Genomic DNA, 71488 nt, shown 5'->3' with positions numbered 1-71488 from the left:
CAGCAATTATAAAAGCAATTATAAATTTATCTGTTACTCTGTGGTTTTAACACTCTTCACACTATAATGTATTCTATCTAATCATCAAAACCATAAATCATAAGTTCTCCTTTTTTTTTTTTGGCTTTCCCCAAAACAATCCATATGAGAATATGGACTTACCGGACTCCATAGTGTCATCCCCAAACCCCCAACAATTTACCCTTAGATTATCTATGGTTGACCTATCCAGATTCCTAAGAGGTCAGAAATGGGCGAGTACAAATGCACTAGAGTGCCTTCCGTCCCCTGTCCTATTGCTCTCCTATATCTCCTATACTTTTCTTCTATTCCTATATCTCTTCTTCTATTCTTTCATTGATATGTTCTATTACTATACCTTCTTTTCTATTCTTTCTTAGATATATTTTACTATGAGTATGTCCTCTATAACCTTCATCATGTATTTTACTATGTGTGTGTGTGTGTGTGTGTGTGTGTGTGTGTGTGTGTGTGTGTATATATATATATATATATATATATATATATATATATATATATATCTCCACTAAAACCCTCATTGTGTGTATTGGACAAAATAAATAAATAAAAATAAATAAAAAAAATAAAAAATAGAATCTGTGGCATAGTTCCACATGAGATGGGAAAAAAATGAAATCTTTCTTTCCAGGATTTATTTTATTTATTTACATTGATTTATTTGTATCCTGCCATTCTTATTTTTACAAATAACTCAAGGAGGCGAACATATCCAATTCGCTTTCCTCCTATTGTCCACATAACAGAAATCCTGTAAAATGACAGGCTGAGAAAAAGTGACTGGCTCAAAATCAGCCAGCTAACTTTCATGGCTAAAACAGGAGTGGGACTGTTCTGACCCAGTTTCCCAAACACGACAAACCCTTTTAACTCAAAGGTTCCTTTATTAGGAGCACGGCAGCCCTGGCAAAAAAATTCTTTCTCATTGCAGACTAACAAGTCTGTCTGGATGGATATTTAATAGCAGCCTGCTACATCTAATCATTTCCGCCCCCTGCCTTTTTATCGCCATAGTCAGGGTGGGGCTTCACTAGCCGCGATGGCTCTTCCTTCCCAAGGTTCTGCCCACGGATTTCCACTCCTCTCCTCCATCTTCTGTGGATCGGTGCATCAGGCATTGGACCCAGCTGTTCCTCCTCTTCCTCATCAGCCGCCTCCAAACCTGGGGGCTGTTGGCTTTCCATCTGAAGGCTCACAAATGGCCCAAGCTCCACCTATCGAGACAGCTCTGCTCATGCAGCGGTGGGTTGGGCCCAGTCACTATCCTCAGCTTTCGAACCTCCCTCCCACCATATTGTGGGTCATCACCTGTCCAGCCATGCCAGCCCCAGTATTAAAGGCTCATTCATTGGTGCTACTACAATGAATCTGGTGATTTCCCAATGCTCACCTATTTCCAACTTGATTGGCCCCACGGCGTGGGTAGCCGGTGCCTCCATAAGCATCGAGTCATTCACTTGCTCAAACCTAATAAGCTTGGGCATCTTCGGAATCCATACCCCTAGCTTGCTAACCACAGTCTGGTTTATGAGACACCAGGTACACCTGGAGTCAATCAAGGCACCCTATCAATCCCCTTGTCTGCCTGGGGGACCAATGGAAGACAACGTTCAGCTGTCAGTTTCAGGTGATGCCATTCGGGTTACAGGGAGCCCCAGCTGTATTCATGCAGCTGATCAATGAGTTGTTACATGTACATCTATACTGGGGGGGGGAGGTGTCCTTGTCCACCTGGACAACATCCTGATCTACACCTCCACCACTATGGAAGAGCGTGTCCAATTAGTACAGCAGGTGCTCTGGAAACTGTTAGCAGCTGAGTTGTACGTAAAACTCTCAGAAGTGTGTGTTCCACTAAACACAGCTGGATTACACAGTGATCAGGTGGAAATGGGCCCATACAATGTTCAAGCTGTGCTAGAGTGGCAAGCTCCCAAAATGTGGAGACAGTTGCAGAGTTTCCTGGAATTTGCCAATTTTTATCGACAGTTCATCCCATCATTCGCCAAGGATGCTTTATTCTTAACTGACCTGCTGTGGACAAAACCCAGCCTGAATAACCCTTCCCTTGGACAATTGGCCGTCAAAGGGCATTCCAAGCCTTGGAAGTATTCTTTGATAGAGAGCCAGTCCTGAAACACCTTGACCCTGTGCATTCATTGTTCGGTCTGTCACCAGTGACGTCCTATGGGAGCCATCTTATTACCTTATTTATGGTTATGACCTATAAAGCCCTTCATGGCATCGGACCAGAATATCTCCAGGACCGTCTTCTGCTGCACGAATCCCAGCGACCAGTTAGGTCCCACAGAGTTGGCCTTCTCCGGGTCCCGTCGACTAAACAATGTCGTTTGGCGGGACCCAGGGGAAGAGCCTTCTCTGTAGCGGCCCCACCCTCTAGAACCAACTCCCCCCAGATATCAGAGTTGCCCCCACCCTCCTTGCCTTTCGTAAGCTCCTTAAAACCCACCTCTATCATCAGGCATGGGGGAATTGAGATATTCCCTTTCCCCTAGGCTTATAAAATTTATGCATGGTATGTCTGTATGTATGATTGGTTTCTTAAATTGGGTTTTTTTACATTACTTTTAATATTAGATTTGTTCATATTGTGTTTTTGCTGTTGTTAGCTGCCCCGAGTCTATGGAGAGGGACGGCATACGGATCTAATTAATAAATAAAATAAATAAATTACAAAGGAATGCAGGTGATCAGATGCAGCCCTATGCCTACATGTCCTGTAAGCTTATGCCAAAGGAAATGGGTTGGGCAATCTGGGAAAAAGAGGCCATTGCAGTGTAGTGGGCATTGCTCATGTGATGACATATATTAGAGGGAGCCCAGAAGCCATTTGAGTTGTGGATTTATTTATTTGATTTATATGCCACTGTGGCCCACCCGTCTCTGAGGACTCGGGGCGGCTTATAACATATAAACAACAATGTACATCGGAATCTAATTAATTAAAAATCTAAAAAGCTGAAAACCAATTAAAACATACACATATTCATTCGGTCAACAAACTCACCATAGATTCATTGGCCAGGGGGCAGTGTCTAATGACCCCAGGCCTGGAGGCATAGATGAGTCTTCAGATGAGGAGGGTGGGGGCAGAAAGAATCTATGGGGAGGAGCTGATTCCAGAAGGCCTGGGCCCCCACAGAGAAGGCTCTTCCTCTAGGTCCTGCCAAATGACATTGTCCAGTCTATAGGGAGCCGACTCTGTGGGATCTAACCGGTTGCTGGGATTTATGCGGCAGGATGGACCATAATAACCTCGAGGCCCTTCAAACCTCATGGTGATTGTTGCCAAAGCAAATCCAGTGGGTGCAGGTTTAATTTCACTTTGAAATTTATCCCAACAGGCAGGACCTTCTAGGCAAACGTCCTGTCATGAATGCCCTAGTATCATAGTTGCCGGGAAGATGTGGTGCAAGCCATCATTCCACTTGGCCAACCGATAACTCGGGTCATGGATGCAGACCCAGGGGATGGATTAATTAAAAGAGCTGACAACTGCATTGCTAAAAGACTCCTGGCTATTTGAGAACAAAACACTGTTCACTCACAGGGACAGGCTGGCTTTGAAAATGACAAATTGTATACACCATCTACCCTCAGACCCAGGTGTTACAGCAATGCCACAATGTCAAGCAGGCTGGCCATTTTGAGTTCCTTAAAGTTCTACACCTGGCCAAACGGCAATTCTGGTGGCCTCTCATGTGGTCAGAGACTGAGAACTATGTGAAAAGTTGTCCAATCTGTGCATCAATGAAGGTGTGGCTGGAAAACTGCTAAGCCTTTTGCAGACTGTGCCATCTGAACATGAGAGGAGATCACCATGGACTTCATAGTAGATCTGCCAATGAGCAATGGACACACTGTCATATAGTCATTGACCTGTTCTTGAAACAGGCCCATTTTATGCTGTGCGCCAAGATACAAGTTTGGCTAGCTAAACTGTTTATTTGTCACATCTACTATCTCCATGGAGTGCCCCAGTGTATCGTCTCACATAGGGAGGTGCATTTCATTGCCAAATTCTAGCGTCACTTTGTATTCCTGATAGGTTCCTCCCAATGCTTGAGCTCAGCATTCCACCCCAGCACCAATGGGACTTTTGAAAGAGCAAATGTCATGGTTGATCGCTATCTGAGATGCTATGTCTCCTATCAGCAGAAAGACTGGGTGGACCTCTTTCCTTTTGCTGAGGTAGCATACAATAACATGGTGCATGGTGGCACTGGTTGTATCCCCTTCCAGATAGAGTTTGTGCCCATTCCTGAATGGACCCATGATCCCCAGGCCCCGAGAATCCTGAAAGTGTGGGCAGATATGATACTGGAAGTCTGGGAGGCTGTAAAAATGGCATTAAAGAAAAAGGTTGAGATCTATAAGATTCAAGCCGACAAGAAAAGAGCATCCTATAAACCCTTTAGGAGATGGGACTACGTACAGATAAAACTCGAAAATTAGAATATCGTGCAAAAGTTCATTTACTATTTAAAAAGTGAAATGTAATATATGAGAGAGACTCAATACATGCAAGATAGTTCAAGCTGTGATTTGTCATAATTGTGATGATTATGGGGTACAGCTCGTGAAAATCCCAAATCCACCATCTTAGAAAATTAGAATATTGCATGCAATCAATAAAGCAAGGATTGTACATAGAACAATATCAGGCTTTGAAAAGTATAAGCATGCATATGTACTCAATACTTTGAGTCCCTTTTGCAGCAATTACTGTCTAAATGTGTTGTGTCATAGAAGTTATTAACCTGTGGCACTGCTGAGGTGTCATGGAAGACCAGGATGCTTCAATAGCGGCCTTCAGCTCTTCTGCATTGTTTGGTCTCATGTCTCTCATCTTTCTCTTGGCAATGCCCCATAGATTCTCTATAGGGTTTGGATGAATTTGCTGTCCAATCAAGCACAGTAATTCCACAGTGTTCTGTCTGGGTTCCCCCAGACCTCAACACCAACTGGAAAAAACAGCCAGACACTCTGGTAAAAGCCAAAAGTATTTTATAGCTGGAAAAAATAAGCACAGAGGAAAACCTGTTCTTCCCAACAGACAGGCTATAATACGTTACAGCAGGGTCCTGATGTCCAGACAATACAGCAAGCTTCTTGCTGGCACACACCCCCAAGGTTTCAAGAGTCAAAGGCACAAACCAGGATTCCAAGACGCCAAAGTTCACAGCCAGGTCCCACGACTCTCAAAGATAAAACTCCACAAGCCAGGAAGGGTGGGTCTGCCTTTTAGCCTTTCCCAAGAGCACCACACCCAAACCCAGCTGTTGCCTCTTTAATGCTGAAAGTACTTAGCCAATTGATTCCTTCTCTGAGTAGCTCTTCTTTGTCGCAGATCAATTATGGCTTGTGCATTTTCCTCTAAGGAATCCAGGCTGCTTGCTGGGGAGAGCTCCCCCTGGTGGGACTCTGGCTGTCCTCCCTCTTCTTCAGCCTGGGATTCCTCCTCCTCGTCTGTCTGCACCTCCTGTTCCTCAGCCTCTCCCTCTGAGCTGGAAACCGACAGAAGGTCAGCCGTTCCCTGAGGGGCCTCAGACGGAACCACAACACACAGTCAAGAGCATCATATATTGGTGCTTTTGGTAGTTTAGGCTGGTGCCAAGTCCTACTGAAAAATTGAAGTCAGCATCCTCATAAATCTTGGCTGCGGAAGGAAGTATGAAGTACGAAGTGCTCCAAAATCTCCCTATAGATGGCTGTGTTGACCCTGGACTTAATGAAGCACAGTGGACCAACTACAGCAGATGACATAGCTCCCAAATCAACATAGACTGTGGAAACTTTTGCATCTCACTTGGAAACCAAGAACCCAGAGTATGGAAGAAGAATGCAAGCACTGCAAGATGCTTGAAGTCTAGTGTGAAGTTTCCTTAGTCTGCATTGATTTGGGGAGCCATGTCATCTGCTGGTGTTGATCCGCTGTATTTCATTAAGTCCAGGGTCAACGCAGCTGTCTACTGGGAGATTTTGGAGCACTTCATGCTTCCTTCCACAGCTGAGCTTTTATGGGGATGCCGATTTCAATTTTCAAGCAGGACTTGGTACCCGCCCACACTAAACCTCCACTGACACACTGATTGGGCCCAGTGGCGTTCTGCAGTGACAGATCACCTGCTAGGCCATTCCAGGCTTCAAGGGGCCCATTTGCTACTGGCTGGGCATCAACCCTGGCCGGACATACACTACCCAACACCAGATGGTGGTTACCCATGGATGTGGCTTCCGGAGAACTGCAGGTGGGGTCCAAAGGCTTAAAAAGGCACTGGAAAGGAGATGTTCCCAATGCTGACTTTACAAAAACCCTAATCATATCATCTCGCCGTGTTCTGAGACTCTGACCTGTTTGTGGGAAGTAAAAACAGAGTTTTGCCACATTTGTGTCCTGGCTCCTTTTGTTCCTGTCAGGCTCGGCCTAGATTGGCTGAGACCAGCATGGCTTTACTGAAGGCAAATCATGTCAGACTAATCTCATTGATTTCTTTGACTATGTCACAAAGGTGTTGGATGAAGGTGGTGCCGTGGATATTGCCTACCTGGACTTCAGCAAAGCCTTTTATACAGTTCCACATAAAGAGCTGATAGATAAATTAGTGAAGATTGGACTTTATCCCTGGATAGTTCAATGGATTTGCAGCTGGCTGAAGCGTAGACATCAGAGAGTTATTGTTAACGGCGAGTATTCTGAGCAGAGTCAGGTTACAAGCGGTGTGCCACAAGGGTCTGTTCTGGGTCCTATTCTTTTTAATATGTTTGTGAGTGACATAGGGGAAGGTTTGGTAGGGAAGGTTTGCCTATTTGCCGATGACTCTAAAGTGTGCAATAGGGTTGATATTCCTGGTGGCGTCTGTAATATGGTAAATGATTTAGCTTTACTAGATAAATGGTCAAAGCAATGGAAACTGCAGTTTAATGTTTCCAAATGTAAAATAATGCACTTGGGGAAAAGGAATCCTCAATCTGAGTATTGTATTGGCAGTTCTGTGTTAGCAAATACTTCAGAAGAAAAGGATTTAGGGGTAGTGATTTCTGACAGTCTCAAAATGGGTGAACAGTGCAGTCAGGCGGTAGGGAAAGCAAGTAGGATGCTTGGCTGCATAGCTAGAGGTATAACAAGCAGGAAGAGGGAGATTGTGATCCCGCTGTATAGAGCGCTGGTGAGACCCCATTTGGAATACTGTGTTCAGTTCTAGAGACCTCACCTACAAAAAGATATTGACAAAATTGAACGGGTCCAAAGACGGGCTACAAGAATGGTGGAAGGTCTTAAGCATAAAACGTATCAGGAAAGACTGAATGAACTCAATCTGTATAGTCTGGAAGACAGAAGGAAAAGGGGGGACATGATCGAAACATTTAAATATATTAAAGGGTTAAATAAGGTCCAGGAGGGAAGTGTTTTTAATAGGAAAGTGAACACAAGAACAAGGGGACACAATCTGAAGTTAGTTGAGGGAAAGATCAAAAGCAACGTGAGAAAATATTATTTCACTGAAAGAGTAGTAGATCCTTGGAACAAACTTCCAGCAGACGTGGTAGATAAATCCACAGTAACTGAATTTAAACATGCCTGGGATAAACATATATCCATCCTAAGATAAAATACAGAAAATAGTATAAGGGCAGACTAGATGGACCATGAGGTCTTTTTCTGCCGTCAGACTTCTATGTTTCTATGTTTCTACCTCCCTCCCTCCCTCCCTCCCCCCCTCTCTCTCTGTCAGCTCCATTCTCTCTTCCCCCTCAAAGCTCTTAGATTGCCTTCATACTGACCTTCATTCCCACACCTCATCTGATTTGGCTGCTGGAGTGGCTGGCGGCTGACAGGCCACAAAGGGGCAAATTGCCACAACCAACTTGCTGTAGCTACCTGACCACGGCCAACTAACCACATCCAATTCGCTGTGGGACAACTCTCCAAGAGTTATATATGATTTATATAGTTATATATGAGCGGGTATATACCAACTTGCTGTGGGACAATTTATCAGTTCAATTTAATTATTTAAAATATTTTTTTCATTTTGTCTCTCCTTTTGCATCCTTTCTTTAATAATTCTATTCTACCATTTCTTTGATGTTAGTGTAATTTGTAAGTTGTGAGTTATCCATGGTGAGTTATCCATGGCAACCTGTCTCATAGCAAGTTGGCTGCTGCCAGTTGGCTGTGGCGAGTTAACCGTGGTCATGGCGAGTTGGCTGCAGTGAATTGTCATAGAACCAGTGGTGGGCAGCAGCTGGTGCGCTCAGGTGCTCCATCTCGGTACAAAATTCTGAGATGCCTGCACAGCTGCACACCTCCAACGTGCCTCCATGTGTCCCTGTGCAAGATTTGACTTCTGCGCATGTGCAGTAAGCAAAATCTCATGCGAGGACACTTGTGCGAGCAAGATTTCAACAATTTTTGCCGATTTTTTGCTTCTGCACATGCGTGGAAGCAAAAGTATCAGCGTAAATTGCCGACATCTCTCTCTTGCGCGCATCTTCACACAAGATTTTGCTTGCTGTGCATGCATACAAGCCAAATCTCATGCCGATGAGCACACCCACATGCCCGCGACGGCCTTAGAGGGTGCACTGGTAGGAGTTAAGACAAGCGGCCCTTCATTGCAGAGACCCCTGTGGAAGAAACATTGAAAGAAGCCACAGAGAGAATTGTGAATTGATCTAAGTACTCGAGAGATGCAATGGCTGGATCAGAAGATGACAATTTGACCAACCGGAGGCCATTTTTAACATTTTGAGGAAAGATGAAGGTTATGTGGTCAGCGGTTATGCATACAGATGATTCCAATACTCTTTGTCTTAAGACCCATTGTTTAGTGACTATTTGAAGTTCAGGCTGACCCCAAAAAGGGGACTTGCAACCTGGATTTGATGTCACGATGATCAGACCCCTTCCACAATCACATGATTGAATTTTGAGCATTCAGTAACATGGCCACATTTACGGCTATTTGCAGCATCCTGTGGATTATGAGAGATTTTTCCCCAAACTGCTCTTTACTTCCAGTTTTTGACAAAACTGCACATTTAGTTCACTTAACATCTGCAGCATTCGCTTTACAACCACTACAAAAAAGGCAGGTGAGCCAGCTTTCTTAGTGTCATATTGCAAGGAGAATTTGAGGTTTTCTTCTTGTTTACAAGAAGATTAAGTATTTTGGGAGGAGGTTTTCCCGAGTCAAACTATTTTTATCACGGGTGGTTGGAAATGTACCTGGAAGCCTTGAAGAAGGAGTTAAAGGGTAACCCGTTTGCTCACTTCTTGGTTAGAAGAGACCAGGATCAAATTCTCACACTTCTCTAAATTTCGCTAGCTTATCTACAACGATTGCTATGAAGATAAAAAGTTATGTTTGGGAGAGGTGAATCTGTACTCCCCACCCCTCCAATATGTATTTAACGTACGTACAGTTGCTTGTTTACTGTTTGACTATTTGTCTGAGTGGATAGTTCCTTGATTAGTGCATTGTTCACTGCTTGATTATTGGTCTAGTATTAATCTTGGTATTAACAACAGCCAGGAGTTTAATCCTAACCGGCTCAAGGTTGACTCTGCCTTCCATCCTTCCAAAGTTGGTAAAACGGAGACCCAGATTGTTGGGGGCAATATGCTGATTCTGTAAAGTGTAAACCATTTAGAGAGGGCGGTAAAACACTGTGACAGGGATAAAGTCAAAGTGCTAATGCTATTGCTTATCAAGGAATCACAAATACCATCCCCACCAACAATGACAAGGGCAAGTCACTTGTATATAAACAGACAGCAAACCCCATTCCCTTCTAGCACTGATGATATTATCTAGTTGGGTAATGAAATGCCTACAAGAAAGCCACCAAGCGTAGAGACTGCCAAGGACTCCACAGCTCAACCTTGGACTACAAATATTCTTATCTATTGCTACATGGCTGTTTTCTGACACTCTAGTACTCATGAAGACCAGCTGCATGGCACACACATGTGCACCAGAAACCAAAAATGTGTGCCCACGGAGTAGGCTTTGGGTGACACTTTTGGCACATATGCCATAGGTTTGCCATTCCATGGATTCAGCCCACTGGGGTTTATGGCACCATCTGTTTTGTGAATCCAAATTTAATATAGTAAATCATTATTATAATGATTATAATTTATAATAACTTATAATGATTATAATGTAATCATTATAATTTAATTTAATATAATAAATCATAAATAACCAAACCACTTGTTTATGGAGATACTGAATCATCCACGTCGTGGTTGTCCCAAAAGGCAACTGGTCATTTTCTGTGTTTTCTTTGAAAATGTTTCACTTTTCATCCAAGAAGCTTCTTCAGTTCTCTTCTTCAGAATTGAAGAAGCTTCTTGGATGATAAATGAAATGTTTTCAAAGAAAACACAGAGAAAGCCCAGTTGCCTTTTTGGAAAACTTGTATTGTATTTATAACCATTCTTAGCTGCTCAGAGTCCGTTTTGGAATGAGTGGCATATAAATGCAAGAAACAAACAAACAAACAAACAAATACATGCACACACACATACACCCTTGGGACAACCAAACTAGTTTTTAAATGAACCTGTCAACAATGCTATGATTCTACGTACATTTGGCTGTTCTTATAAAGCAAGTTGATTTAATTTAGTACTTGGATGGAAGACATCCCAGCTCTGTAATCTAATCTGGGAAGTTGGCAAAACACCTTAGAAAAAGACCACGGGAAGCACTTCCATCTCCTTGTTGAGAAAACTGCATGGGTTTCTCCATGAAGATTAATTGGAGGGAGGGAAGATCTAAAGACTATGCATATCTAAAGACTATGGTTATAAATGCAACCTCAAAGGGTAATTAATATCAATTAAATATTCTAAGTGCAGAGCCTCCCTCTTACTGATACTTGCATCCTCTAATTGTCCTCAAGCATATTTTTGCATCTCTCCATCCGAAGTCCACCTATCCTCCCTCACAACCTTGTTGTGATTGACATTCTGTTCTTTCCCTTAACAGTGTGGCTGGTGGGTGAGAAGGAAAACCAAAGATAGTTTTGCTGAACAGCCAAATCCTAAGAGACATCAAAACATCCTTCTGTTTTCTGTAGCTCCCGTACTGTTTTGGGTTGGCGTCCAGACATATTAATCATTTATTTATTTATTTATTTATTTATTTATTTGTTTGTTTGTTTGTTTGTTTGTTTGTTTGTTTACTTACTTACTTACTTACTTACTTACTTACTTACTTACTTACTTACTTACTTACTAACTATTTAGATTTGTATGCCGCCCCTCTCCGCAGACTCGGGGCGGCTCACAGCAGGATACAACAATTCATGACAAATCTAAATAATTTAAAATATTTAAAAACCCCATATTTCTAAACCAGAGGTCCCCAACCTTTTTAGCACCAGGGACCGGCTTTAAGTTAGACGAGTTTTCTACGGCCCGGTGGGGAGGGCTTTGGTCATATGGGGGTGGGGTTATGGAGGGGTGGAGCTTAGTGACGCAGCCCTCCACACTTCTCCACAGGGCAGGGAGAATGAGGAGGCTCCTTTGGCGGCTGGGGGCTGCCTGGCTTTGTGATTTTGACTGGGGGGGGAACTTAGGAAGGTCCTACTTCTCCCCCCCCAGCCAAAAACTCAAAGCCTATCTGCTCCAGAAACTTGGCGATCGCGCCCCACCGCCGCCGCCTCCTCCGTTTCCCCCAACGGCAAGCAATCTAAACGCGGGAAGGGCATTCCGGCGCTTCCCTTCAGCCTCAGAAGCCCCCTCGACGCTGGAGGGATGGTTATGAGGGGAGCGAGCGAGGAGAAGAAGACGTCCCACTCATCGCTCCTGAGGGAACGGGCGAGGGCGTCGGAGACCCAAAGCCCATCCTGTGTGGAGGGAGACGGAGCCAAGCGGGGCCACCCGGAGACCTTTTCCCGTCTTCTTCTCCTCGCTCGCTCCCCTCACAGCCAGCAGCCCCGCTCGCGGGGGGATGCCCGTTCGTAGCTACCAGCCCGCCAAGCGTCGAGGGGGCTTCCGAGGCTGAAGGGAAGAGCCGGAATGCCCTTCCCGGGTTTAGATTGCTTGCTGTTGGGGAAAACGGAGGAGGCGGCGGTTCTTTTCTCCTCGCTCCAGAAAGTAGGCGATCGCGCCCCACCGCCGCCGCCGCCTCCTCCGTTTTCCCCAACAGCAAGCAATCTAAACCCGGGAAGGGCATTCCGGCTCTTCCCTTCAGCCTCGGAAGCCCCCTCGACGCTGGAGGGATGGTTATGAGGGGAGCGAGCGAGGAGAAGAAGACGTCCCACTCATCGCTCCTGAGGGAACGGGCGAGGGCGTCGGAGACCCAAAGCCCATCCTGTGTGGAGGGAGACGGAGCCAAGCGGGGCCACCCGGAGACCTTTTCCCGTCTTCTTCTCCTCGCTCGCTCCCCTCACAGCCAGCAGCCCCGCTCGCGGGGGGATGCCCGTTCGTAGCTACCAGCCCGCCAAGCGTCGAGGGGGCTTCCGAGGCTGAAGGGAAGAGCCGGAATGCCCTTCCCGGGTTTAGATTGCTTGCTGTTGGGGAAAACGGAGGAGGCGGCGGTTCTTTTCTCCTCGCTCCAGAAAGTAGGCGATCGCGCCCCACCGCCGCCGCCGCCTCCTCCGTTTCCCCCAACAGCAAGCAATCTAAACCCGGGAAGGGCATTCCGGCTCTTCCCTTCAGCCTCGGAAGCCCCCTCGACGCTTGGCGGGCTGGTAGCTACGAACGGGCACCCCCCCGCGAGCGGGGCTGCTGGCTATGAGGGGAGCGAGCGAGGAGAAGAAGACGGGAAAAGGTCTCCGGGTGGCCCCGCTTGGCTCCGTCTTCCTCCACATGGGCTTTGGGTCTCCGACGCCGCGGACCGGCTGGAAAACCCCAACGGCCCGGTCCCGGTCCGCGGACCGGCGGTTGGGGACCTCTGTTCTAAACAAACATACACACAAACATACCATGCATAACTTGTACATGCCCGGGGGAGGTGATTCAGTTCCCCCATGCCTGACGACAAAAGTGGGTTTTAAGGAGTTTACGAAAGGCAGGGAGAGTAGGGGCAGTTCTAATCTCTGGGGGGAGTTGGTTCCAGAGAGTCGGGGCCGCCACAGAGAAGGCTCTTCCCCTGGGGTCCGCCAACCGACATTGTTTAGTTGACGGGACCCGGAGAAAGCCCACTCTGTGGGACCTAATCGGTCGCTGGGATTCGTGTGACAGAAGGCGGTCTCGGAGATATTCTGGTCCGGGGCCATAGTTCCCTCTAAGCTGAGCAGTGAGCAATCGCTCACTTAAAAATCATCATCAACTCAGAGTTTTCCAAACCTGCCCAGAAGCCGAGAGGGAAAGAGTGAGAGGGAAGGAGAGAGAGAGGAAGAGAGGAAGAGAGAGAAACAGATAGAAAAAAGAGAGGAAGGAAAAGAGAAAGAAAAAGAATGGGAGTAAAGAAGAGAGAAAGAAAATCAAAATCTAGTTTGAAACTAGCTCAACTATTTAAGTGGCATTTTGATATTGATAGAGTTGCCCTATTATGAGCTCACTGTTATAGACACACAGGACAGTATTTTATTTTGAAATTCTCTCAGGCAAAACAGGGTGGGTTTGTTTGTTTGTTTGTTTGTTTGTTTGTTTATTTATTTATTTATTTATTTATTTATCTATCTATCTATCTATTTATCTATCTATCTATCTATCTATCTATCTATCTATTTATTTATTTATTTATTTATTATTTCTGTGCCGCCCAGTCCCAAAGGGACTGCCGCTCAGACACTATACTTTTCTGCCCACCCACCCCCAAAATTAGAGGGAACACTGTCCGGGGCCATGAAGTGGCATTATCATAGCAGCTGCTTTCTGGTTTGCTCAGAGCTGCCTTAACACCCAAGTTTAGATGCAACTTCCATGGAAGCCACCACTGCCTGGGTATTACTTATGACAGCGTGTAGGAAGAGATTTGCCCAGGTCAGGTCCGACTGGCAGGGCAGGTTCCTCCTAAGTATTGCAATATTGATGCCTTTTTCCAATGTTACTCCAGTAATTGTTTTGGGTGAGAAGGAGGGGAACAACCCTTCAGGGAACCCTGATTGACTACAATAAGTAGAAGTCAAAAGCATTTCCAGTGCTGGGTGTGCTTTCATCCCACATCCTGCCTTTGGTGCTCATTGATACAGATGTCAAAGGATCTTCCCTCTCTCTCTCTCTCTCTCAACACGTTAACACTAGAAGACAGGGTCATTCAATGAAACTGGTTGATGCTCGTTCAGATGAGAAAAAAGTAAGTACTTATTCGTGCTGCATCTAACCAGAATGTGGTTGCTTTAGAGAGAAAGAATGAAGCAAAAAAAAACCATCTCCATGATTTTTAAGGGACTCCAATTGACTTATCCTGGTTATAGGATAAGGAGCTGCTAGGGAAATAAGGAACAATTTGAAGCATTATGAAGGCTGGATGTACAGCCAGCCAGATTTTTAGACTGGATTTGGCATTTTATATCCTTAACAAGGACCTGGGATAAGCAGATCTTGTTGTTTGATGATATTAAAGGTGCATCGCAGGATGCAAGTTTTTCTGAGTAAAGCTGCCTTTTACAATTGCCTGATTTAGTCAATGCCAACGGTGTTCCAGAGGTTTGGGATTGCACCCAAGGAGATAGTTACTGTTAGTATTACCTTTGCTTTCTACAATCATTCTACTTCTGTTTCAAAGTCTTTGCATTTTGTGAACTTCTGCATTTCTTTTTCTTCTAATAACCTATTTTCAACTACTGCCACGTCCACTGTCTAGACTTTTTTCTCTCTTTCTGATCAACAATTGTTAAATTGTGGGTGTGATGTGACAGGTACTTGTCTGTTTGTATTCTAAAATTGCAGAGCACTGTAGCTTTTTCATTTTCTATTATTTTGTCAACTTCTGGTTCCCACGAGTTCTTGCTTGCAGGAAAGTAACATTTTTACTGCATTGATGCTCTTTTTGTCATGCTACTACCTGTGTTTTCCCGAAAATAAGACCAGGTCTTATTTTATTTTTGGGTGGTGTCTTATTTCCCCCTTCATGTATGGAAGGCCCACTTCTTCTGCTTGCTTATGGAGGGGCAGGCAGCCGCGTGGCATGCCATTGCCGCTGCCAGAAGGGGAGGAATGGAGCTGCCCCACACGCCCATGCCCCAACATCTGCTTTATGGCCATAATACCAGCACATCACTTGGCCTCCTGCTTCACTGCAGCTGTGAACAAGCAGAAGAAATGGGCTGGTGGCCACGTGGGCTCCTGTTGCACATTATTATTATTATTATTATTATTAATTAATTAATTAATTAATTAATTAATTAATTTACTTATTTACTTATTTACTTATTTACTTATTTACTTATTTACTTACTTACTTGTTTGTTTGTTTGTTTATTTATTTATTTATTAGATTTGTATGCCGTCCCTCTCCGTAGACTCAGGGCGGGTCACAGCATACAATAAGACAATTCACAACAAATCTAATAAATTTAAAAAACATTAAAAAACATTAAAACATTAATGTTAAACATTAAAAAAATCCATTATTAAACCAGTCATACACACAGTCACACCATACATAAATTATATAGGCCCGGCGGAGGGAGGGGGAATGCCTCAATTCCCCCATGCCTGATGGCAGAGGTGAGTTTTAAGGAGTTTACAGAGGGTGGGGGCAGTTCTAATCTCTGGGGGGAGCTGGTTCCAGAGGGTCAGGGCTGCCATAGAGAAGGCTCTTCCCCTGGGACCCGCCAGACAACATTGTTTAAAATAATAATAATAATAATAATAATAATAATAATAATAATAAATTATTATTATTATTATTATTAATTAGATTTGTATGCTGCCCCTCTCCGAAGACTCGGAGCAGCTCACAACAACAATACACAGTACAAATCCAATGATTAAAAACAGAACAGTTAAAACCCTTGATTTAAAAACAATCATACAACCCAAACAAACCATACATAAAACAGGACGGCTGAGGGGAATCAATTTCCCCATGCCTGGTGGCAGAGGTGGGTTTTTAGGAGTTTGCGAAAGGCAAGGACGGTGGGGGCAGTCCTGATCTCTGGGGGAAGTTGATTCCAGAGGGTCGGGGCCGCCACAGAGAAGGCTCTTCCCCTGGGTCTCACCAGATAGCATTGTTTTGTCGATGGGACCCGGAGAAGGTCAACTCTGTGGGACCTAATCGGTCGCTGGGATTCGTGCGGCAGAAGGCGGTCCCTAAGGTATTCTGGTCCAATGCCATGAAGGGCTTTATAGGTCATAACCAACACTTTGAATTGTGACCGGAAACTGATCGGCAACCAATGCAGACTGCGGAGTGTTGGTGTGACATGGGCATATCTGGGAAAGCCCATGATTGCTCTCGCAGTTGCATTCTGCATGATTGAACACTCTTCAAAGGTAGCCCCATGTAGTAGTGCTGCCGCCATGAGGCAGATGTCGAGGCGTAGGTAGCCTGGCTGCAGGGCCCTGAGGTAAGCTGGCGCTAGGCTCATGAGGCAGCTACACACACACACACACACACACACACACACACACAGACGCCTCACTTCATGGCGGTAGCATCGCAAACAACCAGAAGAATGGGCAGCCAACACAGAGTCTTAAGTAGGGCTTATTTGGGGGATAGGGCATATATTAGGTGCATGTGAAAAAAAACATGCCAGGACTTATTGTCAGGGAAATTTGTAGTCCGTCTGTGTGATCTTCTCAACTAACTAGGTGGTCCACTGTTTCTTTAGCTTCTTTCCAAACATTTTCTGTCTGTTGCCTGTTTTCTGAATTCTGGCTTTGTATGTACAAGGGTCGCCCAGAAAGTAATGCACCACATTTTTTTCTTCAACAATTATTTACTGAGCACAATGAAACTTACACACAAGAAAGAATGATGTTTCTTCTACACTCCCTATTTTTCCACGTAATTTCTGTCCCAGTGAGACACAGGGGCGTGTATGCCCTGCCGGTACCACTCCTTGTTCTGCTCACGAAGCCATTTCTGCACCAAACTGTCTTCTAATGGCCTCACCCACTGTGGTCAGTGACTAACCGTACTTCTGTCGACTGCAGGTTCTCTATCCATTGTATACAAATGTTTGTGAATGTTCCCAACAGTTCCTTTCTCCACAGTGAGAAATTCAATGACGACACGCTGCTTGTAAACATACATCACTTACAGACGCCATTTTGAAACACTGCTGCAGCTATCTGCCTGAGAAAAGCAAAATTTACACACGCACTCCTGTCTATCTAAAGTTTCGCATTCATACCATTACTGTAGGCTGAGAAAACCCCCCGCACAAACTGTTGCATTACTTTCTGGGCAACCCTTGCATTTGTTCTTAAGGCTTTGTGCAGCCAGAATTAGCTCCTTTGCCATTTCATCTTTCTCACTCTTAGCATTGTTAGGTTTTGCTGTTATCTCCTTTGCCTGTTAGGTATACTGGCTATGTAGTACTTTGCCTAGTCACGTCTCTTTTCAGTTCTTCATTTGGCTTTTCTTATAGGCCAGTCTGGTTTTTCTGAAAGTTAGTAAGCTTTCACAGTATACCAGCCTCGCTGCATGTTCTTAAATATCCTTCAGAGATATTCTCCCAATGCCCCTTTTATTTCTTCAGCTATCTGGTGTGCTTGAAACATTTCACGCCCACGTATACTCCTTAGTAAGTAGAGTCTGTCAACATCACTGCATGAATGAAGGGCATGATTCATTGCTATTATTTTTCTAGTCTCCTTATCCAGAGCTTTTATTTCTGCATAAGTCCAGTCTTCCAGCTGTGTATCTAATGCTTGGAAATGCCCGGGTTTAATTGCCTTCATGGTACTTCTTGCACTAAATTTGGAGTTTCAGATCTTTTTCACTGTCGTGATGCATTTATTTCTTTATTTCTTTATCTCTTTATTTCTTTATTTCTTCATTTCTTCATTTCTTTACTTCTTTATTTCTTTATTTCTTTATTATTTCTTTATTTCTCTATTTATTTATTTATTTATTTATTTTATTTTGTCCAATACACAATGAGGGTTTTAGTGGGTATATATCTATATACACATAGTAAAATACATGATGAAGGTTATAGAGGAGATACTCATAGTAAAATATATCTAAGAAAGAACAGAAGAGAAGATACAGGAATAAAACATATCAATGAAAGAATAGAAGAAGAGATATAGGAATAGAAGAAAGGTATAGGAGATATAGGAGAGCAATAGGACAGGGGACGGAAGGCACTCTAGTGCACTTGTACTCGCCCCTTACTGACCTCTTAGGAATCTGGATAGGTCAACTGTAGATAATCTACGAGTAAAGTGTTGGGGGTTTGGGGATGATACTATGGAGTCCGGTAATGAGTTCCATGCTTCGACAACTCGGTTACTGAAGTCATATTTTTTACAGTCAAGTTTGGAGCGGTTAATATTAAGTTTAAATCTGTTGTGTGCTCTTGCGTTGTTGTGGTTGAAGCTCTAACTCTCAGTTCTAACTTCTTCTTGATTTCCATGTGCTTGATGTCAACTTGAAGGATTCCCAGATACAGGTAATCCTCGACTTAGAGCAGTTCACTTAGCAACCACTCAAAGTTACAACAGCATTGAAACAAGTAGTTTATGATCATTTTTTTTACATTTACAGTTTTTGCAGCATCCAGAGATCAAAATTTAGATGCTTGTCAGCTGGCTTATATTTATGATAGTTGTAGTGTCCCGGATTCATGTGATCACCTCGATCTTCTGACAAGCAAAGTCAATGTGAAAGTCAGATTTACTTAACAACCGTGTTACTAACTTAATAATTGCAGTCAGTTAGTTGGGGGAAAGATCAAAAGCAACGTGAGAAAATATTATTTCACTGAAAGAGTAGTAGATCCTTGGAACAAACTTCCAGCAGACGTGGTTGGTAAATCCACAGTAACTGAATTTAAACATGCCTGGGATAAACATATATCCATTGTAAGATAAAATACAGGAAATAGTATAAGGGCAGACGAGATGGACCATGAGGTCTTTTTTTGCCGTCATTCTTCTATGTTTCTATGTTTCTATGATTCGCTTCACAACTGTGGCAAAAAAAGGTCATAAAATGGGTCATAAAATGGGGTGGGCTACTGCCCAGATGGGGGGAAATGCAGTGGGGTACCGAAAATGGAGCTCCACCTCAGGGCACCCAATTTGCACTGAAAGATATTGAAAAAAAATGCAGGGCATCCTACATAAACCACAGCAACAGTGTGGTAGTAAAAATTTTGGTAGCCCTTCACTGGGTAAAACTCACTTAACAAATGTCTTGCTTAGCAACAGGAATTTTGGGCTCAATTGTGGTCATCAGTCGAGGACTACCTGCCTTTTTAATGAATTCTTAATCTACACTCTTCATGTTATTGTTATTATATTATAGACCTCTGCACTAGCATCCAGATTTACAATGGATTTGGCATTTTTATTCACCCATTGCAGGAGAGTCAAACTTAAGACTTAGATCTGGCCCACGGGGTTGCCTTGGAATCAGCGAATGACTGGCCTATGGTGCCTCTGCTAGTGAAAATGAAGCTCACGAGGACTGTGCATGCCCCCTGCGCTCTGTTTTTACTGGCTGAAGGTTACAGGAGGCCATATCAACCAAAAACAAAGTTTGGGAGCCCGATTTTGCTGGCAGAGTGTTTGAGCCACCACAAACGTCCCCAACACAAGTGACATCATGCTGGCCATGCCCACCCCAGCCACACCTATCCCCCTCCCCCTGAGATCAAACATGATGTGGCCCTCAATGAAATCAAATTTGATACCCTTGACCCATTGAGACCATCCCAAAGGCTTAAGATAGGCAGAAGTTGTTGTTTGATGATATTAAAGGCATTATTATTATAATTTATATTCTAATACTATTAAGCACCAAATCTGACAGTCTCAAAATGGGTGAGCAGTGTGGTTGGGCAGTAGGAAAAGCAAGTAGGATGCTTGGCTGCATAGCTAGAGGTATAACAAGCAGGAAGAGGGAGATTATGATCCCGCTATATAGAGCGCTGGTGAGACCACATTTGGAATCCTGTGTTCAGTTCTGGAGACCTCACCTACAAAAAGATATCGACAAAATTGAACGGGTCCAAAGACGGGCTACAAGAATGGTGGAAGGTCTTAAGCATAAAACGTATCAGGAAAGACTTTATGAACTCAATCTGTATAGTCTGGAGGACAGAAGGAAAAGGGGGGACCCGATTGAAACATTTAAATATGTTAAAGGGTTAAATAAGGTCCAGGAGGGAAGTGTTTTTAATAGGAAAGTGAACACAAGAACAAGGGGACACAATCTGAAGTTAGTTGGGGGAAAGATCAAAAGCAAAATATTATTTTACTGAAAGAGTAGTAGATCCTTAGAACAAACTTCCAGCAGACGTGGTTGGTAAATCCACAGTAACTGAATTTAAACATGCCTGGGATAAATATATATCCGTTGTAAGATAAAATACAGGAAATAGTATAAGGGCAGACTAGATGGACCATGAGGTCTTTTTCTGCCGTCAGTCTTCTATGTTTCTATGTTTCTAAGTCAAGGCAACTCCTTTCTTGTCAATTTAAGCTTTCTAGAAGTATCTGCTCTCATGGCACCAGGCCAAGGAGATAAGACATAATTAGTGCACCAGTGTAGTTGAGTGATCATAATGTTGGATCAGGATGGGGAAACCAAATGAAGGTTCTACCTAGTGATGAAACTCAATAAGTAACTTCAGGTTAATTGCTAGTTCTCAGACTAACTTATCTCACAGGGTTGGTCTGAGGATAAAACAAGGAAGAGGGAATGCCTGTCTTGGTTCTTTTCAGGAAAGGAAGGAGGTACAGGTATGAATACAAAAAAACAAAGATGGGATTAATCTATTAGTTTTGCTTTCTCCTGTACTTTTTTTTTTAAGAATCTATTTTCAATCTTGCAGTGTAGTGAAATATACTTTTGATGCTGTTTATATATTAACTTGTGATTTTTTTTGAAGAACTTAAAAACAAACTTAGCAAAATTCTCACTAATGTGCAACGGTCAAAATGCAATAGATAAATGTATTTCTAGCAGAGAATGGACTATGTTGTGCCCTCAAAACGTCGCTACAGAGCACTGCACACCAAGACAACTAGACACAAGAACAGTTTTTTTCTGAATGCCATCACTCTACTAAACAAATAATTCCCTCAACACTGTCAGACTTTCTACTAAATCTGCACTTCTATTCTACTAGTTTTTCTCATCATTCCTTTCACCCATTTCCTCCCATGTTGACTGTATGAGTGTAACTTGTTGCTTATATTCTAAGATTTTTATTAATATTGCTTCTTCATTGCTTATTTGACCCCTATGACAATCGTTAAGTGTCGTACCACACGATTCTTGACAAATGTATATTTTATTTTATGTACGCTGAGAGCATATGCACCAAGACAGATTCCTTGTGTGTCCAATCACACTTGGCCAATAAAGAATTCTATTCTATTCTATTCCATTCCATTCTATTCTATTCTATTCTATTCTATTCTATTCTATTCTATTCTAACAGCTTCCTAATATTTAGTTACCAGACGATGCTCAGAAAAAGAAGAGGTTTTGTCCCACTTTTAAAAGGAGTTGCCAATTCTGTAATTTATTAAAACAACATCAACCATAACCCATCTGTGAATGAAATTCTCATTACATCCTAGATGAGATTTTAATTTGTTCCAGTAGGGATTATTCTGCCTTTTTTTTTTTAATGAAGCCTGAGAATTACACATAGCATCTAAGCTCAGAGAGAAACTGTTTAGCAGTCCCATTGTCTGTGCGTGCGTGTGCAAGAATGCTCAAACAAATTCTTATTGCCTCAAGACAGAGCAAATAGAAAGAAAAAAGCTAATGAGGGAGAAGAGATACAGTACTTTGCTACAGCACGTCAGCTTTCCATAACCTCCAAATTGAATTTCTGGCTGTTATAGCTGTAATTGGACATATCTGGAAGGTTTGGAAGATCCCCCCCACACCGCTTCTTAAAGTAGCAAATAGACCGTGAACCAAGACGATTTCAGTACCAATTTTCTGTCTGCCACTCCATGCCGCTGCTCCTTCTCTTTCTCATTGTCAATTGTTCATAAATCTTTTCCCATTTTCAGAGAACACAACTAATTCTCCTGCCTGAAAGGAAGAATCCTTTGAATTTGGTTCTGCCGCCAAGTTTCACACTTATTTTCAGACCTTTCCTGTTATCTGCCGGGCCTCACGATGTTCAAAGAGTATTTCCAATATAAAGGGATCAGTTTTCCTCAAATCATCTATGCGGAATCTGTGTTGCAGATGGTAGAAAAGGATTTCCAAGTCCGAGATGACGATATTTTCAATGTCACTTATCAGAAATCAGGTAGAATTTTTTGAGCTACTTGGGGGGAGGGAAAATGCTTCAGATTACAGGGTGATAGCAAGTGGAATATATTTGGTGTGTTATTTTTTAAAGGAAAAATAGAATTAGTGTTCAATTTAGTTTCCATATGGGATCTAACCTTTAGTAACAGCAAAACATTTTTTCAAAAAAACACTGCTTTGGGAGGGGGGAAAAGTAATAACAAAAAACAACAGCAGACAGCACTAGACGTTAATACGTGACATTTAAAAATAGTTAAAACCTTTAAATTTGTTTTAATATTTTATATTTTAAAATATTTTAACTTGGAATAAAGCACAGGATTGGGGGGGGGCAAATGGATGATATTATATGGCATGAGATTAAATAATAATATGCATGGTATCCTTTGGAAGCATTTACATGCCACCTTACTACTAAACAGAAATAAATAGTTTTTAAAAGCTCAAAGATGTATGTAGAAAACTTCAGATCAAGCCAAGGTTTTTCAATCTTGACAACTTTAAGGTTTGTGGGCTTCAATTCCCAGAATTCTCCAGCTTGGTTGATTGGGGAGATTCTGGGACTTAGTGAACTCTATGCATCTTAATTTGCCAAGATAGAGAAACCACATTTGGAGTACTGTGTTCAGTTCTGGAGACCTCACCTACAAAAAGATATTGACAAAATTGAACAGGTCCAAAGACGGGCTACAAGAATGGTGGAAGGTCTTAAGCATAAAACGTATCAGGAAAGACTTCATGAACTCAATCTGTATAGTCTGGAGGACAGAAGGAAAAGTGGGGACATGATCGAAACATTTAAATATGTTAAAGGGTTAAATAAGGTCCAGGAGGGAAGTGTTTTTAATAGGAAAGTGAACACAAGAACAAGGGGACACAATCTGAAGTTAGTTGGGGGAAAGATCAAAAGCAACGTGAGAAAATATTATTTCACTGAAAGAGTAGTAGATCCTTGGAACAAACTTCCAGCAGACGTGGTTGGTAAATCCACAGTAACTGAATTTAAACATGCCTGGGATAAACATAAAATACAGGAAATAGTATAAGGGCAGACTAGATGGACCATGAGGTCTTTTTCTGCCGTCAGTCTTCTATGTTTCTATGTTAAACACTGAATTAGACACTAAGGGAGGTCAGCTTTCATAGACAGGAATTTTCTTAGTTCTCTCAAAAGAACTATTAATATACATACTCTACAGGTATGCACATACTTACTGTATGTAGTTTCTGAGATAAGGAGGAGATTATGTATATAGAAAAGCACTTTTGTTGTTCAGAATTAAGCCGAGCAATTGTATAATTGGGATTCTGTAGATTTCTGGGAAGCTGTGTTCGTATTGCAGCTAACAAAGCGAGGGAACAACAGAAGGAAAATATCAAAAATATACTTAGTTCACCATTGGCTTCCCCAGATATGGGACTCCTACTCCCAGAATTCCCTAAGTGGTGTGGCTATTGCTGCACACATCTGGATAGGTCAACCAAAAGACTTTTCTAATTTTGATTTGATTAGGCCTTGGCAATTCCATCCAGATCTTGGATGTTTGACCTGGTTTTGGTAAATATTAAGAGAACAGGTAGCTATCAAAACACCTAAGCAAGGTTTTCTACCCTGGAGTTAAGAGATATACAAGTAATCGAAAGCAAATCGTAATGGATCCTGTTGTGAATGACATGGTGTTAAGTGAATCAGTGGTCCAGTTTTGCCGAAAACTGGAAGTAAATGCTAATTTTCAGTAAAATTGTCATAAAATAAGACACAACAGCAGGATGCTGCAAGCGGCCGGTATAACGTAGTCCAATTGCCGAGCATCAAAATGTGTTTAAGTGATTGCAAGTTGTCACATGATCCAGGTTGTACATATACATCTGTCAAAACTTCAGATGGTCACTAACCAACTGGTCATACGTTATACCCTTTACGATTTTCTGACAAGCAAAGTCAATGGGGAAGCCAGATTCACTTAACAACTGTGTTACTAATTTAACAACTGCAGTGATTTACTTAGCAACTGTGGGAAGAAAGGTCATAAAATGGGCCATTATATATGTATGTATGTAGGTCTTGGCATGTTTGAGTTTCTTTCTGTGTAAGTTTCAGAGATTCCTGGCGACGTTTCGACGAGGTCCCACTCATCATCTTAAGGCTGATGCTTTCGGCTTTGTGCTCGGGCGAACAAAGCGTGATCTGAGCTGCCATCCCTCTATAAATACTGGTGGGTGGGTGTGGAGTGTTGGCTCAGCTGCTGCAAGCTGAGGACTCTCTGAAACTTACATGGGAAGAATCTCAAATATGCCAAGACCTACATACCTGTACCCGTGAAAATCTACGATATGAAACTGTATATATATATCTACCTGTATATATCACATGTTTTTGCTGAATCCAACAGAAAAAAAACATATACCTGTATATATGTATGTATGTATGTATGTATGTATGTATGTATGTATACATATACATACACTGCTCAAAAAAAATAAAGGGAACACTTAAACAACACAATATAACTCCAAGTAAATCAAACTTCTGTGAAATCAAACTGTCCACTTAGGAAGCAACACTGATTGACAGTCAATTTCACATGCTGTTTTGCACATTCAACTTTGTACAGAACAAAGTATTCAATGAGAATATTTCATTCATTCAGATCTAGGATGTGTTCTTTGATTGTTCCCTTTATTTTTTTTGATATACCTGTATATGTGTGTGTGTGTGTTTTCGTAGATTTTCACGGGTACAGGTATGAGGGTCTTGGTATATTCAGGTTTCTTCCCGAATATACCAAGGTTCTGAAACTACACGGGAAGAAACCTGAATATACCAAGACCTTCATATTCATATATATGTAACACATTTTTGCTGATAATGAAAAGGAAGGGAGGGAGACAAATGTATATGCAGTCTTCGGAGAGGGCCGGCATAGAAATCCAATTAATAATGATTATAATATATACGTATATATTGAAAGACATAAAGTAACTAGAATTCCGATGGATTAAACGCTTCTTTCTTGGAATGATGGGGACTTTTTTAAGGAACCGTGTGGATGCTGGAGATTTTAAGCCTCATCCGTAGCAACGGAGACCCTACCTGGTGCCAAACCACACTCAATTGGGATCGAGGTCCCTGGTTTGAGACTGTGGCAGGATACAGGACAGCTCTGAGCAACAAATCGCCACGCATTATTAGCTCCCACCTGCCTGCCCATCTTTTTGCCAAGTCTTTCTTCAAATCCAAAGCTAAGGTAGGAGGGAAATTATGATCACGGCAGACTTCCATCTTACTGTAACTCTAACCATTGTTCCAGCGGAGGACTTCCCTATTGGTTCGAAAGTGCGTGCTTCACTCATGCCCACACCATCATTATACATGATTTTTCACCCTCTGCGCATGTGGAGAAGGCTTTGCGCATGCACAGATGATTGAAAAAAAAGAAAATTGTGACATCTAAATAGGTGGGTGGAGCCTGGTGTTGCCGCTGCTACTGATTCGCTGAACCACCAGCGGCTGCCACTACTGGTACACACAAATCGTGTTGAGTCGGTAGCATTTCATCCCTGTATTGCTCCATTAGTCAGCTTGGATGACTGTGTACAGTTGCGATTAAGGCCTAGTGTGGTGTATTCTGTCATTGTGAGCCACTCCGAGTCTCCAGAGAGGGGCGGCATACAAATCTAATAAATAATAATAATAATTAGTTATGGGCGAACCGAACTCACACAATTCGGGTCCATACCGAATTTTGCGGTGTTCGGTATGCCGAACACGAACCCGAAATGGAATCCAGGAAGTGATCACCCTGGCATCCTTAGCAACCTGCCAGTGATGTAAAGCTCCACCCCCAGAATCTTTTTGTGGGAGGGATTCCCTGTTCGGGTTCGAGTTTGGGTTTGGTTCAGGTTCGGCCAAATTTTGTGTAAAGTTTGTCCGAACATGCCAAACCCTAACACCGTTGGGTTTGCCCATCAGTAATAATAATAATAATAGTAATAATTGTTTCTTTAAAAAAAAACACCTTAGACTGTCCACGGTTGACCTCTCCAGATTCCTAAGAGGTCAGTAAGGGGTGTGCATAAGGGCTCTAAAGTGCCTTCTGCCCCCTGTCCTATTGTCTCTCCTATATCCCATATATCTTCTCTTCTATCCCCATATCTTTCTTCTATTCTCTCATCGATTTATTTTATCCTATATTCTCTCCTCTATTCTTTCTCTAATTCTGTTTCCTCAAAGGTGTCCTCTATTACCTTCATTGTGTATTATTGTGTATTGGACTAACTAACTAACTAACTAACTAACTAACTAACTAACTAACTAACTTTGGTTTATAGAGTGATGTTATGTCTAATTTTTTCACATCTTCCAACCATCCCCCATTTTTCTGTACATAGATAATCTACACAGTCAGGAACCCCAAAGACGTCTTGGTATCTCTCTATCATTTTGCTTCAATGTTTAACCCCTATAAGGACCCCGGCACCTTGGATCAATTTCTGGAGGGCTTTCTAAAAGGAGATGGTAAGCGAATGGATATAGAAGAATTTTTTTGTCTTCTTCCGTCCCCATATGTCGATGTTTCTCTCAATCTTCCCATCTAATTCTTCTTGTAATTACAGTGCCTTTTGGATCCTGGTTTGACCATGTTAAAGGTTGGATGAATTTGAAGGACAAAGAAAACTTCTTCTTCATTACATACGAGGAGTTACAAGAGGTTGTTAATTATGTTGTTTTGCTTGTCAGTTCAACTGGATTTTATGGGTGTTACGAGCAGGGATACAACCACTGGGAATACTGGATTTGACTGAGATGGTCAGATTCTGAGGGTAATCACCCCTTTGGTGATAATCAGGAGGGATGACTCTCATTCTTTTACAAATCCTTGGCTAATTTTTGTTTTTAAATTTCGTCAAGCATGTCAACTTTAAGACTTGTGGACTTCAACTCCCAGAATTCTGGCTCAGGAACCCTGGGAGTTGAAGTATACAAGTTTTAAAGTGATCAAAGTTAGAGACCCCTGTGTTAGATAACAAATATAAGTATTTTTGTAGAGTAGAAGACACACCATTTTACTCCCTAAAAGAGGCTGAAAATTGAGGCGCACTTTATACTCTGATTGTAGCTTTTCCCCCCAGCCCTAACTAGCTGCTAACAATACAGTAGTACCTCTAGATACGAGCTGCTCCACATGCGAGTATTCCAAGTTACGAGCTGAGATGCGAGCAAAATTTCTGTTCGACACCCGAGCTCAAATTCGGGATACGAGCCGAGCGTCCACTAGGTGGCGCAAGAATTCCATCTTTTCCAGTTATCTCGGCGCGAAAAGCCAAATCTAAATGCATTGGTTCGAGATACGAATTGATCGACATACGAGGTTGGCTCTGGCACGAATTAAACTCGTATGTCGAGGTACCACTGTATTCCCAATTCTTACCTTGCAGGATCTTTTATTGTTTCTCTCAACGAAGAATATTTTCCAAGTCCTAAGTCTTTGCAGGGGGTTTTTCATTGTGCTATTTGCTCTGAATAAGTTTCTTCTAGCCCTAACCAGGTGCTAATGATTTTCTCAGCTCTTAGCGGCTTGCAAGCTCTTTCATTGTTACTCTCTGCAAAGAATGCTTTCCAAGCATTCTGGGCAGGGTTTTTTTTCATGGCTTTACTTACTCAGAATGTTTCTTTCCAGCCCTAACCAGGTGCTAATGACATTCCCAGCTCTTAGCAGCTTGCAAGCTCTTCCACTGTTACTCTCTTTGAATAAGTTTTTTTTTAGCCGTAACCAGGGGATAAAATAATGTGCTGAATCTGATCAGACTAAGGATGCTAGCCAGATGAATATTTGGTAGGCAGATTCCCTCCACCCCATTTTCCTTCTCCAAAACTAAGGTACATCTTATATTCCGGTGCGTCTTATACTCCGAAAAATACGGTAACCATGAATACATGAAATGGATACAAATAAAAATGAACATTAGGACAGGGACAGTAATTTAACTTAATTTAATTTATTTTAAATTTATAAGCCTCCCAACTCCTTGCGGACTGTGGGCGGTGTACAACAGATAAAAACAATATAAAAAACAATATAATTTAAAACCCCAAGACAAAAACATTCATTACTTGTAGGCCAGTGTTAGATGATGTTACTCAATGGCCCCAGGCCTGCTGGAAGAACCAGGTTTCCACAGCTTTCTGGGAGGCCAGGAGGGTGGGGGTGTTGCAAATCTCCAGAGGTAGCTGATTCCATAGAGCCGGTGCCACCACAGAAAAGGCCCTCCTGGGGGTAAGTAAGTAAGTAAGTAAGTAAGTAAGTAAGTAAGTAAGTAAGTAAGTAAGTAAGTAAGTAAGTATGCACACCCCTTCAATACTTTACGGTCTCCAAGATGCAAAATGTCTACAGAGGAGACCTTCCCACCTCTCTGTGTCATGAAGACATAGCTTATTTTCTGCTAGACCACAAGTTGAGTTTATGAGTGATTATTTATCTACTCACTATCAAGTGACTTTGGACAGCTTATAATGTCCATAAATAACAGTATATTATTTGCTAGTTTTCAAGCAAAATATATTTATGAGTACAGTTTTCTTGTTCGCTCAGTAATCACAGTACCTTTGAATCATAGTTCCCTCTAAGCTGAGCAGTGAGCAATTGCTCACTTAAAAATCATCATCAACTCAGAGTTTTCCAAACCTGCCCAGAAGCCGAGAGGGAAAGAGTGAGAGGGAAGGAGAGAGAGAGGAAGAGAGGAAGAGAGAGAAACAGATAGAAAAAAGAGAGGAAGGAAAAGAGAAAGAAAAAGAATGGGAGTTGGGAAGAGAGAAAGAAAATCAAAATCTAGTTTGAAACTAGCTCAACTATTTAAGTGGCATTTTGATATTGATAGAGTTGCCCTATTATGAGCTCACTGTTATAGACACACAGTATTTTATTTTGAAATTCTCTGAGGCAAAACAGGGTGGGTTTTTTATTTGTTTGTTTATTTATTTATTTATTTATTTTTTCTGTGCCGCCCAGTCCCAAAGGGACTGCCACTCAGACACTATACTTTTCTGCCCCCCCCCCCCCAAAAAAAAAATTAGAGGGAACACTGCTTTGAATGCCTGGGTTCTCACAGCAATCAAAGCCAGGGCTAATTCAACCACAGGGCAATTAGTTCTGTTCTGTTCTATTCTATTCTATTCTTTCATTCAAGTATGCATTGGTAGTATGCAAAGATATAACAATGTTTATATACATGATGCTAGTAAGAGAGAAACAAAAGGACAGGGGACGGAAGGCCCTCTGGTGCACTTATGCATGCCCCTTACTGACCTCTTAGGAATCGGGAGAGGTCAACAGTGGATAGTCTAAGGGTAAAGTTTTGGGGGTTTGGTGATGATACTACAGAGTCAGATAGTGAGTTCCGTTCATTAACTACTCGGTTTTCTTCGTTTTTTAATTTAATTTTTTTAATTTTAATTTTTTTAAATTTTCTTTGTTCCCATAAAAGATTGAACCAAAAACTGATCACATCACCTAGGTTTGGTGTGGGTTGTTTTTTTTTTTTTAGTTAGATGAAACCATATAAGTTTATGATTAATTTTGTCATAGAGGTATATGTACCGTGTATCAAGTTCTTGGTTCTCTCTGAACTTGATTGTTTCCTTGGAAACATTTCATTACCTAACTAGCAAATATCTTCCACATGGAGTTTTCTGCTGATAACAATGATGATGTTACCTAGTTGGGCAATAAAACTGTAAGCAAACAACCAAGCTCAGCAAGCACTTAAGACCTCTGCATGGTAGTTCAAACCTGAGATATATTCTCTTCTATTGCACTATGTATGTTTATACAGGAATATGTTATAGAAATGCCAAGTCTTAATACATGTACAATTCAATGGTCCATTTAATATGATACCTTACCAGTTAAGAAGGGAATGAAGATGACTGAATCTCTATGATCCAAATGTTTGTCTCTATAAAACAGTGGTGGCCATAATAATAAGCACTTTATAATCCATGCTGTAATGAAAAAGAGATGATAGTGACTGGCTAGGTCCTCCAGTGCAGAAAGGAGAATTAACACATTCATGGTGTCAAGATATGGCCAAGGGCAGGGATTATTATTATTATTATTATTATTATTATTATTATTATTATTATTTATTTATTAGATTTGTATGCTGCCCCTCTTCGCAGACTCGGGGTGGCTCACAAGACCAACAAAACAATATGTATAACAAATCTAATAATTAAAAATCACTAAAAAAACCTTATTAAAAATAAAATATACACACAAACATACCATGCATAAACTGTATAGGCCCAGGGGAGATGTCTCAGTTCCCCCATGCCTGGCGGCAGAGGTGAGTTTTAAGGAGTTTACGAAAGACAGGGAGAGTGGGGGCAATTCTAATCTCCAGGGGGAGCTGGTTCCAGAGGGCCGGGGCCGCCACAGAGAAGGCTCTTCCCCTGGGTCCCGCCAAACAACATTGTTTAGTCGACGGGACCCAGAGAAGGCCAACTCTGTGGGACCTAACTGGTCGCTGGGATTCGTGCAGCAGAAGGCGGTGGTGAACCCTTTTATCCTCAGGTGCCGAAAAAGCTTGGGCACCCACTAACGCACATACGCAAGTGCCCACACTCATAATTCAATGCCCGGGGAGGGTGAAAACAGCTTCCCTCGTCCCCAGGGGCCCTTTTTAGCCTGTTTCCCAACTTCTGGTAGGCCCAGTGTTTTGCCCTCCCCAGGCTCCAAAGGCTTCCCTGGAGCCGGGAGAGGGTAAAAGCATCCTCCCCCATCCTCCCCGAATCTCTGTGTGAGCCAAAAATCAGCTGGCCGTTGAAGCTGAGCTAGGGCAACAGCTCACGTGCCAGCAGATATGGCTCCGCGTGCCACCTGTGGCACCCGTGCCATAGGCTCGCCTATAAAAAAGAATGGTTGGCTTCTGACTTTGTACTAAATCCTCAACTTGTCCAGTTCTGGTTGTGCTTGTTGTGTTGGCATAATGCATTGGGGCAGATCAAAAGACATCCAGTTAAACATTGCTCAGCGCTATGTGTAAATCTAGTTAATGAATGTTGATGCTTTATTGAGAAAGCATTCTGACAACAATATTGTGGTGAAGGCCTGGGGGCATAATGTTCCCCTCCTTGGATTAGAGTTTCTCCAACGGTGTAAAGGCATTGATGGTTTGGGAAGAAATATGATAGTTAAAACCGAGCTTGAAACGGATTCTGTCCTGAGCAGAACTAATGATGCCATCATGTCACAATTCAAAGTGTTGGTTATGACCTATAAAGCCCTTCATGGCACCGGACCAGATTATCTCAGGGACCGCCTTCTGCTGCATGAATCCCAGCGACCAGTTAGGTCCCACAGAGTGGGCCTTCTCTGGGTCCCGTCAACTAAACAATGTCGGTTGGCGGGGCCCAGGGGAAGAGCCTTCTCTGTGGTGGCCCCGACCCTCTGGAACCAACTCCCCCCAGAGATTAGAATAGCCCCCACCCTCCTTGCCTTTCGTAAGCTCCTCAAAACCCACCTCTGCCATCAGGCATGGGGGAATTAAGATAATCTTTCCCCCTAGGCTTCTACAATTTATGCATGGTATGTTTGTATGTATGGTTGGTTTTATAACAAGGGTTTTTAGCTGTTGTAATATTGGATTTTTACATTCTGTTTTTTGTCACTGTTGTTAGCCACCCCGAGTCTACGGAGAGGGGCGGCATACAAATCCAATTATTAATAATAATAATAATAATAATAATAATAATAATAATGTGTGTGCCATCCAGCGTGGTTTTCAGGCTGTCTTGTCTGGTTGTTCTCCAGGATCTCCGAGGGAGCGTTGTTCGTATCAGCCAGTTCTTAGGCAAAGACTTGGACGATGCCGCCATTGACTCTGTGGTTGCAAATGCCTCCTTTGAATGCATGAAGAGCAATAAGATGTCTAACTTCTCTCTCACGCCGAAGTTCATCATGAACCAAAAAAAGAGTGCTTTCCTTCGCAAAGGTAATTTGCCATCTGGATTTGCCTCAACCACGGAGGTCTTTTAAGGCAGTGGTTCCCAACCTTGGCCATTTTCAGGGGTATGGACTTCAACGTTCAGAATTCTTATCACTGGCCATGCAGACAATGGGTTTCTGAGAGCTGATGTCCCACAAACCCAGAGATGGCCAACGTTGGGTATATTATTTACAAGGATGCCACCAAATCCCAACCTCATTGCTTTCCAGCTACAGGGATTTTGAGCTGTAAGACCTGGTAGGATCCTCCCCTGTCCTTCCAGTTCCCTCAGCTCCTTTCTGAAATATTTTATCACATTCTCATTTATGCCACTGTGTTCATATCCTGTGTTGAAATCGAATGATTTTCAAGATTAGCTTTATTCAGCCTGATTCTCTTGCTTTGGAGCTCTTAGGACTCACAATTCTGGGGGTTGAGGTTTGGCTTGTCTGCAGAGGACCAGGTTGGTGAAAAAAAAAACACTTTAAAATATAGTGTATTAATTATAATGGGACACACAGGTATTAACATTACATAGTCAGGCCTTCTGTCATTCTCTAGTCAACAAATTAGTTTGTCCCAAGGACTGTATTCACAGCTTTGCAGCTGGTGTTGATCAACAATTTGGCTCCGATTGATCTACCTAGTGACACAATGTTTTTCTTGGAAATCAGGGATTCAACTCTTCAAGGTATCCCTAGTCAGTAGGACTAGAAGGGTGGAGACCTTGATTCCTAGTTTTATAGTTTGTTATACTTAACTGTAATAGTTAAGAAAATTGACACATGAATCTTTTCCTTTAATGGTTTGATCATTTGGTTTTTTATATTTGATATCTGCATAGATAATACACAGCAACAAAGTAATCTTGATAGCATCATTCTTAAGAATGTATATCAAGGGCCAAGTGATAGGCACTGATATAGAACTGGAATTTCTATATTGCATGTAGAATACAATACAGAAGTATGATTTCTGAATAAATTTCCTCCATGTAGAAGAAACCCCCCCAATAATTTAGAAATCCAAACATTAAAATTAAAATTTCAAGAACAGCCCTCCTTGCTTAATATTTTTTAAGAGCTACAAGAAGAATCTATATTTATCCCAAAGTGAAATAACCCTAATTTTAAGATAATAATCTCCCTCCAAATTAAGATTATTCAGAAAAATATTGTCTATCTCTATTTTTGTATTCTTAGTCAATTTAAGATTACACTCTTATATTTCAGGGCAAATTATTTTTGGTAAATACCGTAGAATACTTCCCCTACCATGCCTGGCTCTAATTATTTTGTTTTTGGTTTCTAGGGATTTCTGGAGATTGGAAGAATCACCTGACCAAGGAACAAAGTGAATATTTTGATCAAGTCTACCATGAGCATCTACAAGATTTAAGTGTCACTTTTCCCTGGGACAAGAAATAAATTTGCCTTTTTTCCAGTTGTTTCCCTCCATTACTGGACTGAGTAGTGACTTACCAGGATAGTCATTGTCTAGTGCAAGATGTTGTAGATTAATGGGGACATCTCTGGGCAGTAAGAGAAGTTATTCAGAGGGTTCTCCTGAATTTCGTGGGAGAACGAAAGTAGGAGATGACAATTATTAAGGCCAGGAAGTTAGATCTCAGGAATACGTGGGATGGGGTGGATTAAAATCCCAGAGGTAACCAAACTATAATGCTGATATCTTAAGTCTCAAGACACGGTTTTGAACCTACATGGTGCTGAACATGTTGCTGAAATCAAGCACATCTGAATTTGGTTAGTGCCTGGATGGAAGACTAACCTACTCTCTGTGAACCCCCCCTATCCCTGATGGAAATTGCATTGTAAATATAATATAATAAATAAAGCCAGGCAATCAACGCTTCTTTATTTTAAAGAAGCACAGGTGAACAGATCTGCTCCTCAATTCATCCTGGGTTTTTGATTCCTGTTATCCTGGGGAGATACGGCTGACTCCATTATCTGTAGCTGTGGCCACCTGGGGTAGAACTTCAGGGAATAAGCCGAACATTTCCTGTTGCCATGACAGTTCTGCTCCTTTGTCATGGTAATAGGCCACCACATCTTGACTCTGCCCCAACAGGAGACCAAGGACAGACCAGGTATTTAAAGTAAAGCAGGGTTGGAGCCACTTTCATTAAGTCAAGGGTAACACTTGGTTAGTATTAGATCGGTATGTAGGAGCTGTGCTCCACAAAAAGAGGAGACGTCAGATAAAAGAAGTGAGCTAATTGAGGGGAAGAATGGAAATACTAACGTCAAGCAATTAACTCCTTACTCCTTATATATTTGAGAATGTGGATTTTAGTTAAATAGACTTTACAATTCAGGGGTAAATTTTGAAAGTATTCTTGGCGGGACAGGACATACCCATGGTTCAGGGCAGTAAGGACAAAGCTTTTTTGGTGTACGTGCCACGGGGGGGGGGGAGCATGGGAGGGGAGTTGTCGTTTGTGTGTGCCCACACCCATAATTCAATGGTACAATCCCCCGCAAGGCCCTCTGGAGGCCAGAAATGGCCCATTCGCCAACTTTTGGTTGGACCGGAAAGCCTCCCCTCCCCAGGTTCCAGAGCCTTCACCACTGGGGCAGATTCTTATTACCCCTAGTGTTGGGTGAACCCAACGAAGTTCAGGTTTGGCGAGTTCGACTGAACTTTGCCATGAAGTTTGGGTGAGTTTGCAGAACCAGAACAGCTGCAGCGCTGCTGCGGCGCCCTTTTCCGTAAAAATAAACGAGGAGGTGGGGGATTCTCCACCTCCTTTTGCTTCCTTTTATTTTTACAGAAAAGGATGCCGCAGCGGCGCTGCAAGCAAAAGGAGGTGGGGAATCCCACGATGGATTCCGGGGGCGAGGCTTTGACGTCATGAGACTCCTTTCTCTCCGTTTCGGTTGGTCAGGAAGGAGTCTCCATGACGTCAAAGTCCCGCCCCCGGAAGCAAAAGGAGGTGGGGAATCCCACGATGGGATTCCCCACTCTCGTCCCAAGCGGAGGCGCTTCGTGGTGTTCAAGCGAACACTGAACCCGAACTTTTTAAAAAGTTTGGGTTCGGGTTCAGCATGCCAAACACTACAAAGTTCGGCACGAGCCTGAACTTTGCAAGTTCGGTTCGTCCAACACTAATTACTACTGCTACTGGTGCGCTGTGCATGCAGCTTTGGTTAGCTTGCATGCACGCATGTGCTTCCCAGTGTGTTTTTTCTTCTGCACATGTGCAGAAAGCAAAATCCCTTGAGAGGATGCACATGTACGTGTGATTTTATTTTATTTATTTTATTTATTTATTTAATTGGATTTGTATGCCGCCCCTCTCTGAGAACTTGGGGTGGCTCACAGCATATACAAAGAGACAATGGGACAATTAATCCAATTAAAATACATAAAAATAATCTTTAAAAATTCTAACTTTAAAAACTTTCATTAACATTAATTCAATAAAATCATACTAAGAACATTCATTGGACAGGGGGGAAAGATCTAGTGACCCCTGGCCTTGCAACAAAGATGAGTTTTTAGGCTCTTTCAGAAGGCGAGGAGGGTGGGGGCAGTGCGGATCTCTGGGGGGAGTTGATTCCAGAGGCCCGGGCCCCCAACAGAGAAGGCTCTTCCCCTATGCCCCACCAAGTGACATTGTCTGGTCGACGAGACCTGGAGAAGGCCGACTCTGTGGGACCTCACTGGTCGCTGGGATTCATGCAGCAGAAGGCGGTCTCGGAGATAGTCTGGTCCTGTGCCATGTAGGGCTTTATAGATCATAACCAACACTTTGAATTGTGTGCGTGGAAGCAAAAAATTCACCGCAATCGCATTGTGTCCACTCACGAGACTTTGCTTCCTGAACATGCACAGAAGCGAAACCACGCAAGATGATTGAATCTGTTCGTGCAGTGCAGCGATTGCTACTGGTGCGGTATCCTTTACGGTACATGTAGCAACCCGCTACTGTTCTCCACCCTACAAAAGCCAGAAACCACCCCTTTGCTGCCTGGAAGTCCCATTTTTTTTGCTCTCCCCAGTCTTCAGAGCCTTTCTAGGAGCCTGGAGAGAGGACACAAAGAGCCTACCCACCCCCTTGGAGCTGAAAACAGACTGTTTCCCGACTCCTAGGGGCCAAGAAGGCCCAAAAATCAGCTGGTGCATGCCGGACCTGAGCTTGCGTGTCCACTACTATGGCGCCCGTGTGCCACTTGTGTGGCACATGTACCATAGGTTCACCATCCTGGTTTAGGAGATATATGTCATCCTGGGACTGACAATGTTACACCCAGTGTTGGGCAGCAGCCAGTGCGCTCTGGTGCTCTGTTCCGATAGGAATCTCCGGGATGCCTGTGCAGCTGCGCACCCCTGATGCATCTCCGTGCAACATTTGGCTTCTGCATATGCACAGCAGGTGAAATCTTGTGCGAGGGTGCTCGCGTGAGATTTTGGCAGTTTTGGGCAATTTTTTACTTCTGTGCATGTGCGGATGCAAAAATATCGCCAAAAATTGCCAAAATCTCACTCATGTGCACGTCCTCACATGAGATTTTGCTTTCTGCACATGGCAGAAGTCAAATCTCTTATCAACGTGCCCGTTGGGTGCACTTGCACCCACGACGGCCTCGGCGGGCGCATCGGTCGGAGGTAAGACCAGCGGCCCTTCACTAGTTACACCCATTACTTAGAGCAGTGTTTCCCAACTTTGGCAACTTGAAAATATCTGGACTTCAACTCCCAGAATTCCCCAGCCAGCATTTGCTGGCTGGGGAATTCTGGGAGTTGAAGTCCAAATATCTGGGAGTTGAAGTCCAAATAGGTAATGCTGAGAAAGATTCCTGGGGGTATCAGGAGGTTTCAATAAAGAGTAAGGAACAGGAAAACCGAATTGTCTCAGTACTGGAGCTTAGAGAAGTAGATGCCGTTATAAAGTGAGTACCAAAATTCTGACTACCATGCTGTGGGCGTGGCTTATGCATTTTGTTTCAACATCTTTCCATGCAAATTGGGTGTTCTGGGGTGGAGCTCCATTTTTGCTACCCCACTGCGTTTCCTCTGTCCGGGCAGTAGCCCAACCCTGATTATCTACTTCAATGTTTCCCAACCTTGGCAACCTGAACATATCTGGACTTCAACTCCCAGAATTCCCCAGCCAGCATTTCTGGGAGTTGAAGTCCAGATATGTTGGGGAATTCTGGGAGTTGAAGTCCAAATATCTTCAAGTTGCCAAGGTTTGTTTGTTCATTTGTTCATTTGTTCATTTGTTCATTTGTTCGTTTATTTATTTATTTATTTATTCAATTTTTATGCCACCCTTCTCCTTAGACTCAGGGTGGCTTACAACATGTTAGCAATAGCACTTTTTAACAGAGCCAGCCTATTGCCCCCACAATCCGGGTCCACATTTTACCCACCTCGGAAGGATGGAAGGCTGAGTCAACCTTGAGCCGGTGACGAGATTTGAACCGCTAACCTTCAGATCTATAGTCAGCTTCAGTGGCCTGCAGTACAGCACTCTACCCCGGCTCATGTAGGGAAACACTGTTCTACTATATAAAGTGTATGTACACACACGCACACACAGCTCTACTAAAATTATATTCAACCTCATTTACTGTGATACCTGGAGCCCAGAAGGGGGGAAAAAAAAATCAAAATTTTGCTACTGGTGCAGCGTACCTGATCATACCTGTAGGAGCCCACCACTGCCATTATATGACTTCCTCTTTCCTCCTGTCACTTGAGCATCTTTCTAAGATGCAGTTGTGCCTGAGTGTTTCTGCCTCTTAGAGCAGTGTTTTTCAACCAGTGTGCCGTGGCACACTAGTGTGCCGTGAGACATGGTCAGGTGTGCCGCGAAGCTCAGAGAGAGAAAGCAAGACAGAGAGAGAGAAAGAGAACAAGAGAGAGAGAGAGAACAAGAGAGAGAGAGAAAGCAAGAGAGAGAAAGAGAACAAGAGAAAGAAAGCAAGAGAGAGAGAGAAAGAGAGAGAAAGAAAGCAAGAGAGAGAAAAAAAAAGAGGGAGGGAAGGAGAGAGAGACATAGAGGGAGGGAGGGAGGGAGAGAGAAAGAGAAAGGAAGGAAGAGAAAGGAAGGAAGAGAAAAAGAGGAAGGAAGGAAGAGAAAGAAAGAGGGACGGAGAGAGAAAGAAGGGAGAGAAAGAGGGAGGGAGAGAGAAATAGAGCAAAAGGGAGGAAGAGAGAGAGCGGCTCAAAAAAGGTTAAAAATCACTGTCTTAGAGAACAATACCGAATTCAATATCCACTTTCAGAGTCCAGAGCTCTCATTAGGAACAAGTTTCACAAGAGGGCAGCAGAATCCATCTTTATGGATTTTCCTGCTGGCTAAATCTTAGGCTGATTCATACTTAATTCTTTTTTCCTCCGGTAATTCTGTCTTATGGGGTAACAGCTTTACACATAATTATTTCTGATGGCCCAGTTTCTCAGTTCTTGCTTTTTGCACCAGGAAATGACTAGCCTCATGGGAGCGGTGCTTAATAAGGTCACTCTAACCATTTATTTCTGTTCTGCAGAATGTAAATCTCGAAATCCACCAGGTGCTTCCCTTTTTTTAATGTTGGAAAAGCAACTCCTGCCAGATCTTCACGAGGCAATTAAATTGCTGTGAATCCCAATGTGCTGGAAGGCTAGAGCATATATACTCTGTGGATGGGCAGAACGAATAGTAATAAGGAATAATCAAAATTAAGTTTCTAATCTCGGCCTTGCATTTTGGGACCAGTTTACTCGACGGATTTACTCAGTTAAACCTAGACATCTTCAGAAGCGGTTCCCTGGCCTTCAGAAAAGATCTTGTCTTAGATGAATATCAGTGTTTGCACTACAGTTGTACAACTGTACTGTACCTAATACCCCTGCTTTGTTCATCTGTTACATTTCCACCAGTCATTCTACCAAATTCAAGGCGATTTATCCAGGGACGGGCTTCGAAAATTTCAGCAACGGCCGAAAACTTTCAAAAGCCAAAGCTTCCTCGGAGCTGTCGAGAGAAGCAGGGCACCAGCGCAACGTCTTCCCCAGGCTCCGGAGGCTTCAAGGATGGTGAAAACTGCCTCCCCCAGGCTCTGGAGGCTCTCTGGAGCCCTCTAGAGGCCAATTTTCCTCCCTTTCTGAGCCTCTTTGCGGGCTCTGCTCTTACCTCGCATCCAAAATGGACCGTGTGGAGAGTCCTGGGAAAGGCAGGCTTGGGTGGGAGGCGTCAGCTAGGGGTGGGATAACTGGCCATAATATTAACTACATATTCTCCCCAACCTGGGTGAACCCATAGCAGCCCACCCAGGTTTTATCCTTGTTTGAGATAGGTTAGGCCAGTGCTTCTCCATTATTTTCTGTTACGCCACATTTTAGGAAGAAATAAAAATTTTGCATGACGCCAAGTCTCCACTGGGACAATTGTTTGCAATATTTGGCATGTTTTTGATGAAAAACCCAAGCAGCTTATCAGCATGGTTGGGGTGTAATGTGTTTAATTTATTTTTAATTTTTTTTTTCATGCTGTCCGCTGCCAACATTTTTAGACACAGTAAACCTATCGGCCTTTCCTAGTCTCCCACCATAGTCACAGTGAAGCCAAGTGCTACATATGCTTCTTCATATTTCCTCATCTTAGCTTTCGGGAGACTTAGGTTTGTCTCATTATCTCCGTCTCTCTCCTCCTTTCTTTTCATCCCTGTTAAATATTTTTCCATGGTGTGTCTTAAGGATTTATTATCTGCACTTCATATCTCTTGCTCTGTGCTGTGAGCTATTATTCGGTGCAAAAAGCTTATATTCCCTGCGGCAACCCCCCCATATTCCCTGGGGTCCTGTGCCCCGCTGGCATCACTCTACCTCCTGGGGGTGGTGGTCCTGTCCCACTTTTTGAGAAGCACTGGGTTAGGCTGAGAAACGCAACTGGTCTGAAGTCACCAATGAACCCTGAGATGGGATGAGAATTCAAATTTGGATCTTTAGATGTTCATCCAACCCAATTTCTAATTCTGAGGCAGGAATGGAAAAATCGTCCATTGGATTCAAATGCAGTGAAACTTTGGTGACTTACCAAGGTCACCATTGATTATTTAATCCATAAGTTATGGAATTTGCTTTGTCTGTTTTGTGTCCCCCCAAACTAGGAAACTGATGGAAAAAACCTCACAATCCCTAGATAACCACAGCTTTTGATGGAAGTAAGATTGACACAGAGATCGCTAAGAAGTCATCCCAGATCCTTGCTTCTTTTCATGCAGAAGTGATCGTAGATTTGGGGATCAGTTTTTCTTTTTAAATATCATCAGCAAATGCCCGATATAAAATCATCTAGGAAGCACTTGAGTGTTACTAGTTGATATACAGCATTGAGAAAATAAATGTTTGATTTATTATCTTCCCAATACTGTATATCAACTAGTAAAACTCAAGTGCTTCCAATCCATGCCAGTAGGATTTCTGAAAGACTGGAACAATTTTTTGCAATTCTTTGAGGAAAGGAAATTATGAATGAATTTTAAAACCCTTGAGGAGATCTTCATGTGCTTATTACCCAGGGATTGGTTTGCAAAACCAGATCTGCCTTCAGTTCAATCTAGTTTTAAAACAGAGGTGAAAGTCTGAAATCGACTTGCTTCCAAAGCAAGAGCTCTTACCACTGCTTTGGCATTTAAAAATGTGTTTAGTTAATGGACCTTCGAGCTGCATCAAACACCACCTCGGGAAGTCCCATTTTCACTTGCAGCACTAAATTCAGATGTGTGAACAGGACGAGTATTTAACAGGGAGAGGGTTGGGGTGGAGTGACCAATAGATATGATACTCAAAGAGGATTGAGCTTATGGTGGAGAGTTGTGACAGAATTGTGATGGAATGAACCGCAGATATGATTCCCACCCAAGTGTTTGTGAACATCAGGACTAGTTCACTCGTAATGGAAGAAGAGACATCTGCAGAGAAGCAGTGAGAAATATATGAAGAACACACAGGAGGTTTCACATGGGAATATCTGGCACGCTATCAGTTAGCAAAAAAAGGCTGCCCTTTGTTTTTTTTGAAGTTGGGTTGATCTGCCAGTTCAATCAGATTTCAAATGTGTTATTTCAAGCAGCCAAAAACCCAGAGGGCCAAATCTGGGATCACTTCTATCTTTTTGATGCCAGATTATTTCAACTATCATTCATTATACCACATTGGTGAGTGGGTGGGAGTAAAATAATATTTTATCAATTGTTCTGGGAGACTAGTGGAAGGGCATTATATAAAACTTTTAAAGCAAAAAGCCTACAGCCATAGAGCTGGTAGATTAATTTTGTACTTGCAATGGTCCCCTTGAGTTTTGGGAAGATATATATATTTTTATCAGGATCTCCAAACGCCCAGCATAGCTTGTGCGTAGAGTTTATCCATAAACAATTCTCCATGGAGCTGTTATAAGGAACCTTAATTCTGAACTGAGTAGGGGGGTTGTCATTGAAAAACTGAGTCTGCAGAGTTCTATCTAGGAAGGATGACTAGGCTTTCTCTGTGTGGGGTAGGGGGAAGGCACATGTTTGCTTGTGTGTGTGTTTGCGTGTAAATGTAGTATGTAAGAGACAGAATGTGACAGGGGGGTCCTTGGTTTTTGTTGAGCTTGGTTGTTTTCTTGCAGAGAACAAAATCCAATCAAGCAACCACCAAGAATATTCCCACCATTACAGACAGGGCTTGTATATAAAGAGAGAGTAAACCCCGCTCCCTTCTAACATTGATGAAGTTACCTAGTTGGGCAATTAAATGTCCACAAAAAAAATAAACCAAGCTCAGAGAGCACCAAGGGCCCCCTGCCGTTCAATCCTCAGCTACAAACATTATCTTCTATTGATAGCTGGGAATCTTCACTGCTTTTGCAGAAGAAAAGGCAAATGAAGAGTGCTAAATCCATTTTCCCTTTTGTCCAATACAGTGGTACCTCTACTTAAGAACTTAATTCGTTCTGTGACCAGGTTAGAAAAGTTTGTAAGTAGAAGCAATTTTTCCCATAGGAATCAATGTAAAAGCAAATAATGCATGCAAAACCATTAGGAAAGAAATAAAAGCTCGGAGGAGGAGGAGGAAGAAGAGGAGGTGGACAGTCCCTATCCAGAGTGAAGGGAGTATTTCTTTTCTCTGGGCGCTGGCAGAGGTTTATTCCCTCTGGAGAAAGGAAAATGCTTTGTTCGCTCTGGACTGCCAAAGCCTCCTTAAGCGCCACAAAAAGGCTCCTCTGGCAGCCCAGAAAAGCCCGAGATGGCTGGTATTAAAGGGAGAATGGCAGGAAACTGGCCGGGCCTTCGTGCTGCTCTCATATTTCCTGGGAAATTTTTCCGGCCTCGGGTTCTTAAGTAGAAAATGGTTCTTAAGTAGAAAATGGTTCTTAAGTAGAGACAAAAAAAATCTTGAACACCTGGTTCTTATCTAGGAAAGTTCTTAAGTAGAGGTACCACTGTATCTTATTCCCATTTTCTTTGACATCACATTTTTTATGATGGAATGGAGCACCAAATGTGGTGGTCTTAAAAAAAGAGTCAAGATGAAAGCCAAGGATTTGGGCTTGCAGTCCCCCCACCCTTTTCACACTGTGGTACATATCACATACATTAAAAAAGGTGCGGGGGGCAGGGGTGGATTGCTCCTACTGCTGCTACCAGTGTGCTGTGCGCACACCTTTGGGTGTCTTGCATGTGTGTGCATCCCAGCATGTTTTTGCTTCTGCACATGCGCAGGAAGCAAAATCTCACAAGGGGACACATGCACATATGAGATTTTGGCTATTTTTTGCTTCTGCGCATGCACAGAAGGAAAAATTGCTGCAAACTCTCTCTCATGTGCATCCCCTTATGAGATTTTGCTTCTTGTGCATGTGTAGAAGGAAAAACACACGGGGACATGTGCGTGCATGCAAGACTGGTGCTACTGGTGCTACTGGTGTGGCGTCATTCCGGTAGCAACCCACTACTGGTTGGGTAGGGGGCACTTCAATCATGCAGTTGCCACCACCAATTTTTCTTGGTTCTTCCTGTATACCTGTGTGACAAATCCCAATATGTTGTAAATTAGGCCCTGCCACTTAAAAGTGATAGTTTACAGCAGGAGCCCGGGCCCCAGATCTGGCCCGTAGGGTTGCCCTGGAAAGAGGAAAGGACAGGCCTGCAGCGCCTCTGCGAATGAAAAACAGAGCTTGGAAGAGCTGCATTCAGCCCTCCTGAGCTCCATTTTCGCTGGCAGAGGACTGCAGGAGGTCGTCGCAGCTGAAAATAGGAGCTCAGGAGTCCGTTTTCACTGGCAGAGCAGTCAGTGATGTCAGGCTGGCTACGCCCACCTCTTCCACCCAGCCTAAGGCCAAACACAGGCCTGATGCAGCCCTCAATGAAGTCAAGTCTGACCTGGATTAAGCCCTTGTCGCAACGAAATAATTCCACTCCAAAGAAAACGAAGTTTGTTTGGAAAACCATTGTTTTTCTTAAGTTAATAATACTTATCAATATTCAAAAGGTGGGTTCGTTTGGCAATAAAAATATCCCCTCTGCCGTTTCACAGCCAGGGGTTGTTGAAGGCCATTCAGAATGAAATGATAAGCACAGATCCCACATTTTATCAGTTCTCTCTCACACACACACCTCAGGATAAGAGTGGAGAGGGCTACCACGTTTGTCTTGTATTCCACCCCAGAATTCTCTCAAGTTTTACCCAGATTAAAAGTTCAAGTTAACTATTCTTAAAGAGAACAATTGAAGCTTAGAGTTTGTGGGGTTACACCATGTAATTCAGTTCCCTCGTTTTTTAAACTTCCTGAGATTAATGGCATTTTTAAGTATCAGAGAAAACTATCCCACAATAATTTTGAACTCCCAAGGCTCCTGCAGGTCTCAGAATATTGAGGTCCCCAAACATATTGGGGTCTCGCTAGGATATTATAAGGATATTCCTCTGCTTTTCTAAAGTGCATCCAGTATTGGGAATACAACTGTCTGCCTGATGCACTTTAGCTCTGTATATAATCTACGGAGAGGGGCGGCATACAAATCTAATAAACAAACAAACAAACAAACAATAAATAAATAAATAAATAAATAATTTGGGGTGCATTGCCTCCTCTTGATATTTATGACCAAGATTTGGAATAGATTTGATCTCCAGACTAGACAGCATTGTTTATCAAGGAGGCAATGCAAAGATTCTAGTCCTCACACTTATGGAGGTTCCCACCTTCTTTAAATATTAGGCTTTAACATTGGGAGGGGGGGGGGTAGAGTCGTATTATGCAAATTAATAACCCTAATTTCATTGTTTAAGCTTTTGGCAACCCAACCCTATAGAGATCAGAGTTTCCCAAACACCCCAAGGCAAGTATTCCACCCTGGTACCCAGCAGGTTGCCTTTCCCACAATGGAAGCTATGGCAATTATTCAGAGAAGGGAGGTTGTAGCTTCCTTGGTCGGACACTGAAGTTTGAGCAACGGACACACTCAGACGTTTAGGAACTACATGCCTGGTTTGGGAGGTTGTGTTCCATCAACTGCAAAAAGGAAGAGATAAAGGAAATATTAACCGCTGCAAACTTGACTGTAAAAAAATATGACTTTAACAATCGAGTTGTCGAAGCGTGGAACTCATTGCCAGACTCAGTAGTGTCAACCCCTAACCCCCAACATTTCTCCCTTAGACTCTCCACAATTGACCTCTCCAGGTTCCTAAGAGGCCAGTAAGGGGCGTACATAAGTGCACCGGTGTGCCTTTCGTCCCTTGTCCAATTGTCTTTCCTTTATCTCATATATCATTAGATTAGATTTAGATTAGATTTATTGGATTTATATGCCGCCCCTCTCCGCAAACTCGGGGCGGCTCACAACAAAGTAAAAAACAATACATAATAACAAATCCAATACCCACCAATCCAATTACAATGTTAAGCTAAAAAATTCATAAAAAACAACCCCAGAATATTAAAAAACAAGCACACAATCAATCTAACACCAAAACAACATGGGCAAGGGGGAGATGTTTCAGTTCCCCCATGCCTGACGGCAGAGGTGGGTTTTAAGGAGTTTGCGAAAGGCAAGGAGGGTGGGGGCAATCCTAATCTCAGGGGGGAGTTGGTTCCAGAGGGTCAGAGCCACGACAGAGAAGGCTCTTCCCCTCGATCCAGCCAGACGACATTGTTTAGTCGACGGGACCCGGAGAAGGCCAACTCTGTGGGACCGAACCAGTCGCTGGGATTCGTGCGGCAGAAGGCGGTCCCGGAGATATTCTGGTCGGGTGATATTCTGGTCTGGTGCCATATATATTTTCTTTCTTTCATATATCTTCTCCTCTATTTTATGTTTTTCTTTATATATATTACCTCATGTCTATTCTCTTCTATGTATTGTGTATTGGACAAAATAAATAAATAAAATAAAAATAAATAAAATAAAAATAAATTAAGACTATCCCCTTTGTTTCAGCTGCATTCCCTAAGTTTTCCTACTGCCTGCCCCAATCTTGAAAAATAATTTTCTTGCTCACCTGTCGGGGTCGCTTTAATTTTCATTCTCCCTCAAAGCCGGAGAGAGGGCAGAGTGACCTAGGTCGCTCCTTTTAATTTTGTAGGTGTGTAATTTCGATTACAAAGAGGGCTCAAATGACTTTAAATGTGTTTGGGCCTTTTAAACCTCTGTGTGCCCCCTCCCTCCCATTTCAAAGGTTTACAATGCCTTGCAAAAGTGAAGACTGCGGTGATATTTTGGAATCAAGCAGGTTTTGAGAATTTTGAGAATGCTAGCAGAAGTGTCCTTTATTTATGTTAGTAAACAAAACCTAGCCCAGCCCCATTGCAATCCTCAAGTTAACTGTTCTGACCTCTGAAGAGACTGGAAGAGTGAATGATTTGTGTGTTATTCAGAAAAGAACTTGTCTAAAAAAAAGACTTGAATGGTTTACAGCCCAACAAACTGTGAAAACCCAGCCATAGTCTTAGTTCAGCAATTCTCAACTTCTCTGACAGCTTAAAGGTGTGTGGACTTCAACTCCCCAGCTGGCTGGGGAATTCTGGGAGTTGACGTCCACAAATCTTCGAGTTGATAAGGTTGAGCAACTACCATCTTTATGTATTGAGTTGACTAAGACAGTGTTTTTCAACCAGTGTGCCGCGGCACACTAGTGTGCCGTGGAACATGGTCAGGTGTGCCGCAAGAGGGGCGAGAGAAAGAGAGAGAGAAAGAGAAAGCAAGCAAGCAAGAGAGAGAGAGAGAGAGAAAGCAAGAGAGAAAAAGCAAGCAAGAGAGAGAGAGAAAGCAAGCAAGAGAGAGACAGAGACAGAGACAGAGAGAGAGAGAGAAAAAAAGAGAGAGGGGGAGAGAAAAAGAGAAAGAAAGCAAGAGAGAGAGAGAGAGAGAAAGAAAGCAAGAGAGAGAGAGAGAGAGAGAAAGAAAGCAAGAGAGAGAGAGAGAGAGAGACAGAAGGAGAGGAAGGGGGAGAGAAATTAAAGAAAAAAGGGGAGAAAAAAGAGAAATGAGAAAATGATTGAGGCAGAGAATGTGAGGAAAGAGAGAAACGAAAGAGAGAGAGAAGTGACTCTTGATTTAAAGCATATGATAAAAAGCACCCGAAGAATAAGAGAGGGAACCCCCCCAGCCCTCACCTATTTTTGGAAATGGTTCAAGAGTGTGTATACACACACACACACACACACACACACACACGGGGGGGGATAATATGTATAATATGTACTTTCTTAGAGTGTCATTTTGTGTCATTCTGGTTGGTGGTGTGCCCCAGGATTTTGTAAATGTAAAAAATGTGCCGCAGCTCAAAAAAGGTTGAAAATCACTGGACTAAGAGAACACAATATTCAAAATGAGCTTCTTTATCAGAGCAAGTCAACATCAGTGCAGTGTTAAGAAAGGCTAAACAGGTTGTATGAACCCAGCCTAATAATAATAAAGAAAACAGTGACTCTGACTTATCCTTTTCCAAAGCTGTCTCCTTCAGAGCATACAGGTAGTCCTCGACTTATGATAGTTTGTTTAGTGCCCTTTCAAAGTTACAACAGCACTGGGAAAAAACACACGACATAAGCCTGGTTTTCCCATTTACAACCTTTGCAACACGATGAAAATTCAGAGGCTGGGCAACTGATTCAGATTTATGACGCGGTGGTGTGATCACATTTTGTGACCCCCCGACAAGGAAAGTCAATGGGAAAGCCAGATTCACTTAACAATTGCATCATTGGCTTAATGACTGCAGGGATTTGTTTAACAACTGTGACAAGAAACGTCACAAAGTAGGGCAAAGTTCATTTATTATTATTATTATTATTATTATTATTATTATTATTATTATTATTATTATTAATTACATTTGTATGCCGCCCCTCTCTTAAATGTCCCTCTCTTAGCAACATAAATGTTGTCTCCGTTGTGGTTGTAAGTCGAGAACTACCTGTAGCACCTACTCTAATTGCCTGTGCAGAGCAGGATTTGCTTCTTGAAACAAGCATCTCAGTGCTTCATCCCTTTCACTATTCTTGCTCTGGCAAACGTTGGGTAATTTTCACCCAAGACCAGTATGGGGTTGCTAAACGGCATGTACCATACTGCGCACCGGGTAGCAAAAATGCAGCTGAGTGCGAAGCTACGTGTCGCCAGCAAGCACGTCACAGTGAAATTTTGCTTCTGCACATGCGCAGGAAGCAACACCTCACAAGGGGGCGTGCGTGAGAGATTTCAGCAATTTTTTGCTTCTGCGCATGCGCAGGAGTGAAAAAAGTCACTGAAATCTCGTGCGTGTGCACATTCTCTCATCAGATTTTGCTTCCTGCGCATGCACAGAAGCAAAATCACAGGGACATGCATGAAAGATTTCAGCAGTTTTTTTGCTTTTGTGCATGCGCGGAAGCAAAAAAAATTTGCCGAAATCTCATGCGCATGCAAGTCCTCTCGCAAGATTTTGCCTCCTGTGCATGTGCAGAAGCAAAATCTTGCTGGGACGTGCGTGCGTGCATGCCGATGACCCAAAACTGCAAATGCATCGCATTGGTAGTGGCGGTAAGTAGCAACCCCTGCCTGCCCAAAGCCTTGGACTCAATCCAAAGAAATGCCGTCTGCTAGCTTTCCCAAGCATGTCAGGAAAACTTTACCAAAAACATCATAGTCTTTTAGTCCGTGAAAAATGGGACGTACATCCATACTGGCATAAGGAAGGAGAGGAGGGGGAAATTGCCCATTCTTTCTCTTTACAATGGTCAAGAAATTTAAGATCTGTTTCTTTTCCTTGCTCCCATGAGTGCAACCATATATATATATATGCACAGCCTTCTTGCAGTCTCTCCTGTTGTCCTACCAGCCTCCTGCCTTTCTGTCTTTTCCCTGCTTTGGGCCATATTCGTTGGGCTGATTTAAAAAGTGTGGGGGGGGGGAAATAAGAATGTGAATAAGTTAAATTAGACAAAAAAACCCTCCCCAAACGGTTCATAATTTTCTCGGTATGGAAGCCTAGGTTGAAATGGACATGGAGGATATAATGATTAATGACTGGAGAAACGGAGGTGTGCTTGGCACAGTACACACTATATACGTGTGTGTTGGCCCGCATGAAGTGAAGTGCAGAAGGCAGATGAGACCTGGTTACCGCTTCTTGAGGTTGGAAAGTGCTGCTTTTGATGGGTGGGTGGAGGGTGGACTCAGGGTGGATAGAGTGATAGCTCTTCGTGACAAGGTTGCTTCAAGGATGCCCCATCCCACTAGGGTTGGCCCATCCCACTCCTGCCAGTAGAGGAGGAATTCTGGGGGTCCCGTCAGTCTGACTATTCAGGCTGATGGGGTCCAGAAGGAAGGCCTTCCCAGCTGTTGCTCCTGACCTCTTGAATGTTTTGCCCCTCCCCCATGGTAGGTTGGCCCAAACCCTCCTATCCAGTATTGGGTTGCCCCTGGGATCACTGATCCGGTAGTGGAGACAGCAATGCCTGTGCATCTGCGCCCCCCTCCACACACATGCGCGCCCCCACGTGCCAGAAAAGAAATGAGCAAAAATTGCTGAAATCTCACGCTTGCGAACGTACTCTCATGCCAGTGCAATTGCACCGGCCTCTAGGAACAATCTAGTAGGGAAAACTAAGTGCAGCCTGTCACTGCTCCTATCTTTTCATAATGGCCTAAAGCAGAGGTCTTCAAACTTGGCAACTTTAAGGTTTGTGGACTTCAGCTCCCAGAATGCTCCAGCCAGCACAGCTGGCTGGAGAATTCTGGGAATTGAAGTCCACAAGTCTTAAAGTTGCCAAGTTTGGCTTGAGGCCCCAGTGGGGAAACAGCATAAGGTAATTGATTGAGTAATAACAGATCCCATCTCTCCTCCCCAGATGTCTTTGGTTTTAAGGTTTGTTTTTAACTCTTCATATTTTAGCTTGTATGTAACTGTAAACTGCCCAGAGTTCGGTCTATGACAACTCGCCATAGTCAACTTGCCATGGGACAATTACCCGTGGGACAAAAATTACACTAATAACAAATAAATAATGGAGTAGAATCATGAAAGGATGCCAAAGGAGGGACAAAATGAAATGTAAATGGCAAAAATTGAAACATTTAAAAAACTATTTTAAAGAATTAAATTGAACTGATGAATTGTCTTGCAGCAAGTTGTCTGGTGGCGAATTGGCAGTGGTGAGTTGCCCCATTCCGCCAGTTACAGCAGTGATGGTGAACCTTTCTGTTGTTGCGTGCCAAAAATGGCAGTGCGTGTGTGTGCTATCATGCACAAGCGTGCCAGTATCCATAATACAACACACCATGTGCACACAACCTCCCCTGCATGAACACCACACTGCACATGCAGTTCAGAATTTGCTTAATAAAAATGTGTGAAGGTGCAAAGTTAATTGCAGATGGTGCGATGCCCCTGCATGACGCCCACCATGCCTGCCACCAGGTGATCCAAGCCGGGGAAGGAGCAGAGAGAGGGGCAGGCGGCCACCTAGCCAGCAAATGTTGCCCCATCCGCCAGAGCTGTTTCCCAATGTTCCTCCTGCGCAGTCCCACCACACCAGGAAAGCACCAGCAATTGCATGGAGAAGGGCAAGAGCTACCGGCTAGCTCATGCGCTCCTCGCTCTCCTGCAAGGATTCCCTCTTGCGCCCCATCTTCTTCTTATCAGCCGTTGCCACAAGTGGCATGCAGAGCTATATCTGAGGGCACACCAGGCGTTATCTTATGTCAGTTCCAGTGTGCATATGCATACTGATTTTCCACCACCTTTTTGGCCATTTTCGCTCTCCCCAGGGTTCAGGAAAGCCTACTGATCCCTGGAGATGGCAAAAAAAATGGCCCAATGGGCCTGCCAGAAGTCTGGAGGTTTCAGTGAGGCCTGTGCACTTGTGCGTGTGGAAGGTTTGTGCGCATGTGCAGGGGGAGGGCATTGTATTATGGGTGTGGGGACCCACTCGTGCACGCGCAACCCTTTGGGGGCCCAAGCCAAACAAGGTTCACCATCACTTGTCTAGCTTATACGTTTCAGGGCACATCCCATGATGTTATAGCTCAAGATATCAACTGCAAACCTATGGATGATCACTAGGTGGTACTAACTAAAGGGTCAAGAGTTTTTGCATCTCTTTTCTACCAGCTGAATATTTGCAGCCCAAATCTGAATATTTGCAGCCCAAATCTGAATATTTGCAGCCCAAATCTGAATATTTGCAGCCCAAATCTGAATATTTGCAGCCCAAATCTGAATATTTGCAGCCCAAATCTGAATATTTGCAGCCCAAATCTGAATATTTGCAGTCCAAATCTGAATATTTGCAGCCCAAATATAGTGACTCTATTTGTATGAAAGCTGGAGGAAATTCAGGTTTAAGTCTTGCTCAGCCCTGAAACTCCCAAGTTGTCTTGCATTTCTCCCTACCACTCAACCAGGTAAGGACTTAAGAGGATACAAAGGGAAAAAAAAGATCTTCCACTTTGGAGAAAAGTTTAGGAAAACTTTAAAAAAGAAGGAGAGAGATAAAGAAGTGGAATGGGAGTGTAGAAGAAGAGATCTTAGTATGGGATTCTTGGGTGGCCTACCATGTAGCCTGTAGGAGGCTCCTTTGCAACGTTTAGTGGGGCGCCGTGGGTCTCGGTTGCCCCGAAGGCTTCGGTGTAAAAGGGGTTGGAGAGGTCTCGAGTTGTCACTCATGCTCCGGAAAATCTGAGAAGGGAGGTTCTGACTGAGAAGACGAAGGGAGTGAATCTGAAGAACAGAGGGGTGGGAAACAAGTGCTCAGGAATGGTGGAGGACAGCAAACGGGGGTCAAAGAGGGCAGGGGGAGGCAGGCTTTGCAGAGTGACCAAAAAAAAGAGGATTTGTCCAGCATTGATGGGCCCTAGGGACCTACCTGAACGGAGGTAATATTGATGGGACGGTCAATGAGGATCCAGGTGGCGGTTTCGTAACATGGAGGGGTTGACATGGATCCTTGGTAGGTGATAAAACCGAATGTCTCTGGATAAAGGTCTTCAAGGCTCAGGTCGTGTAGAAGATAAGCATCATCTGTTGAAATATACATATCATGGCTACTTTAAGGACATGGGCAGAACTCTGCTGGGGGAACCCATTTAGGTTGTGAGCTTTCCCAATACTTCCAAGAAACTAATGAATTGCTTAGACATTGGCATCTGAATCGAGATCCTTTTAACATTCATATTTTCATTGTTTGTGTGTGTTTTTAAAATCTAGGCAAAACATTAATGTGTACTGCAAGTCCATGAACGATATGCCATATGCTAAATAAATAAATAAATACTAATGAATAACGCATCGAAAGTAGCAAATTCTACCATTTGGCCACAGAATCACGTATCCAAAAATTTCATGCTGTCATAGTCAAACAATATTATCCTCCCTAAATCTTTTGCTGAAGGTAAACAAACTACTGGACACAGTCAAGCTTTGCTAACATCAATATTCCAACAGGAACTCTTGTGTTGTATTAATTCCCACTCAATACCTTCCGGTTTTAAAAAATTAAGTTTTCAGTGCTCAGCCACCTTCGCAAACAATATATGATCCACATCTGTCATACTTGCTTCACTTACTCTTATAGGAGATCCGGGTAATTGTTTCTCGGTTTAACAATCTGGTCAGGAAAGAGTTAGGGTTTGGTCCAATCTGCAAATGGAAATCCATCCAAGATATTGCTCCTTGTTGCCTAACTTCCCACCTCTGCTCACCTATTCAAGCCCCACCTGATGTCCCCTAGCAGCCACGGCAAGGAACTTACATTGGCAAAGATAGAAATGACAGCTAAACCATTAGGATTGCGTGAAGCCTCTGAAATATTGGGGTAGAGTTCTTGGTTGTAGTGGATCAATTGCACCTAAGGGAAAGAGGGGAAAAAGTGATTCTTTCCAATTCAGTAAAAGTAATGTGACAAATGGCTTTGGAGCCAGGTTATTTGAAGGACTGCCTCTCCCCTATCACAGCCACCCAGAGTGTTAGCAGGATGGGAAGTCAGGATTTGCTATAGGCACATCTACTGAGACCGCAAAAAAAGGGTCTTCTTGATGGTGGGCACTAGGGAACATCGATAAGGGCCTGCAGGGTTGGTCTTCTCTGGGTCCCACCAACTAAACAGTGTCGGCTGGTGGCGCTACGAAGGGAGAGCCTTCTCTGTGGTGGCTCCGATGCTCTGGAACCAAATTATCTCCTGAGCTCTATACTAATCCCATCCTACTGGCCTTCCGGAAAGCTGTAAAGACCTGGATTTTCCAGCAGGCCTGAGGCCATTGATTAGATGATGTGTATGGTCTTATTGTGGGCTTTAAATTGTTTTTTAAATGGTTTCTCTTTTTTAGATGTTTTAATATTAATACTGTTTGTCTTGTTCTCTTTGGTTGTGAGCTGCCCAGAGTCCTTAGGGAGTTGGGGGGGGGGACACACATACAAATTGAACTAACTAACTAGCTAACTAGCTAACTAGCTAACTAACTAACTAACCAACCAACCAACTAGCTAGCTAGCTATTTAGCCAGTTAGTTAGTTAGTTAAACAAATATCATTCTCCCCAAGGAATGATTGGCCCCCACCCTGTTGCTTTTCCAAAAGACTCTGAAGATGTGGTTTTGTGAGGGGGCCTGGGCACCACGAACGGAGATACAGCCTATCAAGAGGTTGATTTGATTGTATTGCTGATGACATGGGCACAGGAGTAAAATTCAGCAGGTTCTGGAGAACAGGTAGTGGAAATTTTGAGTAGTTCAGAGAACCAGCAAATACCACCCCTGGCTGGCCCCTCTCCCATATACTCTCTGCCTCCCACGTCCCAGCTGATCAGGAGGAAATGGAGATTTTGCGGTATCCTTCCCTTGGAGAAGGGTGGAAATGAGGATTTTGCAGTATCCTTCCCCTGCCACGTCCTCAGAATTGTTAGGGGAAAACTCTGAATTTCATCCCTGGACAGGTGGGTTGGGTTTTTACATTGCAAATGTTTGTATGTTGTGAGCCACTCAAAGTCAATCTGTGTATGAGCTAGCCAGCCATATAGCCCCCAGCATTCAGTCCACGGAGACGGGCGGCATATAAATCCAGTCAATCAATCAATCAACCAACCAACCAATCAATACTATTATTATTTATTAGATTTGTATGCCGCCCCTCTCTGAAGACTCGGGGCGGCTAACAACAATATAAAAAGACAATGTAAACAAATCTAATATTAAAAACAATCTAAAAAACCCCAATTTAAAGAACCACTCACACATACAAACATACCATGTATAAATTCTATAAGCCTAGGGGGAAGGGAAATTTCAATTCCCCCATGCCTGATGAATACATTTGTTAAATAAATAAATAAATAAATAAATAAATAAATAAATAAATAAATAAATAAGCAAATAAGTAAGTAAGTAAGTAAGTAAGTAAGTAAGTAAGTAAGTAAGTAAGTAAGTAAATAAATAAATAAATAAATAAATAAATAAATAAATAAATAAATAAATAAATAAATAAGCAAATACTTTCTCACTTCTCTGGATCTATCAAATTCAATTCAGAACTGTTGAAAACTCTCTCCAAAATGTGTATCTCTTCTTCATTCATACTTCTTGAAACATTCGTTTTTATTTACAGTTCTGATTAATGCAGTTACTGGAAACAATTCTTCCTAATGTAGCACATTTTTGTACTATCATGGTCTGGTATTAAAAGTTCTCATTAGATGAAGACAAGGAGCATAAGGAAACAAACCACGTGCCGCTAAGCCCAACATTAATTCTGAGTTGATTTGTGGTATCGCTTAGCCAAAAAAAATGTGAGATAAATTTGCATTCTAATACGAGCGAAACTAATTTTTATCTCAGTGCCAGTATGTATATACTGGCCCTGTTTGCATAACTTATTTAAATGTCTGAGGCTAATGGGTAGCTGAACACTACAATGCAGTCAACTGCAGAGCTAGGGGAGATTAATTTTAGCTCAAGAAAGCCCTGAGGTTGTTTCAAATTAAACTAACTCTTTCTCATCAGCTGACTCACGCAAACAAAAGCTATCAGGAGGTAAGCTACCCTCTCTTGCTGCCCCCCACAAAGAGGCAAAGTCCTAGAGAGGCCAATGTAAAAAAGGAACCCTTCTAGGTCTCTCTTTTCCTCTCTCCTTCCCTCCATCTCTCTTTCTCTCTCTCTTTCTCTCCCTCCCTCCCTCTCTTGCCACCCTTTTGATCCTGCAGATTTTGATCAACCTCTTCCTCCCATCAACATCCCTGATTTAAACTTTTAAGTAAATCTGCGGAAGACACATTCAGTGGTGTTACCCCTGTTTGACACCAAGAGTTCTATTCACCTCAGCAGAAAAGCTGTCACCATCTATCCGGTGTTCTGAGCCATATCCATCTTCGCTGCCAAAATGCAGCCTTATTTCTTGGAGCCGGTGACTATACGGCAGAGGTCCTCCTGACACGTTAACCAGTTGTACCGGATCTGGACGAAAGGAGACATGCCGGCCTGTGTTGTACATGGTTCCGCTAATCTGCAGGAGAAGACAATAGGGACAATAGACAATGTTTCCATATCTCATACAGGGTATCCAGATAATCTCACCTACAAAAAAGATATTGATAAAATCGAACGGGTCCAAAGAATGGGCTACAAATACGGTGGAAGGTCTTAAGCATAAAACGTATCAGGAAAGACTTCATGAACTCCATCTGTATAGTCTGGAGGACAGAAGGGAAAGGGGGGCAGAAGGGAAAGGGGGGCACATGATCCAAACATCTAAATACATTAAAGGGTTCAGGAGGGAAGTGCTTTTAATAGGGAAGTGAACCCAAGAACAAGGGGGCACAATCTGAGGTGAGTTGGGGGAAAGATCAGAAGCAACATTAGAAAATATTACTTTACTGAAAGAGTAGTAGATGCTTGGAACAAACTTCCAGCAGACGTGGTTGGTAAATCCACAGTAACTGAATTCAAACATGCCTGGGGTAAACATATATCCATCCTAAGATAAAATACAGGAAATAGTATAAGGGCAGACTAGATGGACCACGAGGTCTTTTTCTGCCGTCAATCTTCTATGTTTCTATGTTTCTATGTGCTCCTTCCAGTCTCCCTTGCCACTGTCGTGTGAGCATCTTTTGCAAAACCTGATGATTGGGAGAGACAAAGACATTCAAACTCTAGAGAAAGTACAGAAAAGAGCCACCAGAGTGATAAGGGGACTGGGGAACAAGACATACGAGGAGAGATTGCGGGAACTGGGCATGGATAGCCTAGTGAAAAAGAGGGCCATGTTAGCAGTATACAGATGCTTGAGGGGCTGCCACAGAGAGGAGGGGGCCACACTATTTTCTAGGGCATCAGAAGGCCAGACAAGGAGCAACGGATGGAAGTGGACCAAGGAGAGATTCAACCTGGAAATAAGGAAGAACTTTCCGACGGTCACAGCGATCAACCAATGGAACAGCCTGCCAGTGGAGGTTGTGAATGCCCCATCACTCGACACATTCAAAAGGAAATTGGACTGCCATCTTGGAAACTGAACTGGCTGGGGTGGTGTAGCATTTCCTGCTGGTGCAGGGGATTGGACTCAATGACCTACAAGGTCCCTTTCAACTTTAATAATTGTTGCGGTTGGTTCTGGGCCAGCTCCTGCAATGGGGAATTTGGACATTGGTCTAGGGGAATCCTCAGGTTCACAGAGACTTGTATTATTGCCAACAGTGTCTGAAAGTTCATTACCAAATTCAGACAGTAGAGAAGCAGAATCAGACAGAGAGATGGGTGCAGCCAGCCCATTAATTAATGACCCCATTAGTGAGACGTCAGACTCAGAGGGAGATCAGTGGATAGATGCCCGTATGTGGAGGCTCATGGCTAGAAGGAACCAACTGTGCAGATATCGTCGGAGATAAGGGAGAACACCTGTTGCTGAGGCAATTAGATTAATGGGGTTGATGATAAATTACAGGCATTGGGGAGTGTGCATGTGGGTGTTTATTCATTTGGAGAAGGATCATTGCCAAAGTTTGGACTATTCCAGAACTTCTGTTGACTATTTGGACAATTCAGTTAACTCTTGTGGACTCAAAGTAGGGGAAGTAGGGGAAGTGATCACCTTGGCGTCCTTAGCAACCTGCTGGTGACGTCAAAGCTCCGAACACCGAACACGACCCCGAACTTTGCCCGAACTTTGGAAAAATTTCGGGTTTGTGTTCGGCATACCGAACACCACAAAATTTGGTACGGACCTGAATTGTGCGGGTTCAGTTCACCCATCACTAATTACCTTCTTCCTCAGGGGCATTAATCATCTCCCAAACCCAATTGCTTATCCCACCTCTAACTGCCTGGAGAAGCCAAAAGAACAATTCAGTCTGTGGCAGGGTCAGACTCCAGCTCCAACCTGCAAAGGCTTTCAGATCCACTTAAAGACCGTGTCCTACTGCCTTCTACCGAAGTGGAATGAGCACGAGCTGACTTTTGCCAGTTAAATGTTTAACACGCTTGTCGTGGCACACCCAAAGAACATCTTCCGTCCCATTCTGTCCCTGAAGGCTACAGGTTGACTTCAAGAGGGCCACTTTAAGGCATTCCCGTTGTGGAATGGGACAAGTAGTCATGGCCCAATTTGCCACAGGACAACTCACTATGGACAATTCGACAATTCAATTTAAATTATTAAATTATTCCAAAATATTAAATTTTGAATAATTTAATTATTCAAAATTATTTTAAAATTATTTAAATTTTTGTCATTCACATTTTATTTTTTGCCTTTAACAATCTATTCCATCGATTTCTTCCAACATTAGTCTGCCTTGACATGGCCATGGCGAGTTGTTCTGCGATAGGTTGGACACAGTCAGTATTAGGCTTCAAAATTTTTAACAACTGGTTCTCTGCCCTAATGACCGGCTGGCTGTGGCTGGGTGAATCATGTGACTGAGTGGGTGTGGCCAACTCAATGTCACTTATGGCAAGGTGGGATGGCACAGGTGGGCCAAAGTGGCGGTGGCTGGAGCCTTACACTTACCTTTGTGTAGCAACGGTGATGCTGATTCTCCAATGCCCCATAGAAACATAGAAGACTGACACCAGAAAAAGACCTCATGGTCCATCCAGTCTGCCCTTATACTACTTTCTGTATTTTATCTTAGGATGGATCTATGTTTATCCCAGGCATGTTTAAATTCAGTTACTGTGGATTTATCTACCATGTTTGCTGGAAGTTTGTTCCAAGGATCTACTACTCTTTCAGTAAAATAATATTTTCTCATGTTGCTTTTGATCTTTCCCCCAACTAACTTCAGATTGTGTCCCCTTGTTCTTGTGTTCACTTTCCTATTAAAAACACTTCCCTATTAAAAACACTTCAGCAAAGGCAAGTAGGTGAGGGGCGGAGATCAACTAGGTTGTCAGTCATCAGTAACTGGGTCAGAGAGTAACTGGGTGCAGGCATGACGGGGTGCAGTACTCTAGTCAGAGAGTAACTGGGTGCAGGCATGATTCTAGCCTCCAACCAAGGCTGGTGAGATAATATAGGGCAGAGTGGGTTGGAGTAGGGTGGGGTGGGTGGAATGGAGCAGGCTAGTGAGTGATAGGATTTACTTGGCTCGCCAAACTGCAGAATCATAACAACCGGCTTGCCCGAAACCAGTTCGAACTGGCAGCACCCCAGCAAAATTTCACATGAGCGAGCATCCTCGTGCGAAATTTTTCTTCCTGCACAAGCGCACAAGCTGATTCTTGTGCAGATGCACACATGCATGCGTCATAGATATATGCGCATCTCTGTTTTTCCAACCGAGACTACACACCTGACTGTTCCTGCTGCAGCCCATTCCTGGATGTAATATGTGTACACCTGTGAAGTGCAAACTTCCGATGCGATGCACACACTTCTGAACTGGTAGGGAAGGTAATAGAAACCCACCCCTGGAGTCTACGATTATTTGGCTGCTCAACAAGCCCAGTTTATGGTTCACTGCTGTCCCTTAACAGACCCTGCCTCCCTTGAGATGTGACAAAAACAACTGGCAGCATTCTGGTGAGGGCAGAAAAGATGTTAATTCCTTTCCCTGATCAGACAAAAAACCCTCAGGATAAATTGTACTTTAAACTGTTTAAGCTTAAAACTTGGTTTAACAAGATGCAGTTGCTCTGTTATCTAAAATAGTATATCGAAGGTGCTGGAATTGGAGAGGGCTTCCTGTTCCCCTTCAACCATACAAGCCCCTGGGGGCCTTTGAGCTTTACCCAAAGTGGAGAAAATAGCAAAAGCATTTAGACTTATATACCACTCCATAGTGCTTTTACAACCCTCTCTAAGCCATTTACAGAAAGCATATTGCCCCCAACAATCTGGGTCCTCAATTTAGCCGCCTCAGAAGGATGGAAGGCTGAGTCAATGTTGAGCCGGTAGTGAGATTTGAACTGCTGAACTCCAGCTAGCAGTTAGCTGAAATAGCCTGTAGGGTTGCATTCTAACCACTGCATCACCCCGGCTCTTTATAGGAATAGGAGAGAGTGTTATGTATACAACTCCTGAAGGCATAGCAGGATATAAACTTAGTCTTTGACTTACAACTATTTAACAACTATCCAAAGTTACAACTGCATTTTAAACAACTATTTATGACCAATTCTCACACTTATGACTGTTGCAAAATCCACAGGATCAAAATTCAAGCGTTTGGCAACTGGTACGTATTTACAACAATTGCAGCATTCTGGGGTCATGTGATTGTTTACAGATTAACAGAGTTGGAAAATCCAACAGAGTAGGTCATTTAATCCACCCCCCTGCCCAACCAGAAGACCCTACACCTGCCTCTCCCTAGGATCGAACTCACAACCTCCTGATTGCTAGGCAAGAGCTCCACCTCTAGGTCACAGCAGCTGGGTTAAATTGTCATTTAACTGTCATTGATTTGCTTAACAGCCAGGGTAAAAAAAAGTTCATTAGAAATTGGGCACAACTTCTTTAACAACCACCTCGCTTAGCAATCAAGATCCTGATCTCAATATGGTCATTATTCGAAGACTATTCACAGTTCCCCATTTGTTGCTGGAATGCCATTCTTTCCCCACAACCTACATGAACCTCGGAGCGATGTAAACATCTTTAGGAGCCCATGGAGGGATTGGGAAGCTGGGATTTGTAGATTCTTATTTGGGCCCCACTTTGGGGATTTAGCTGAGGAGGGCAGAACAAAAGGGACGGATCTCAGCTTCGGTCACCAAGTAATGTGAGAAAATCTGGAAGGCATCCAAATGTTTCAAGGCTGGGTGAAGTTACTCGCACTTAGGTGCTACTACGGAAATTAGCCATTAGTGCAACTCATTTTGTTTTACGATAATGGCTGCACTCCTAGGTCACCGATGCTTGGGAGGATAGCAGCCCCCAAGCTGGTGCCCTCCAGAAGGCTCGCTCGGGAGAGGCAGTGCCCCAAATTCACCTTTTGCAGAGAGCCTCAGACAAGGAAGGCTGAGCTGGGAATTATTTTCCATCAACCTCAAGAGACCTAAACACACCTTCTTTCCACCGATGCTCAGTCGGAGAGGAGGGAGGAAGGGGTCAAAAACCATTTGACTGGTGTTGACATCCACGGGAGACTGACGTTTGCCAATGGCACAGAGGCTCCATGCTGAATTCACAAGACCCCAGAATGGAGGACCTAAAGAGAGAGGGGGGGGGGAGAAAGAGAGGGAGGGAGAGAGAGAGAGAGGGAGGGAGAGAAAGAAACAGAGAGCAGTAAAAAAACAAACATATTCTCCCAGCCAAGGAAATATTTTTATCCCTGGCTCTCTAGGGTGCAATTATAGGCAAGGGAGAGTGTTGGCATCAGGGGAGCCATTCAGCAAATGCACCTCTGTGTATGTGTTTGTGCGTGCGTGTGCATTTGTTTGAAAACAGCCTCCAGTGTGTGTGGGAGGATGAAGGAAGATTACGAGCACTTCAGTATGTGCTTCCTCATCTGGTTACATCTATGCACATAGCTAATATAAAGGAACACAGTATAGACGAGGAGCTGAACGGACCTGCAAATCGATGTAGGATCACCGGTAAAATGTGAGGCACGGCAGGACAACAACAGGGCAGGGGTGTTGGGAATGGCCCCATTTCCCCGAAGACCCTCCGGTACTTGCAAATATAAAACCAGCAGGGGAAACGGCGGCGTCTCTAATTCCCAGGACCATTCCTGAGCTGCCTTGGGGGATTATCACTGAATAGGCATGATGGGGTGTATCTGTTCTTGGGCAGCTTCGGTCGGCCCCAAACGGACACATCTCAGTTGCGCTGACTGCAGCCTCCATCATCCCCAGCCCAAGGATCGCATGAGCCATAAGCCACCGGGACGAGACAGACTATACTATTTTGACAGAATGCAAATTGTCATCAGGTGGTGCATTAGAATCAATACCCACAAACTGTACACACGCCAAAGTAAAGGTATGTGTGCCCTGAACAGAGGGGTTTTTTTGTTTTTAGTATTCCCCCTTCTCTCTGGATGCCTTGTTTAAAAACAAAACAATAAAGAGAGGAAATATGTACACATGCCATTTAGTCAAACTATGTTCCTAGGCTGCCTTTCCTGAGCACACTTCATTTCTGGTATGTGTGTTTGCTGGCTTGATTCAGCCTCAGCCCCTCGGTGGTTCTGGCAGATTTCTGAATCCTCATCTATATGTGCCCACTTAATTATTAATTTTCCACCCCCTTTCCAATCAGAGCTTCGCCTGGTTCTTTTCCTTTTGCCACCTTCCCCAGGCAGATGGATAGGGTGGGGTGACGGAAGAAGGGAGACCCCCCTGGGGTTTCTTTTTGCCCCACACCCACAAGCCCACCCTACCAGCCCAGCCACCCACCCACCCACCTATCTACTGTGACTGTTTCTCTTCGCCTCCTGTTCGCTGCATTGCTGGAACAAGCAAGGGAGATATTAAATATTAATGCAGCCTCTTGCAGTTGCCAAGCTGAGCCCAGCCCCCCACCTTAGCTCTGCACTGTGTACAGCTGTGGCGCAGTAGTGCTCTCCCCACCCCAGCCGCGTCCCCTCCCTCGACCACAACAGCATTCTCTCTTCCTCTTCCTCGGCACCACCACCCTTGGGACTCTGCGAGGCGTCCCCGGCCTTGGAGGCTGAGAAGGGGGTCACCCACAAAGCAGCTGTTCTCGCCTGGCCTTCCCTTCTAACGGGCTGCCTAGGAGGGGTGCCAAAATTCCTGGCTGAGGAAAACCCCAGTCCTGAGCTCAGAATAAATTATGTAGATGCACTCCAAATTTGCATGGGCTAAAAACCTGCCTAAAACTGAAACGGGGGAATTGATTCCTCCCACCGCCATGTCTGGAAGTTGGGAAGAAGCCCTGGAGGGGGAAGGAAGGAAGGGAAGGTGATCTAATCTTGGCTGAGAAATGAGATGGGAGAGGGGCGAGAGGGGGAAAAGCCATCAAGGCTTCCAAACAGAAGGGTGAGAAACCAACCAACAGTCCATTCCTGACCCAGGGAAATATTCCCACTGTCTGGCACCCAAAGGAATCTATTGGGGAGGGGGATAATCCCTAAAATCAATATTGAGTCCACCACCAACATGTAATAAAAATATCACTCTTTTAAAAAAATGTATGTGCGGCATAGGGTGCATCATATAAAAGGGATGGGAGCTTTGAGCACATGACTATGGCCAACATATCGAATGTGTTTATTTATTTTTATTTATTAATTGGATTTATATGCCGCCCCTCTCCAAGCACTCGGGGCGGTGTTGTTTCTCCCCCCCACTTCCCAAAACATCCCTGCCTGAACTCACTACCCACTATTATCAAATGCTGCCTGTCCCTCGGACGTCCTGTTTTATGTCAACTGATGAGGGCTCAGAAACAAACGAAGTGTTCAATAAGGGAGGTGCTGAATTTATTAAAGAGCCAGTGTGCGAGACTGTTGTTGGCTTTGGCTGAGATGTGGAAAACAGCAAACTTTGAAAATTGGACTTAGGTAGGAACATCATCACAGGAGCAAAAAATTCTTCAATGCAAGAAGAGGGTCCAAGAAATCCAGGTCCTTTATCAGCCTGCTACTCTGTTTCACTCTCTCATTGTTCATTTGGTTATTTCTTATATTCTTCGATTTTGAACTGTGTGCAGATATCAAATTGCCTTGCCGGATCAGAGATTTTCATCTTTCCATAATTGTCTTCATGACAATTCTCCAGCCTCCCCCACTTCTATTATTATTATTATTATTATTATTATTATTATTATTATTATTATTATTATTATTATTATTATAATTGGTATGCTTAGATAGATCAAGGGGTAAGGGGTCATTTCTGGCAGTGATGCTACAGGCTCGCAGGCCAATGGCCCACAACATCAGCAAAGCATCCCTCCAGTCTGGGCAAAAATAGAACCATTTGCCCCAAAACAAAAATAAATATTTAAACAACTGATACACATTCTGTCTTCTTGGTCCTTCTAACCTTCGTAATGGCAAGTAAAGCTAAATGTGGTTTTTTAAAAGTCAAAGCTGATTTCCTAATGTCTTTACAGGTACCATCATATTAATTTTTTGGGCGATGATGCTTGGGTAGTTGGCCATTGCCCTGTCATGGAAGATTTTTCTTTTTTTGGACTCTCCAGAGTAGCCAAATTTCTTAGAATTTCCTAATCGTTTATACTCTGCAAATACAAGCCAGGTCCAATTCTGCTAAGCCTTTTGAAATTAGCCAAATTTGGCTTGGTGCTGCCCCCTACCCATGCTTTAAGAATGTTTAGAAGCTCCTTTAAATCATTTAAAATCATTTTAAATCATTGGGTCATTTGTCCCCAAACCAAGTTAAATGTAAATATGTTGGTCTACATTTCCCAAAATTTCTACACCATCAAGAGAATCTTGCAAAAGATCATTTGGATGGCACCATGATGGGAACCCCCCCCCCCCCCCAGTAACATCCAAGTTTCCAGCATAAGTTTTCTTGCCAGTCAATTCTTTTGAACCTTTTAGCTGGAATTCTGAATTCAAAGCAAGTGTTTTTCTGCTTAAACCCCCTTTGAAATCCTCAGCCTAAAGGAGAAACACCAGCTCAGAATCAGCTATGGATCTTTACAATATTCTGTGGCTGTAAACCGTAGAGCATTGGTCAATAGGGTCTTGCAACCTAGAAGGAATATGTAGGATGAGAAACTCATCATCTAAAGAAGATGAGCTACTCTTTGTTTTCTGGAGTGTTCTGCCACCACCACTATCCAGACATGGAGCATTTTGTACCTGGCACAAAGCTTCCGTGAAGTGTTTCCTTGTATGCCCACCAGTCCTCATAGGTTTTTGCAGGAACAAATTGCACTAGAAAAAGGAGGGAGGAGAGGGAAATGAGAAGGGGTGGGGGAGATAGGTAAAATTAGCAAAGGCAGTTGGTGAGAGGACTGGAGCAAAAGAAACGGGTATCTTCCTCTCCATTTGCCACTCCTTGTCATCAAGATTATCTAAACTTGTTTTCCTTCTCTTTGTCCTTCCTTCCTGAGACTCAGGCTGTCCAGAGCCCAAACTGCAAATGCTGAAATGTGTATTGACAGACTGACCTCCCCAGCCATGGGAAACATCCAAACCTCCTCCCCCCTGAACAAATCAAAGCTAACTCCTCCACGAAGAAAGAAACTTCACATGCTCAGAGTCACTTTTCTTTTTTTTGCTTCCCCCATTTGGTACCACTTTCTCAGGTTTGTGTCCCGAGGCTGAGATGAAATAACACCAGGTGTGGATCTCAGCCTGGGGATCAATTTAAGCTGTGGCTGATCAGGTGTTGGAAAAGGTGCTTACAGCAGATGGATGGAAAGAGCGAGGGAGGGAGGGAAGGGAAAGAACGTGACAGAACAATTGATTGATTTCGTCTCTGATTAACCAGTGCCCATAAATGATGGGGAGGGGGGGGTCTCTGAGGGAGGCAGATGCCTTCCCCTGCTCCCAAATCTGAATTAGAACAAAATTGTGAACGTATATAACTGGGAGGGGGAGCACAGGTGAGAGTTACCCCTGACTGTGACTCCACTGGGACTGGATACATCCTTTTGTTCACCGTTTCTTTTTACAACGAACAATTCAATCTCCCCAACCAAAAAAACACATTCCGTGGTAATCTCTCCCCCCCCCCCAACTCCTTTCTCTCTCTTACCAGCCATACAAGTTGCTTTCAGCAGCAGCAGCAGCAGTAGCAGCCCCGGTGCTCCCAACAGGCAGAGCCCCCTGCCAGATCCGCTCCACATCCTGATGGGTCAGGAGGGGGCTTAAAGCCGGAGATGCCCCCTCCTCAGCATCCCGCGGCGAAGACCCCCGTTCGCAGCCTCCGGAGAGAGAGACGGGAGTCGAGCTTCCTGGCGGCCGGCCCTTTTATGCGCCCCGCGAACGAGCCCTCATCCTCGGAAGCCCCCTGCCCTCTCCATGCCCTCTCCGGCTCCCTAGGTCTCTTTCCTCGACGCCTCCATCTTCATCTTCCTCCTCCTCCTCCCGCCCTTCCTCCTGGGGATACCACCAACAAACCCCCCACCACACGCTGCCCACGTCAATTAGATGCGGAAGATGCTCGGGTGGCGTCCGGGGAACCGAAGGAGCTCCGGCCGAGAAGAGTTTGCGCGCCGGGAGACGGGGGCGAGTGTGTGGAAGAGCTGACACCCCCCCCTCCGCCGCCCCCCCCCCCTACCGAGGCGCCGGAGTGGCGGGACTGGCTGCTCCTCGGCTGGGAGCCCTGGCGCTGGATCCGGAGGGTGGCGGAAAGGAGACGCTGCTGCTTTCCGCGAGGCCCCTTAACTTTACTTCTTTCCCGCTATCTTTTCTTTCTTTCTTTTCCGCCGCCTCTCCCTGCCTCCCCGAGGACTAGCCTCTTCCGCGCCGACCCTTCTTCTTTCCCCGGCTTACCTTCTTCTCTCCCTCCCTCTGCTCTTCTCGCTTTTCTTCCTCCACCTGTCTTTCTTACCCCACCTCTTATTTTTCTTATCTTGCCCCTTTTCCACTCTTCCTCTTCTCCTTCCACCTTCCCTTTCTCTGCAATCCTTTCCTTCAGCTTATTCTCTGCCGTTGTCCTCAGTCGTTCTTCTTTCTCCCCCACTTCTTTCTTATTTTTTTTGGGGGGGGGCTCCTTGCTTTATCTCAGATCTCTCCCCCCACTTCCCTCTCTTTCTCCCTCTTTCCCCCTTCTCTTATTCCTCCCTCGTCTGTTTTTCTCTCTCTTCCTTCTCTGCATCTCCTAGCCAAAGCCGCCTCCTCCCCCCTCCTTCTCTCCCCCCCACTTCTAAAATGCACAGATCTTCTCTCCTCTCTTTCCCTTCCTCACACCCAGGAGACCCGGAGAGATGCAATTGAGGGAGGGCGGGAGGGCGGGGAGAAAGATTTGTTAAGGTGGATTGGAAGACCCGTGGATTTCCCCGAAACGGGTGATCTCAACTTATGTAGATGCAATGAGATAACATTTCTCTTATCCCTTTATGTCATTCCAGGGGGGAGGCTGAGTAGTTCACTCAACAGAGATGCCATTGCTGCAGAAAAAGGGCTGGGAAAGACAGGTGAGAATAGGGCTGCAGCCCTAAATAAAGCTGGCGTCCAGCTGATTCACAGGAACATAAACTAGGGGTCACCCACTGGAGACCTCTGGACCAATTTGGCTCCTGAGAAATTTGGCCAGCACAAATTGGAAGCAAGGGAAGATCTGGGGGTGAAAATGAAATCTCTAGCCAAGGATAAATTGACATTCATCTACTAGACTTACAATCCTAGGTTGAGAAAGCTTAGAACTACATCATCTTAAACACGACTTAAGCATAGTCCATAAAATCATCTGCTACAATGTCCTTCCTGTCAACAACTACTTCATCTTCAACCACAACAACACACAAGCACCCAACAGATACAAAGTTAAAGTAAACCGCTTTAAACTCGACTGCAGGAAATACAACTTGTAGTTGATGCATGCAACTCACTACCAGACTCTATAGTGTCATCCCCTAACCCCCCCCCCCAAATTTTACCCTTAGATTATCTACTGTTGACCTCTCTTGATTCCTAAGAGGTCAGTGAGGGGCGCACCAGTGTGCCCTATATGACTGAAAATCTGGCCCACCACTTCTCAACAACCCTTGCAATGTGAGCTTGAAGGCAGGAAGCACTTAGGAGATTCTACCAATAAAAGAGAATATTTGTAGCTCAGGGTTGAATTGTGGCATCCTTAGTGCTCTCTAAGCTTGGCTGTTTTCTTGTGGATGTTACCTTATCCAATTAGGTGGCATCGTCAGTTCAAAAACATTCCTTATAGCGCTGATGATGTTACCTAGTTTGGTCATGAAACGCTTTCCAAGAGAACAACCAAGCTCAGAGAGCCCCAAGGATCAAGAGTTTTTCTACCTGAAAATGGATCACAGCTGTCCTAAGGTGTGGTGTGGTTTTTAAAAAGTCAAGGTGGCAGCTACAACCGTGAAAGGAGTTAAAAAGAGTCCATGGATGAATGCACAAAGCATAACAGGCTAGTAAAATTGGCTCAATATTTGTTGCACCAACATCACCTTCGTGGATGATCAAATGCAGGTCTTCTGGAAGATTTATGGCAAGAAAACCTAAGACGTGTTCATTCCATGAAGATTCCGGAGAGCTAACAAATTTAGGGGCCAATTGTGCAGAATGGTAACTTTAAGACTTGTGGGTGGATGTCATTACCCAGAATTCCCCAGCCAGAATCTTTTGTCCATGGCTGGCTGTGGAATTCTGTGAACTGAAGTCCACAAGTTTTGAAAGTTGACCAAAGTTGGACATTCCTGATCTAAAGACCTTGAAACAATCAGACATTTGGGAAGGGCAGAAAAACCATGATTGGTAGTGGATTGTGAGTCTCTCAAGGTCTCTCCCTCACCCCTCTAAAACTTTTATAGACAATCCTCAGTTTATAGTCCAGGGATGGCGAACCTATGGCGAATCTGGCATGCCAATCCATATCTAAGGGCACCCAAGGCCTTGTCCTATGTCAGCTCCAGCCAGTGATGGGCTCCTACGGGTACAATCAGATACGCAGTTCCGGTAGCAAAATTTGGAGCCTCACCCCAGAACACCCAATTTGCACTGAAAGATACTGAAACAAAATGCATAAGCCACACCCACAGTGTGGTAGTAAAAATTTTGGTAGCTCATCACTGGCTCCAGCACACATGTGAGCTCTGGCCAGCTGTTTTTTGGCCGTCTTTTTGGCCATTTTCGCTCTCCCCAGGATTCAGGGAATCCTCCTGAAGCCTGTGGACAGCAAAAACAGCCCAATGGACAAACCGGAAGTTCAGAAACAAACTTCCTGTTGGACCATTGGGCCATTTCCCTCCATCCCCACATTCAGGAGGCTTCCCTGGACTCTGGAGACGGTGAAAAATGGCGCAAAGGGCCTATTGGAAGTCTGGAGGTTTCAGTGAGGTCTGTGCACAGAGGGGGCAGCACAATTGGCCTATTTTTCAACCCCTACGACTCATTAAAAAGCATCAGTGGAACAGCTTTCCTCCAGGATGCTCCAACACTGGAAGTTTTAAGCAGAGATTAGACAACCATTTGTCTGAAATAAAATAATTCTTTATTAAGACAAATTCCTTGTGTGATTGCACACACAAGGAATTTGTCTTTGGTGCATATGTTCTCAGTGTATACATTTGTCAGGAAACATGAGGTACAGCACTTAATGATTGTCATAGGGATAAAGTAAGCAATTAGGAAACAATCAATATTAATAAAAATCTTAAGGATACAAGCAACAAGTTACAGTTATACAGTCATAAGTGGGAGGAAATGGTTGATAGGAATGATGAGAAAAAACTCGTAGTAATAGTGCAGATTTAGTAAATAACCTGACAGTGGTGAGGGAATTATTTGCTTAGCAGAGTGATGGCGTTTGGGGGAAAATATTCTTGTGTCTGTCTTGGTGTGTGGTGCTTTATAGTGTCATTTTGAGGGTAGGAATTGAAAAAAGTTATGTCCAGGATATGAAGGGTCAGTAAACATTTTCACAGCCCTCTTTTTGACTCATGCAATATACAGGTCTATAACCCTATAAATATATAAATCCTATATATAGTATAAGGTTTTCTGTCTAAGTGGAGGGTTGGACTAGAAGACCTTCTGTTATTCTGTTCTGTTCTGTTCAGGATTGTAATGGGTAGACTTCATTACAGTCGTAACCAAAATCCCATAGCCAGGGCAGGGTTTGCAAACACGAAGTCTCTTTAAAGAAGTTTTACCCATAGTGACCTCTCAAATATGGCTGTGAGGAAGAACACCCCTCTCTCATATACATACAGATAAGGAGTGTATCTTTTATTTTCACTACCACAACCTGTGGGATAATTGGGCTGAAAGTTAGAACTATCCTGTATGAGAAGGACTGGCAAAACCTGGAGGTGGAGTTAAGAGGGGTCAACCTAGAATTGCTATATAACCACAAGCAGAATAACAGAGTTCAAAGGGACCTTGGAGGTGTTCTAGTCTAACCCTCTACTCAAGCAGGGGGCCCTATACCTTTCCAGACAAGTAATAGCCTCCAGTGTTGGAGCATTCACAACTTCTGAAATCTAGCTGTTCCCCTGGTTAATTGTTCTCACTGTTAGGAAATTCCTCCTTAGTTCTAGGTTCTTTCTCTCCTCAATTAGATTTCACCTATTGCTTCTTGTTCTGCCTTCAGGTACTTTGGAGAATTGATTGACCCCCCTCTTCTGGATCCAAAAGGTTTTCAAAGGGCGCTTGGGGTTTTGCCAGATTCACTTGTATACAGTTCGGTGGAGTCGCTGTGTGGAATACGGGTGCGACGGAGGCTCTTGACCGAATTGCGCCTTTGCGACTTCCCTCTGGCAACAGACCTTGGAGGTCTCCTTGGTTTACTGAGGAGCTCCAGGGAATGAAACGCCAGAAGAGAAGTCTAGAGAAGCATTGGAGAAAGACCAGATCCGAATCTGACTGAACACTTGTAAAAGCTCATATTAAGATTTACAAAGTGGTGATCAGGTCGACAAGACATACATACAATGACGGCCTGATTGTGTCTGTGGAATCTCGCCTGGCCACCCTGTTCAGGGTGACTCGCTCCCTTCTTAATCAGGGAGGAGTTGGGTAGCCCTTGCAGGGTAGTGCCGAGGATTTTAATAGATATTTCGCAGATAAAATCGCTCAGATCCAGACTGACCTTGACTCCAATTGGAGTGCAGTCAGCTGACAACGAGTCAGTCAAGGTGACAGAGGCCCATCTTAGTCCACCTGCTTGGAGTGAGTTTGACCTGGTGACACCTGATGAAGTGGACAAGGCCATTGGAGATGTGAGTTCTGCCACCTGTTTGCTGGACCCGTGTCCCTCCTGGCTGGTCTCGACCAGCAGGGAGGTGACATGGAGCTGGGTCCAGGAGCTTACCAATGCTTCTGTGAGGGAGGGGTCCTTCCCGGCTCCCTACAAGGAGGCATTTGGGCACCCCCTCCTCAAGAAGCCTTCCCTGGACCAGGCAGTATTTAACAACTATCATCCTGTCTCCAACATTCCCTTTATGGGGAAGGTTATTGAGAAGATGGCGTCACTCCAGCTCCAGCGGTCCTTGGAAGAAGCCGATTATCTAGGCCCTCGGCAGTCAGGATTCAGACCCGGCTACAGCATGGAAACTGCTTTGGTCGTACTGATGGATGATCTCTGGTGGGCTCGGGACAGGGGTTTATCCTCTGTCCTGGTGCTTCTTGACCTCTCAGCTGCTTTCAATACTATCGACCATGGTATCCTTCTGCGCCGACTGGAGGGGTTGGGAGTGGGAGGCACCGTTGCACATTGGTTCCCCTCCTACCTTTCTGGTCGGTCGCAGTCGGTGTTAGCAGGGGGTCAGAGGTCGACTCCTAGGTCCCTACCTTGTGGGGTTCCTCAGGGGTCAGTTCTCTCCCCTCTGCTGTTTAATATCTACATTAAACCATTGGGTGAGATCATCGACGGGCATGGGGTGAGTCACCATCAGTATGCTAATGACACTCAGCTATACCTCTCCATCCCATGTCCACTCAGCGAAGCAGTGGAAATAATGTGCTGGTGTCTGGAGGCTCTCAGGGTCTGGATGGGTGCCAACAGGCTCAGACTCAATCCAGACAAGACGGAGTGGTTGAGGGTACTGCCTCCCAAGGACACGTCCATCTATCCGTCCATCACCCTGGGGGGGATGATTGACCCCCTCAGAGAGGGTTCGCAACTTGCGCGTCCTCCTCAATCTACAGCTAACTTTAGAACACCATCTTTCAGCTGTGGCGAGGGGGGCGTTTGCCCTGGTCCACCTGGTGCATCAGTTTTGGCCCTACTTGGACTGGGAGTCTTTGCTCACGGTCACTCATTCCCTCATCACCTCGAGATTCGACTACTGCAATGCTCTCTACGTGGGGCTACCTTTGAAAAGTGTTCAGAAACTTCAGCTTGTCCAAAATGCAGCTGCATGAGCAGTTTTGGGTCTTCTAGGACATGCCCATATCTCGTCATCACTCCGTGGACTGCATTGGCTACCGATCTGTTTCCAGAAACAATTCAAAGTGTTGGTTATAACCTATAAAGCCCTATATGGCATAGGGCCAGACTATCTCTGAGACTGCCTTCTGCCCC

The 71488-nt window shown here is 43.8% G+C and overlaps 2 protein-coding genes across 4 annotated transcripts; one reads left to right on the top strand and one right to left on the bottom strand.

Annotated features, from left to right (window-relative positions):
• The first annotated feature begins 22199 nt into the window (after nt 1-22199).
• LOC139155014 (sulfotransferase 2B1-like) lies at nt 22200-33844 on the top strand. The gene is made up of 6 exons (XM_070730198.1): nt 22200-22428; nt 25470-25678; nt 26823-26949; nt 27048-27142; nt 32243-32423; nt 33729-33844. The coding sequence occupies exons 1-6, from the start codon at nt 22293-22295 to the stop codon at nt 33842-33844; spliced, it is 864 nt and encodes a 287-aa protein (XP_070586299.1). The 5' UTR covers nt 22200-22292.
• A 10037-nt stretch (nt 33845-43881) lies between these two features.
• CA11 (carbonic anhydrase 11) lies at nt 43882-66060 on the bottom strand. Of its 3 annotated transcripts, XM_070729865.1 has the most exons (10): nt 65776-66060; nt 65036-65204; nt 64135-64209; nt 60401-60543; nt 55209-55394; nt 52654-52749; nt 52469-52541; nt 51769-51923; nt 51458-51623; nt 43882-44931 (listed from the first exon to the last, which is right to left on the bottom strand). In XM_070729865.1, the coding sequence occupies exons 2-10, from the start codon at nt 65124-65126 to the stop codon at nt 44897-44899; spliced, it is 1020 nt and encodes a 339-aa protein (XP_070585966.1). In that variant the 5' UTR covers nt 65127-65204; nt 65776-66060; the 3' UTR covers nt 43882-44896. The 3 variants fall into 3 exon arrangements, with proteins under 3 accessions (XP_070585966.1, XP_070585965.1, XP_070585968.1); XM_070729864.1 differs by lacking the exon at nt 65776-66060 and having other exon boundaries at nt 65036-65498; XM_070729867.1 differs by lacking the exons at nt 51458-51623; nt 65776-66060 and having other exon boundaries at nt 43883-44931; nt 65036-65498.
• Between the last annotated feature and the right edge of the window lie 5428 nt (nt 66061-71488).

This window comes from Erythrolamprus reginae, chromosome Z, assembly GCF_031021105.1.
Source record: "Erythrolamprus reginae isolate rEryReg1 chromosome Z, rEryReg1.hap1, whole genome shotgun sequence".
In the NCBI taxonomy this organism is placed as follows: Eukaryota; Metazoa; Chordata; class Lepidosauria; order Squamata; family Dipsadidae; genus Erythrolamprus; species Erythrolamprus reginae.
This window is presented reverse-complemented; position numbering and strand designations above follow the sequence as displayed.

What these genes read in the sequence shown, in the direction of transcription:
- CA11 (XM_070729865.1), bottom strand. Translation starts at nt 65,126, where the DNA reads ATGTGGAGCGGATCTGGCAGGGGGCTCTGCCTGTTGGGAGCACCGGGG. An exon ending in TACCCGGATCTCCTATAAGA is followed by an intron (nt 51,924 to 52,468) that starts GTAAGTGAAGCA and finishes ATATTTCAACAG; the next exon opens with ATGATGCTTATCTTCTACAC. An exon ending in TCAATATTACCTCCGTTCAG is followed by an intron (nt 51,624 to 51,768) that starts GTAGGTCCCTAG and finishes TCTGTTCTTCAG; the next exon opens with ATTCACTCCCTTCGTCTTCT.
- LOC139155014 (XM_070730198.1), top strand. Translation starts at nt 22,293, where the DNA reads ATGTTCAAAGAGTATTTCCAATATAAAGGGATCAGTTTTCCTCAAATC. An exon ending in TCTTCAAATCCAAAGCTAAG is followed by an intron (nt 25,679 to 26,822) that starts GTAGGAGGGAAA and finishes TTCTGTACATAG; the next exon opens with ATAATCTACACAGTCAGGAA. An exon ending in GAGTGCTTTCCTTCGCAAAG is followed by an intron (nt 32,424 to 33,728) that starts GTAATTTGCCAT and finishes TTTGGTTTCTAG; the next exon opens with GGATTTCTGGAGATTGGAAG.